A 72,089-nucleotide genomic window follows, 5' to 3' on the forward strand; every position below is an offset into this window, starting at 1 on the left:
GGTTTGTGTTGGGCAATTGTCAAGATGGAGTTCAGATGTTCATATTTTGGAAAAGCATATAAATAAAAGATTGGACAATAATTATTAATATGTAAATTCATATAGTAAATTAGGTATGGTCTAGATGCACTAAAAAGTACTCACAAAGCATCCATTAGAAAAAACCCTATAAGAAAATGCTCTATAGTTGAAACCACATGGCATGCTGGCGAGTGTTGTGGTTTAAACTTTAATCTCCCCAAGATGTGGAAGGCAATTGAATGGATCAATTCGATTATTGGATTAAAATTTTAGATAATTGTTCAAGATAGTACTCATGTTACTGCATATGGTCCAATTACTTAACGGATATTTTATTTGGTGGACAGGAAATGGATGTAAATGGCTTAATATGGAGACGAATTTCTATTTGTATAATATTTTATGAGGTCAGCATTTAGAAACTCATGATGATACTTTTGGAAAAGAGTTTGTTCCCTTCTGGACAATTAATGATCTGTAACCGCGCATTAAAAATTTGTATAGAGACAAAATATATGGTGGGAACACATTGAAAGATTGAGTAATATCAGTACCAATTTTATTTAACAATGTATCCAAAATTGCTATACAACGAGAAATTCAATCAACTTTAGGCATGAGATGGTGCAGCTCTTACATTGATATAAGAGAACTAAAAAAATGTATGACGAAAATTAAAATCCTAATTGCAAAATATAATGTGACACGTACACACTTGATAATAGACTTAATAGTCATCAATTTATTCACACCAAGTCACAAAGAAATCAATCTAATTTCTCATTCCAATTACCATGCCCCAATAAAACCAAAATTTGTCACATTATCAAAACTCAATACCATGCCCCACCACCGGAGTCTTAAAGGCTTGGTAGAGTAGGAATTGAAGGGTTCAAACCTTAATAATACTCTAAAAATTTGTCACATTATAGAAACTCAATACCATGTCCTACCACCAAAATCTTTACGGTTTGGTGGGACAGAAGATCAAGAATTTAAAAATTGCCTCCCATCACTTGCCATTATTTGTGACTTGCCACTATATGTGGTTTCCTCTAAATTTATACTGGTGCGTAATGCACCCATCTAGTCCGATGGTAGTTCAATTTTCGTTAGTTCCCTGTAAGATCAGCTGGGCTCTTTCTCTATAATAGATTAGAGTAGGAGTAAAAGTAAGTGTAGGATATATAAGTGACGATTGACAAAAAATAAATAAAATAATATCTGGGAAGTGAACTTGTGTTTGTGGTTCCGACATTTATTTATTTATTTTCTTTTCATCTTTTGTATAAAAATATAATACTGTTTTCTTTTGTACACTTAGCGATTTCCATTTTAAGTTTGTCCTTCTTCCCTATCTAATGTCCTTGGTCCACATTATGCTGTTTCTTTGGTCAGACTTTACTTGTATTTCAAGCCAATTGATATAGCAGCTTTACCATTTTTATCCTTTTCAAGGAACTACCCTGCAACTCATAAACTTAGGCTTATTGATTAAGGTAGTAATTTGATGTGTCAACATTGTGCAGACGCGGATATACATAAAAGATACTAAAGATATGCTATGATTTGACAGTTTATATTGCTTAAGGTTTCCAAACAAATCTACTCTTTTTCTGGAGTTTTGACATTTTGGAAAGTGTAACAGGATTTTACCTTAAATAGACTTGTACTTCTTTTGGATTTTTATTTGGGTCACAAAGTAACTATAGTTCACTAATTCCTAAGAACCTGTTTGGAGTCTATCTTTACTAGGTCAGTGGTCACCAAGTTAATCTCCATATTAATTATTGAAGTACTTTTCTTATTCCTGCTGGTTAGGATTCTGGAAATTTGAAGGAATTGTACTTAAGCCTGTAAAGTTTTTTCAAGATGACATTAAGCCCCTGATAGAAATTCTAGTCGGGCAGAAAAGAAATCCATGTCCAAGCATACTGGACTTCAAAATTCAATATTGTCCTTGTATCAATTTTACAAGAATATAGAAATCAATTTTTGGTTGTTAAACTTAGCTTGACTCACTTGTGTAGCGAACAGGGCGGGAAAAAAGACAAGAAGTTTATTAGCATATAATTTTAGGGGATTCTACAATCATTTGTGAGTATTATACCCACAAGTGAAATTTGCCATTAGATGGTGAAAGAAGTGTTATTGATCCTTAGATTAAATATTATTAAATGTTTAAAATTTAAACTATTACCTTTAGAATTAATCTTCTATACACTTTCACCATTGGATGCATGACATATAATTCGAATTTGTATTTGAAACCCAAATTTTGCACATGTGTCGTGCATTCAACCGTAATAGCATATACACTGTCAGTATATATAAGATTTAAGCCTTGTTTATCTTAACATATTCAGATCGTTTGATAACAAAAAATTGAACATTTGAATTAATTAACTGGCACTGAATTTCTTATGCAAAACTTGCTCTCAATATTAAGTGATAATCTATTCACTCCTCATTGAATGTGATATGCACTTAAATGTATTAAATTTAGTACTTAACATTTCAATAACTTAATGGATTCAGACTTCATATTTCAGATTTCAAACTTCAGTTTTATCGAACATATCCTTATTCTTATCTTTAATGCGAGATACAAGTTGAGGAATGGTACCAAAAAGGGACCATAGAATTTTTCATAAATTTCAATGCATTTAATCAATCTTCAACAATTGTGGATCACCTAATGTTTGGTAATTGAGAGATAATTTAATGTAATTCTAAATATTGAAATATTTCAAGTAGCTTATAATAGTTTTGCCAGAATCTTAACTATATACAGGTGAGAAAAGATAAGGTTTGTCTATGAATTACTTGTTCACTTTTTAGCGAATAAAAGCAAAAATTAATGAATAGTTTTGTCAGAATCTTAACTATATACAAGTGATAAAAGATAAGGTTTGTTTATGAATTACTTGTTCGCTTTTTAGTGAATAAAACAAAAGTTTTAAATAATAGTAGTACCTACGTAATTTTAAGAAAAAATTGTTCAAAACGTCTGTCACATTTTATAAAAATAACTTTTTTCGTTCCTCACTTTTAAAAGCATAATTTTGCATCCCTTATAATTTCATATTGGTCAAATTTGGTCTCTATTAAGGTTTTTTACTAGTCTTTTGTTCAAATTCGTCACGTGCCTTGCACGTGATTATTTTTTAGGGGCAAATTTGTCAAATCCTATTTCACATAATCCAATCTATAGTCCCTCATATTTCACAAAAAATTTTTCGTTCTCACATTTCACAAAATGAATTTTTTATTCTTTACATTTTACAAAATGAGTGTTTTTATCCCTTATTGAATATGTATGCGAATAGCTTTTTTTTTTTTTTTTTTTTTCTCTTAAGTCCATGTATATACCTATTTGATTTCACCTGACCAGAACGAATAGCATGTAATATATCTTTATTTGATTTCACCTACAATTAACTTCATCAAGTGAAATCAAATAGTGATATATTATATGCTATTTGTACTATTCAGGTGAAATCAATTAGGCATATACATAGGTTTTCAAAAACAAGATAAAAATTTTATTACACATTTAATAATTTTATTCCGAAAAAATGATCACGTGCAAGGCATGTGCTGGATTCCATTCAAAAACTAGTCAGAAACCTAGATAGAGATCAAATTTGACTAATGTAAATTTGTAATGGACGTAAAATTACATTTTTAAAAGTAAGAAACAAAAGAATCATTTTATAAAATGTGAGATACATTTTGAACAATTTTTTCTAATTTTTAAATGCACCACAGAAATGCTATGCTACTAAAAGAAAATGAATAATTGTAGAAGAAATCAGTGGCAAAGCTAGAAAAAAATTTTAGTGAGGGCAAAATTAGCATAGAGGTAATATGAAATAGCGGCATACATATTTAATCAAAACGACAAGAGGCTGTCTGTAATATTCCATGACTCATTATAGTATAAATTCTTTGTGTATTGGAAACTTCATAAGTAAACTTAATATCTTAAATTATCGGGTTTGTGCATATCGATTTTGTGCATACATGTAGTCATCATTAAATTGATAGATTGTGTCCGTCATATTCTTAAACATTATTATCAAATCACTCATGAAATCATATTTATATTGAGTTAGAAACAATTTTTTGACAACTCAAACACTTGAAATATATATTTTCTTTTGTCAGTAGGTACACATTGATAAATTAGATAGAAAAAATTACATTTTTCTAAATATTATATGCCTTAAAATGAAAATATTCTTTGGTCATTGCAGCACGTGAAAGAATAGATCTATCACTGCAAGAAATGAGCATTAGTATACTCTTAATGAAAAATTATTTTGTGAATTCAAAAAATATGTATAAAATTAGCTGTCTAAATAATTATAAGAGATTTAATTGGTGAAGCTACTACCTCATTCAGCATATGGCCAAAGTAAAATTTTGTAATTTCTGCCCAATACCAACTGTGAAAACAATAATGCTAAGAATGATATGCCAAAAAGCACACCTAAACAGTGTTTTTAAAAACTACATTAGACTAGTCGGTTCAACTAGTTGAATTGCTTAGCAGTCATATTGCATGGGGTCAGATTCTGTATTAAATCTAAAAGTTTAATTGAACCATTCAAGAACTAGTTAAGGTAGTCAAAACGGTAAAAATCATATAGTTATACCAGTTTGCACTAATTTTTTTGAAATTTTAGTGTTATCCAAATTATTTAAAATAAAATTAAAAAAATTAACCATGTGGTTGAAAAAACATTGGCTACAACCAAACATCAATGTTGTCTATTTGGTGGTGGTGTTCTTTATTTGATGATGATGGTGGTGTTGTAAGTTGGAATGGTGGGATGTGGTGGTGATGCTCTCTATTTGGTGATGGTGTAAGTGGGAATGGTGTTCTCTACTTGGTGGTGGTGGTGTAAGTGGGAATGGTGGGGAAGGATGGCAATGAAAGAGGGAAATGGTGCATTTATAAGTTTGTTAAATTAGAGTTTGGTGGAGTAGAATTGAGGAAAATTGTGACGACCCCACCGTACCCAGAGGCGTACCAAAGGGTTTAGCGGATCGTCTACCTAACTCGCGCCAGAACTCGATACTTAAAACAAGAAAATAGACTTTACATAAAAGAGAGTTCCATTTACACTATTATATCTTCAAAAATTGTATAAACTATTACATCAAGCCATACACACCACTAGTACCAGAAAGTAAACCCTAGAGAAGTTACTAACTATAACCACCACAACAAATATATACATCTTACTAGTCAACTCATAACAAGTATTAGGGCAAAATCAAATATTCTATAAACCAAAAGTCACCTATACTACACACCTTCCCGAGCGATCCCTGCGTTGGTCCCTGCTAAGAAAAACAAATGGAATTGGGTAAACTATATGCTTTGTGAATAATTGGGGGTAAAACGTTAAATCACAACCAAATAAACATGTAAACCAAGATATTTCGCATAAAAAAAACAGAAATGTAACATCACAATGGTAGGATACAAGTGGCTTCAAAACCAGTTCAATTCTCCGAGCTTGACCACCTGTTGATACTCTGTCAACCAAAATACTCATAATCCGTAGACTCCACTTACTTTCCCCGTTCACCTTATCAACCCCCGTTGGCCAGTCAACTGCACACAGCAGCTCGAGCAAAAGCAAAATCACTTTGTTTTAACAAAGAATAAAATCCCAAGGTTAGCATGGACCCGGGGTTGGAACGGCTGTCAGTGCAACCATTTCGAAAGCTTGTGTGCATTTTGTACACGGTGTAACATCATTTGTATACGATATAACACTAAAACAACAGCGAGTAATACTAGAACAACATTTTGTGAGTCCCACACATGTTAAAGTCTAGACCTTACAAATTTTGTTAGCCAAATCTTGGCCATTAACTGACAGGGACGGTACCTTTCTTCGACCCTTCTTCGGTTGGCCAAATCTTGGCCCTTCTTCGGTTAGCATAGAATTGATTTCGACCAAACCCCGACCGACTCGAATAGTCCGTCTACCCTTAGAATCGGATTGGAACCAAACCCTGAGATATCCAATCTCACAATAAATGATATCTCTCATCAAAATATTCAAGTCATGTAATCACCCCAATAACACACAACACAAAGGGGATACTCATCAAAATATTCAAGTCATGTAATCACCCCAACAGCACACAGCACAAGGGGGATACTTAACACAAGGCGTGTATTCTCACGTATTAAATAAAGAACAGAGAATGGGCTTAAGTCGAGTGAGATAAAATACACCCTCGTCTAAGTACCCATTTAACATATACAAAGTACTTTGACAATTTATACATAACAAACCCAATTACTCACTCAAAACAACTAGCACGCAACTCAATGCAATTTATACGAGTCCACCGACTCCGTCCGGGTCGTTACTGCTTGTGATAAAAGATTATACTTAACTATTAGTTAAACAATCATCATAATGGAAATAAGGCCTAAAACGGCCAAAACAACAAAAACGGCCAAGAAATGCATACGCGTGGGCATGGAAATGGAAACGGTGCGCGCGACGGAAAACGGTATGAAAACGGGTTGTACGGTTTCGACCATAACTGGAGCTGTAGTTATCGAATCAGGGTATATTAGGTAGAATTTCAAAACTAAGACAAAGGGTTACAGCTTTCATGAAGACAAGTCAACCCAATTCATAGTTGATTTAGATCGAATTTGCAAATTACAGAACCAGAATTTCATTGTCAGTCTGGTTGTCAACACTGGATTCAAATGGCAATAACTTAGGTTACAAAAGTCTGATCAGATGCGTTGGAAAGATGAAACATAGAACTAAAATTTTCATGTTTGGACCAACTGCTGATTTGATACGGATCAAAGTGAAAAACGAAGCCAAAGTTACAGGTTTGACGTTTTTTAGCGTTTTGATCATTCTTAGCATTTCGATCACCACTAAAGCTACACTTATCGAATTGGGGTACACTTTATACCATTTTGAAGCTAAAACAGAGAACTACATTTCCTATGAAGATATAAACACAAAAATCGTGTATTTTCAAGGTCAAAATGTGAAATCTCAAAGAAAATAGAAAACTGTCCGCGAAACAGTGTATTTGACAGTCAGGGTATTTTAGTTATTTCACATGCTACAGTGCTCCGATTGATGTGAAATTTTACAGGCAGCTATATAACTCCATTCCCTACAACTTTCATGTGACCTAGGCCTGAATCGACCTCTAACATGGACGAATTAAACATGTCAGAAACAGGACAGATTTCTCTCTAAAGCTGAAATTTAATGATTCAATGCTTACTAACCACATTCATGTCTTGAATCACTACCTAAGTCCCTATCCAAGCTCCTCCACATCATATACTATGTAAACAATAATATACATACTGAAAATCTCCAACCCTAGCTCAACCATCCAACATATCATGCCAAACTAACAAATTAACCATCTCAAGCCAAAAATATAAGATTCTATCCAAACGTAAACAAGATTAAGGAAGAGAAAGAGGATAGGCAGCCATAATAGCTCACTAAGGATTCTTGCAAGAGAAAACCATAACCTTTCTTTCCAAAACTTTACCACACAAAGCTTCCTAAGTTCCCAAGTGAGAGTTTAATCAGTTTAGATTGGGTGATTTCTCTCAAATGAAGATGATTCAAGGTAAAAGTTGGAGTTTGTTCACTTGGTTTTTTCTCTCCCTTAAGCTCGGCTGAAACGTGTAGAAATGAAGAAGAAAAGAAGTGAATTTGGTGATAAAAATGAAGAAAATTGGTTGGTCAAACAACCCTTGGATGGTTGCCACTTGTCACTCCAAGATTAAGTCTTCAATTTTTCTTCTTTTTCCTTTCTTTTTAGTCAATAATTTCGGCCCTCTCTAGGATAATTAAGGGCTGATATTTCTGCAATAATGTCAATGATATTAAGGTAATAAAGTGGTATTCAAGTGGTGCACTCAATCGGTAGCGAACAGTACACATCGGTTCAAGCCATTTTTCCTTATTTTGAACGTACTAAGGATTTCACTTATAATTCACTCACTTATTATATCACTTCTAATCACACACTTTTTCTTATATAGAACTCACTCTTAACCACCAAATCTAGTACACACCTTACCAAGTGATCACACGGCCAAAATACGCGAAAACCCTAATTTACCCAAACTATGAAACTAAGGGTAAAACTCTTAAATCTCTTATTCATTACAACTATTGAGGGAGTAAATAAGTAGTAAAAAAATATTATAAAGGAATAAATGCCAAATAAAAAGGGAATTTTAAGAAAAATATAAGGGATTTTACAAGTTCTCACAAAAATGATAGATTAAGTGACTTGCTAGTGATCGTCCGTGACTTTCTCCTGTCAAATATTGACTGAAAAGATGAGCATGAACAAAAAATGAGCATTTATATAAAATGACTCATTTTTTATTCTGAAGGATTAAAATTTAAAATTTAATATAAAAAATTCAATTTTTTTTCCAATTTTCCCACCTCTGAAACTTAATCATGTTAGATAAATATTAATGATAAATAAACTCATAAAACTGCCTAATCATGTTAACACTGCTCATACATTTTTTTTTTTTTATTTTTGGTGGAGGTCAAATCTTACAGCTCATACATTTTTATTTTATTTTTGGTGGAGATCAAAAAGCTTTATATATCTGTATCTTTATTTTATGCTATTCTTTAAGAGAGATTTCCACAAATTTGTGCCCTAGTCGTAATTCCACATTAGGGGCAGGGTTTCAACCTTGCTACTTGCTGCTTGCCCTAAAAAAAAAAGAAGAAGAAAAAAAGGAAATAAAAAACCAAAAAAAAAAAAGAAAAACTTTATTATGTTCTATTGTGGAAAAGAATATCCTCATTTTCAAGTACTGAACAACAGACCTGAGAGAGAAGGATATCCCAGCTAGTAATTTCTGGTAAGGTTTCCAAACAAGTCTAGTTTTTTCTGGAGTTTTGACTATTTGGAAAGTGTAACAGGATTTTACCTTATTGTACTTCTTTTTGTATTTTTATTTAGGTCACACAGTAACTATCGTTTAGTGATTCCTAAGAACCCATTTGAACTTTGGAGTCTATCTTTAGTTGGTCACCAAGTTTATCTCCATATTAATCATTGAAGTAATTTTCTTATCCCTGCTGGTTAGGATACTGAAAATTTGAAGAAATTGTACTTGAGCCAATAAAATGTTTTTTCAAGATGACATTAAGCCCCTGATAGAAATTCTAGCAAGGCAGAAAAGAAATCCATATCCAGGCATACTAGACTTCAAACTTCAATATTGTCCTTATATCAATTTTACAAGAATATAAAAATTAATTTTTGGTTGTTAAACTTAGCTTGACTTGCTTGTGTAGCGAACAAAGGGGAGGAAGGCAACAAGTTTATTAGCATATAATTTTAGGGGATTCTACAATCGCTTGTGAGTATTATACCCACAAGTGAATTTATCGTTAGATGGTGAAAGATGTTTTATCGACCCTTAGATTAAACATTATAAATATTTAAAATTTAAACTATTATCTTTAATTAGAGATACAACTTGAGGAATGGCACCAAAAAGGGACCATAGAATTTTTTTCTAAATTTCAATGCATTTAATTGATCTTCAACAGTTGTGGATCACCTAATGTTTGGTAATTGAGAGATAATTTGATGAAATTTTAAATATTGTAATGTTTCAAGTAGCTTATAATAGTTTTGTCAGAATCTTAACTATATACAGGTGAGAAAAAATAAGGTTTGTCTATGAATTACTTGTTTGCTTTTTAACAAATAAAAACAAAAAATTGATGAATAGTTTTGTTAGAATCTTAACTGTATACAGGTGATAAAAGATAAGGTTTGTTTATGAATTACTTGTTCACTTTTTAATGAATCAAAACAAAATTTGATGAATTGTATTTAAATAATAATAGTACCTACAATAATTTTAAGGAAAAATTGTTCAAAACGTCCGTCATATTTTAAAATAACTTTTTTCATCCCTCAATTTTAAAAGTGTAATTTTACATCCCTTATAATTTCATATTTTGGTCAAATTTGGTCTCTGTCAAGGTTTCTAACTAGTTTTTTACTACAATTCACCACATACTTTGCACGTGATTATTTTTCAGGAGCAAATTTGTCAAATTCTATTTTATATAATCCGATCTATAGTCACATTTCAAGAGCAAATTGTCAAATTTGTTACATTTCACAAATTAAATTTTTTTTCCTTACATTTCACAAAATTAAATTTTTCATTCCTCAGATTTCACAAGATGAATGTTTTCATCACACATTGATTTTGTGTGCAAATCACTTTTTTTTTTCTTAAACCCATTTATATGTTTATTTGATTTCATCTAACCAGTATGAATAGCAAGTAATATATTTCTATTTGATTTAACCTACAATTAGTTTGGTCAAATAAAATCAAATAGAGATATATTACATGCTATTTATACTATTCAGGTGAAATCAAATAGACATATACATGGGTTTTCAAAAATAAGAAAAAAATTATTCGTATATATGATCAATGAGAGATGAAAAGGTTTATTTTTGTGAAATGTGATGGACAAAAAACTTTATTTTCTAAAATGTGAGATTATGGATTGAATTATGTAAAATGTAATTTAATAATTTTGTCCCTAAAAAATAACCAGGTACAAGGCACATGCTAGATTCCAATCAAAAACTAGTTGAAAAACCTAGGTAGGGATCAAATTTGACCAATGTGAATTTGTAATAGACATAAAATTACATTTTTAAAAATAAAAAATTAAAAAAACTATTTTATAAAATGTGAGAGATGTTTTGAACAATTTTTCTTAATTTTAAATTCACCACAAAAATGCTATGCTACAAAAAGAAAAAGAATAATTGTAGGTGAAATCAGTGGTGGAGCTAGAAAAAATTTTTAGTGAGGGCAAAATTAGCATAGAAGTAATATGAAACAGTGGCATACATATTTAATAAAAAAGACAAGAGGATGTCACTAATATTCTATGACTCATTGTAGTATAAATTCTTTATGTATAGGAAACTTCACAAGTAAACTTAATATCTTAAATTATCAAGTTTGTACATATTGACTTTGTGCATACATATAGTCATCATTAAATTGATAGATTGTGTCCGTCATATATAAACATTATTATCAAATCACTCGTGGAAACATATTTTTATTGAGTTAGAAACAATTTTTTGACAACTCAAACACTTAAAATATATATTTTTCTTTTGTCAATAGGTACACATTGATAAATTAGATAGAAAAAATTACATTTTTGTGAATAGGGAAAAATGTCTCGATGGCCCTCGAACTATTTAAAAATTCAAGTTTTGATCCCCAACTATTAAATGAATGCTTTTGGCCATCCATCTAATTAAATGTTATGTTTGTGGCCCTCCCGTGAGCTAGAATCATTAAGTCCAACAAAAAGAGCAACAAGCGCGAGACATAAGGAATAAACGAGGGGTGTTTTCGTCAGCACAAGTCACCAAATAGGGTAAAACAATTCACTATCTGGTAAATGGCAAGTCAATTACTAAAATCCACATCTCATACAAAAAAAAATCACTAATGATAACCCAAACCCCTCAACACAAAAAATTTAGGCTGTAGTTGCTTGATGTATCGAAGGTGTTTGTGTGTAGAAGAAATCTTCGGATATGCGTTCATCGATAATGGGCTGGAGGATCAGAAGAAGGGATGATTTCATTGAACCATACATGGTGTACGGTATGTTGATCTTCAAACTCTTACAACTATCTCTTTTGTCAATCATATGCAGATCTGTATAGTGGGTTGGGAACAACATGATGTATGGTGTTCACTGTGGGTGGGTTAGGGCCTAGGGTTGCAAATATTAATCTGTATGGGTGGTATTAAAAGTGGGGTTTTGTGGTCCTAAAATAGCAGTTTTGTCTTTGACAATGACAAGAAATGTGGTCCTGACGTCTTTATGCAAATGGACCAAGAAGCAGGGTTTAAGATAATAATGTATTTGTATATTAGTAGTTGTTGATTAAAGTAGATATTATTTAATCAACAACATTGGAATGTAGTTCATATACAGGGTTATTAAATTGGAGTAGTTATTGATAAATAATAAATAATAAATCAATTTGATTTTTTTTTTTTGCATATTGATTGTAGCACTTGGGTCTGAATGGTTCACTATACGATACATCATGGGGGTAGAATTAGTTGGGGACAGTACATTAACTATGTTGATGGAGAAGCAGACTGTGGATATATACAATGCTGAGAGAATGTCTATTCATGAACTAAACAAAATGATTGAGGAGCTAGGTCATGCCGATGCAATATTGATGTACTATTCTGTTGAACTAGACAAAGACCTATCAAATGGATTAAGGGAGTTATCTACTGATCAACATATCAATATGTTTTGTGAATGGACCTAAACTTTTAAGGTGATGGAGGTGTAGTGTAACCATTTAACAGAAGAAGAAATTGTGGAAATATTGACACATGAATCAGCTGTTGAGAATGACATGCAAAGGAGAAAATCTGGAGTCTTGATTGAAGAGTTTGACGAGCAAGACCATGTTGTTAGAAAACCTTGTTTTGATTTGGTGACCAAGAGAAACAAATTCACTAAATCAGCTACAAGTTCAAGTAGGAGGGGTAGGAAAAAGGTCCTAGCAATGATGTAGCTGGAATTAGTACTCAACAAATTCCTGGTGATGCTGGTAGAGAAGCAATTCCTAACAATGCGCAGCCTACAGATAGACAAAACAGTGATGCAGCAACAACTAGTACTCAACAGCCTATTAGTGGTGACCAACAACAGTTTCAAGATGAAGTTCACATTAAAGATGCTTCCGACTCAAAATCAGATATAGAATTTGATGGGTTTAGTGGTGGTGCAAAATATTGTGGTGATGAACGGCTGCAAGAAGATCTACTTGACAGCTAGGTTACAGAGTATCCACACTTGCCAACTAGCACACCAGCAGGTTCAAAATCCAAGCAGCAGCAGCAAAGACTTGTAAGCCAACAAGCTGATGTAGATGTCCAGCAAACCCAAGAACCAATGTTTGAAAGTCAAGCATCTCAGCAGCCTGTAGACAACAAAAAATAGGTGAAGAAGAGAAAATCTAGACTAACCCAGCAATAGCAAGCGGGAGAACAAGTTGAGAGCAATCCATTGGATGAAGATTACATGGCTGATCATCTAAACAGTGATATTGGATCATCCAAGGAGGAAGATGGGTACCAAGGGAGATATAAAGACTTTCTATGGAGAAGTTCAAGGCTGACCCCAAGTTTGAGTTGGGCATCAAATTTGAATCAAGAGCCAAATTCAAGGTTGCTATTAGAGAGTATGGTATCAGATTGGGAAAGCCAATGTGGACCAAAAAAAAAGTCAAAGAGAGTGAGGGTCAAATGCAAATTACCCTGTTAGTGGTTTGTCTTTGCTTCGATTGAGAAAGCACTTGGAACAAATGATCTAGTGGCCAAAACAATGAATGATGTGCATGAGAACTGCAATCACGCTTGGAAAAAAAGAATTTAAATGCCAAATAGTTGGCTAATAGGTATGTTGAGAGGATAAGGACAAACCTTCACATGCCAATTAGGGAGTTAAGATAGACAGTGCACGAGGACTACAAAGCTAAGGTATCTAGATGGGTTGCTACTAAGGCAAAGGCAAGGGCAGCTGAGCTGGTTAAGGGTTTTGCTAAAGCACAATACTAAAAAATCTAGGAGTATTGTGAAGAGATAAAGAAAACTCATGCTAGTAGTACTATGGAGGTGATGTTTACTTCATTTAGAACTCCTAGAGGGATCCTAGATTCATGAGATTGTATTGTTGTTTAGGGCCACCGAAGAGAGGATTTCATGATGGTTGTAGGCCAATAATAGGATTGGATGGTTGCCACATTAAGGGTTCCTATCCAGGACAATTGTTGGCTGCAATTGGAGTGGACCCTAATAATGGTTGGTGGCCCATTGCATGGGCAGTAGTGGAAAAAGAAGCAACTGAGTAGTGGAGGTGGGTCTTGACACTTTGAAGGTTGACTTAGAAATTGATAATCAATTCCACTACACATTTAGTTCTGATCAATAGAAGGTATGCCATTTACTGTATCATAGCTATCATTTTTTTTGTGCAAGCCACGATTATCTGTTTGTTTGTTCTTGCTACAGGGGTTGGACAACACTTTCAGATGTGCTTCTGAACTCTGAACATAGGTACTGTGTGTAGTATATATATAGGAACTTCAAGAAAAAGCATCCTAGACAAGGTTTAAAGGACAGACTTTGGAATATTGCTAGTAGCACAACAATCCCACTTTACAATAAAGCTATGGATGACTTGAAAAAGTATAACAAAGAGGCCTTCCAGTGGGTCAAGAATACTCCACCTCTTAGGGGCAAAACTTTCTTCCTTACTCACACAAAATCGGATTTACTTGTAAATAATTTGTGAGTCATTTAATGCACATATTTTGGAGGCAAGAGAATAGTCTATTATATCAATGCTAGAGTCAATTAGAATTATGCTAATGGAGAGGATTCACGCAAGAAAGTTAGCAATGTAAAGGTACGAGGTCCAACAGGCCCACTGATTAGAGAAATTGTAGGAGAAAGGGTCAAATTAGCAAGTTAGTGGAAGCCAATCTTCAATTCAATTGATAGTTATCAAGTTCATGGCCCACATGGGGCCCAATTTGTTGTTAATTTGAAAAAAAGGCACTGCGCATGTCTATTATGGGAGGTGAGTGGTATTCCTTGCTATCATGCCATTGCTTCTATTCACATGAACAATGGTGACCCGTACAAAGAGTTAGATAAGTGTTACAGTAAAGAGCTATTCCTTAGAATCTACAATAATGTGCTAGAGTCTATTAATGGTCATGATCATTGGCCCTTTTCATCAATACTAGTGTTGGACCCACCTTCGAGTGTAACTCCACTCGAGAGGCCCAAGAAAGTTAGAAAAAGAGACGTGACTAAGGTAAATATCATGGAAGAAAATTAAGGCGAAGAGTTGCGATACATTGCAGGAAATAAGGGCAGCAGGACATAATGTAGCAACATGCAAAAAAGAGAACAATTCAAGGGTGTCTCAGGGAGATCAACAGCAAATAGTAATAAGTAAAGTGCAGCAGTCAGCAACAAATACATCACAGCAGGTCAGGGGCTTTAAACCTTGTTACATCTTGGTATTAATTTTCATACATATTTATTCATGTAATTTGTAAATGATGACAGGTCAAAAGGGTTCAACGGAAAGCCAGACAACATACCAGAGCACAACAGAGTACCAATGGAGGGTCGCATTAGGAGCTTGCGTAGAACCAATCCAAGCAGCTAGAGATTGCATAGGAGCATTCCCACTAGCAACAGGCTACACATGAGCCATCTCATCAGCAAGAGGCTGCACATGAGCACTCCCAATAGCCGCAGCAACCTGCTCATCAGCAGCGTACCAATCAACTAAGAAGGATTGCTTTTTAGAGACTCTTAATTGATGCAAATAAGGGAATGATAAATTTGAACTATGCTTATTTAGGAAAGAACCACTTATTCACTGTTGGGAATTGGAGAAGGAAGTGGAGTGAGAGAGGAAAGCGGGGAAGAGGATCTGGAAGAAGACAAGGGAGTGAAAGATGAGAGACAACTGCTTCTCCTTTTGTCATTTGGTGATAATTGTAAATGATGTCAACCTGCAAGGCCAACAACAGCTCTCTTTTTGTCAATTGTAATTTTTTGTTCATGGATATGTGCTAGTTATCAATTGTAATGAGTTGGTTGGAAACTTTCTTTCTGTTGTAGGGGTTGATTTGTGGTACAATTGGCTAGCTATTTGGTGTAAACTTACTTTTTGTATATGAGATCAAGACTTCGGTTGATTAATGGGAATTGGTTCTTTTCATTTCTTGTGCCTGTTGAACTTTGGTTAGCAACACGTTTCAATTGAACTCACGTTATCATTAACATTCTTGACTGAATTAGTAGCTAATTTACTTAACTAACAACAAGGCTTACAAATTTTGTCTAGACATACACTAGCTTCACCAAACTAGCTAAACATTCCATAAACCTATCTACCATGTACATTTGCTACTACATTTGAAGAGTCCAAAATAGTGTACATTCACTACTACACCTAAACAATCTAAAACAACGCCTTCATTTTTCACCTTCAATTTGTCATATATAGGTTGTATTCCTTCACTTTTGAACCCAAACAAGCACTATCACAATGACCCAGGTGATCAAAAGCAGTCTCATCAGAATCTTGTTCAACCATTTATGTGATTGGATTTCTTTTTGCAATACTATTATTTTCTGATTCTTGTTTTCCAACTTTCTCTCCAACCTTCTTCTAACATCTTTACTTTCATCTCTTTCTTTTTCCGTCCAATTGATTCTCCTAAGAAAACAACATATCAACTCTACGGAATGATGACCCAGGTGATCAAAAGTAGCCAAGTGTCAACTCTAAGAAGACCAGGTATCAACAATGACCCAGGTGATCAAAAGTAAAGTAGCTTTATCAGAATCTTGTTCAACCATTTATGCGATCGGATTTCATTTTGCAACTCTCTTATTTTTTGATTCTTGTTTTCTACCTTTCTCTTCAACCTTCTTCTAACATCTTCACTTTCATCTCTTTCTTTTTTCGTCCAATTGATTCTTCTTAGAAGACCAGGTATCAACTCTACGGAATGGCAACACATTTCCCTGTCAATTCAAGACCCAGTGCTAGCAGCCACCATCTACACAAACAGCATGCCTCCTCCCTAGATTCCTGTCGGTCCATGAAATAATCATCTTACAAGCTTTGTCGCACCCACAATTGGGGATTGAAAGGCATTCATATGCTCACATTTTTTCACTGCGATAGTTGCCTTTGTTACTCAGAACAACTAGATCTATTTCTTGCAAGCGCACTTTGGAAACCATGGAAACAGCCATGAAAATATGAAAAAAGAGGCTTCCTTTCATGTTTTAACCTAGCAGCTATGGTGTGCTGATGAAAATGCCCTTCACTTATCCCCTCTGTCTCGTGTCTGTTGCTCTTTCTATTGGACTTAACGGCTCTAGCTCACGGAAGGGCCACAAACATACCATTTAATTAGATGGAGGGCCAAAAGCATTCATTTAATAGTTGGGGGGCCAAAACTTGAATTTTTAAATAGTTCGAGAGCCATGGAGACATTCTACCCTTTTATTGCAGCACGTGAAAGAGTAGATCTGTCACTGCAAGAAATGAGCATTAGTATACTCTTAATGAAAAATTATTTTTTGAAATAAAAAAATATGTATACAATCTGTCTAAATAACTATAAGAGGCGTAATTGGTAAAGCTACTACCTTATTCATCATATGACCAAAGTAAAATTTTATAATTTCTGCCCAATATCAACTGTGAAAACAATAATGCAAAGAATGATATGCCAAAAGCACACCTAAATAGTGTTTTAAAAACTAGATTAGACCAATCGATTCAACTAGTTTAACTACTAAGCAGTCATATTGCATGGGTCAGATTCTGTATTAAACCTAAAAAGTTAATTGAACCAGTCAAGAACTAGTTGAGGCAATCAAAACAGTAAAAATCGAATGATTATACTAGTTTGCACTAATTTTTTAAAATTTTAGTGTTATCAAATTATTTAAAATAAAAAAAAACCTTAACCATGTGGTTGAAAACATTAGCTACACCCAAACATCAATGTTGTCTATTTGGTGGTGGTGCTCTCTATTTGGTGATGGTGGTGCTATAAGTGAGAATGGTAGGATTTGGTGGTAATGCTCACTATTTGGTGATGGTGATGGTGTAAGTGGGAATGGTGGGGAAGGATTGGGAATGGTGTTCTCTATTTGGTGGTGGTGGTGATGTAAGTGGGAATGGTGGGGAAAATGGCAATCAAAGAGCAAAATGGTGCATTTATAAGTTTGTTAAATTAGAGCTTAGGTGATGCAGAATTGAAGAAAATGATAGATTAAGTGACTTGCTAGTTTGACCAAAAAAAAAAAAAAGTGACTTGCTAGTGATTGCCCGTGACTTTCTCCTATCAAAATTTGACCGAAAAGATGAGCATGAACAAAAAATGAGCATTTATATAAAGAGTATTTATATGAACAAAAAATGCTCAATCCCTCTAGGAAAACAAGGACTTGCTTGCTACCTTTCCCATATGGTTTTTCACTATTTTTCAAAAACCCTAATAACCAATTGTTGAAAAATCGAGTTGGAAGAATGGTAAAGGGGCTTTTGCTGTTGGTAGAACAGAGGATGGAACTGTATTACAGATGTTGGAAGGGTCGAAGAGCAATAAAAAGGAAAGGATAAAGAAACATAGGGATGAGAATGACGACAGAGGGAGGATAGACATAAGAGACACATTTTATTTAGCAGTCATTTATGAATATCAAATTAAATAATATAACAATATTATTAACCGAGAATAACAGATTGCCAATCTTCATTAACGAGGTAGCACAATATGATGAGCCGTTAGTGTAAAGTAGGTTTACACTGACGGTATAGGAAAGATTTACTCATAATTTTAGGGCATTCTACAATCATTTGTGAGTGTTATACCCACACGTGAAATTTATCGTTGAATGGTGAAAGAAGTGTTATTGACCCTTAGATTAAACATTATTAAATATTTAAATTTAAACTATTATCTTTAGTGAGAAATACTAGTTGAGCAATGGTACCAATAAAAAGACCATGAAATTTTTTTAAGTGCATTTAACTGATCTTCTATAGTTGTGGATCGCCTAATGTTTGGTAATTGAAAGATAATGTGATGTGATTGTAAATATAATATTTCAAGCAACTTATAATAGGTTTGTTAGAATCTAAACTACGTACAGGAGAGAAAAGATAAGCTTTGTCTATGAATTACTTGTTTGCTTTTTAACAGATAAAAACAAAAATTGATTAATAGTACTTAAATAATGGTAGTACCTACATAATTTAAAATGCACCATAGAAATGCTATGCTACTACTAAAAGAAAATGAATAACTATAGAAGAAATCAGCGGTGGAGCTAGAAAAAAATTTTCAGTGAGGGCAGAATTAGCATAGAGCTTTGCACATAACATTGGGCAATAACAAATATAAACATGGTAAGTAATATGAAATAGTGGCATACATATTTAATCAAAAGGACAAGAGAATGTCACTAATATTCTACGATTCATTATAGTGTAAATTTTTTGTGTATGGGAATCTTCACAAGTAAACTTAATATCTTAAACTATCGAGTTTGTGCATACATATATTCATCATTAGAGTGATATATTGTGTCTGTCGTTATTAAACATTGTTATCAAACATATGTATTGAATTAGAAACAAATTTTTTGACAAATCAACACTTAGAATCTATATTTTTCTTTTGTCAGTAAGGACAAATTGATAAATTAGATAGGGGAAAATTATATTTTTCTAAATATTATATACCTAAAAATGAAAATTTTCTTTGGTCAGTGGGCAGTGTAGATAGGGGAAAATTATATTTTTCTAAATACTATTGCCTAAAAATGAAAATTTTCTTTGGTCAGTGGAGGCAGTAGGTGCAAATGCCCCTATTGATGAAAGAGCAGATTTATCACTGCAAGAAATGAGCATTATTATACTCTGAATTAAAATTATTTGCTGAAATAAAAAAATATGTATAGAATCAGCTATCTAAATAATTATATGATGTTTTAATTGGTCGGTGAAGCTACTACCTCATTTAGCATATGACCAAAGTAAAATTTTGTAATTTCTGCCCAATACCAACCTTGACAACAATAATGCTAAGAATGATATGCCAAAAAGTACACCTAAACAATGTTTTGAAAACTAGATTGGACCAATTAGTTCAACTAGTTGGACCATTGAGTAGTCATATGGTGTGGAGTCAGATTCTGTATTAAACTTAAAAAGTTAATTGAACCAGTCAAAAACTAGTTCATGCAGTCAAAACAGTAAAAATGGGATGATTATGTCGATTTGCACTAATTTTTTTTATTTTATTATTATCCAAATTATATAAAATAAAAACAAATAATAAGTTTAACTCATTACTGAAAACATTGTCTACAACCAAACATCAATGCTCTCTATTTGGTGATGGTGCAGTCTATTTGGTAATGGTAGGGGAGGATTGGGAATGGTGCTCACTATTAGGTGGTGGTGGTGGTGTAAGTGGGAATGGTCGAGAAAGATTGGGAATGAAGAAGGGAAATGGCGCATAGGTAAGTTTGTTAAATTAGAGTTTGGATAGAATAAAATCGAAGAAAATGATAGATTAAGTAAGGTGCCAGTGATTGTTCGTGACTTTCTCCTACCAAAATTTGACCAAAGATGGTAGATTAAGTGAGTTATCAACAATGTTTTGAAAATCGGACCGGACCGGCGGGTTCGGCCGGTTGAACCGCGAACCGGCCATGGCACCGGCCCGGTTCAATGACATAGTTGACCTTGCCAGAAAATCGGTCGAACCGCGAAAACCGCCGAACCGGTGGTTTTCGATTTCCAACTTTTCTTTTTTTTTTATTATTTTTAGTTTTGCAAAATGCAACTATCAAAATTCAAACTCAAGACCTTTGTAATAGAAGACCAATGTATTAACCGTTGCACCATCACATCTTATTAGTTTTTTTTTGATAACTTATTTATATGAAGCAAACACTCATATTTCTTTTTTTCATTTGTCTTACAAATCTCATCCTCTCATGGCTCTTTCTTTTTAATTTTCAATTCTCTCTCTCTCTATTCTCTTTTCTTTTGTCACTCTCTTTTTTATCAAACCTCTTTATTTTTAATTTATTGATGTTTTCTTAAATCTTTTAATTTTGTTTTTGTCCATTAAATTGAAAAAAGGTAAAAAAATTATTTTTTAAACCCAAATTATTTAATGCCACAACCACTCACTTTTATCTCATTTTTTGTTTCTTATCAAGTTTACATTTCTATTTTTTATTTTCTTGACTTCCTTCGAACTCCAAACTTCCTTTTTTAAATTACAATTTCTAAATCCCAAAACGTAAATTAAAATTTAAGTTTACAATATCTAAATTCTCATAGACGTAAATTTTGTATAATTTCAAAATATTGTGATATTTTTGGGTTGGATTTAGATATAATTGAAATTGAGATGAAATTTATTTATTTTAACTTATAATTTAAAAAATTTATTTTTAAAAATCCAAGTTATTAAAAAATAGTAAACTTTTCATCATATAAAGTATTAAATTAGTCCATTACATGTCTTATTTTATACATATATATTTATATAAATTATTTTTAAAAAAATTCATTGAACCGAGATTGAACCGATCCGACCGGTTGAACCTCGATCCTTTCACTTCACCGGTTCAATTAACGGTCCGATTTTTAAAACATTGGTTATCAGTAATTATTTGCTAGTTTCAAAATGGTAGATCAAAATTTGACCAGAAAGATGACCACAAATAAAAAAATGAGCATTAAAATCTCTTAAAGAATAAAATGGCTCATTTTCATTGTGAACGATTAAAATTTAACATAAAAAATTCAATTTTCCGACGTCTAAAACTTAATCATGTTGAATGTATATTAATGACAAATAAACTCATAAAACTGCTTAATCATGTTATAACTGCTCATACATTTTTTATTCTCATTTTGGTGGAGATAAAAAAAGCTTTATATATCTATGTCGTTTTTTCAATGCAATTCTTATAAGAGGGATTTCTCCAAATTTGGGCCGAGCCCTAATTCCGCATTGGAGGCAGGGTTTTAACCTTGCTACTTGCTACTTGCCCTGAAGAAAAAAAGAAGGAAAAAAAGAAAGAAAACCTTTATTACGTTTTACTGTGGAAAAGAATATCCTTGTTTTCAAGTACAGAACAAGGGCCCTGAGAGACAAGACTATCCCTGCAAGTAATTTCTAGTGAGGGATCAATTATTAATTATTTACCCCATTCTCCATCACTGCTAGAAAAATTATCCCAAAACAGAATAACCTTCTCAACCCAGAATGCAGGACTATTCCATCACAGGAATGCCCATATGAGGAGGGAGCTGGTAGCTAGCTGAAAGTTTTACAAGCTTCTATAATCACAATGAAACTACAGCCAACCTCAGAGCTTTGAGATGAATAACATCCTAAGCTCCAAGTTCACCCTATAGTGACAAAGAATAGGGAGACTTGTTGCTTAAATCAATTGGTTCGCCAGTTTTTTTACAAATGTATATAAAATGAGAATCTGGATCTTCTAAAACATAATCTGCAGGAAGTTGTCCCTTTTCAGTGATAGGAACAGGTTCCAAGAATGATTTTGCTGAAGAGGCGGAATCGGCTGGCTTTTGAAATCCAGGTCTAGCTGCAAAATGAAGAACATTTAACATGACTAATTCATATAAATCTCCTGACAACAAACAATAGGCTTCCCCAAGTAAAACGTCACAAAGGTCACAAAATTGTCAAAAGCATATTCATGTTGAGTTTTACATCCAGTATTTTAGGAGGACAAAACAATCAAGAGGCGAAATTTGTGATTTGGAAAACAATAGGTTCCCTTCATCTGTTTTGCAAGTAAATTAGAATGGACTACTGTTTTTTCTCCTCAAATATAGAAAAGGAAGCAACATTTTGCGCAAGAAGTTTCACAATGCAGTTCCTAATGTTTGATAGTTTGCTGTCCACCTTGTTTCAAAGTCATACAAGTATAAATCTCAACTTATTCAAGAATATAGCTCTAATGAATTTTCATCAAGAGACAAATTACAAAAAAACAATCAGCCATTCCACATTCATCGATATACTTGATGCTGTCATACTAGCAAGCAAATGTCAATTTCACACCAGATGACCAATAATGAGTATCAGAAATAAAACCGAAAGAACAATTTTCAACCCAAGCAAAGATTAATTGAACAAATTATATTAGACCCCTCGAAATAAAGTTTGTGGCACATTACCACTTCAAGTACATTTTATCCCATTAAACACCTTTCCATTTCTTGTCATAAAAGAGTCTCAGAACATTCTTTTTTTTTTTTTTTCATTTTTAAATTAGAGAAGAACATGAACTAAGATGGCATAAACAGCCCCGTCTCCATTGTGATCACTACATACTCCAAAAGATTCTCTGTCTCTCTGTCTCTGTCTCTGTCTCTCTCATGGTAAAAACGAAGAAGCAAGCCTGCAGGCAAAAAGCAAATATTGCTGCTCCACTAAAAAAGCCGCACCGTCAGCATCACCAAATTTGACCATATAATGGCTCATCAAGTCTTGTGGTACTGGCAGTCCTATTTTTCATCTTGGCACTCGACTATACAGTCTTTCTTTCCCTGGACCAACATGTCCTTGTTTATTTTCTGACTTTCCCATTGTGGTTTCTATTGCAAGGTCAAACAACAGTCACAAACTAGTCCTCTTGACTTTCTCTATCCAAGCCCACATAATAAACCAGCAGTTGTTACTTTTCCTATCCCATCTTTCCTCTTCCAAGCCACACGCAACCCAATAACAAGACCACAGGCATCAAGCATAATGAACATATCTCTGATGGCAATAGTGGTCAAAAGAACACATAGCCACATAGTGAAGTACAGAAATCAGAAAACATGCTTTATAGCCTAGAGACTGTTCTATGCAAATTCCACCCTTGTTAGAAAATTTTACTGAGGTACTGTTAAGTTTTCTAGCATCATGATCTTAATTTAATTCTTACTATTTAAATTTTCACCAACTTACGGCAATCTTTTCTTTAGACCAGCTCCTAGTGGGGCTTTCTAATTCTGGTTGGAGGACCATATCTAAGGGACATGGCATACCTTAGTATGAATGGTCATGCTGCAAGAAATAAAGAGAATAACATGTTGACTAACTGAAGAATATGTTCCAGCAAACAAAAAAATTCCACATTCCTAGTCATCCTGGGTGCTTTGGCCATTTGACCAGAGATGCAAGCCGTAAACTACATGTATATGTACCAGAGATGTAAGCCGTAAACTACATGTATATGTAGTAACAATGACAGAGTTAAAGTTGATTTCCTAAAGAGCAAACCATCCGCATAGCCACTGAACTTCTAGAATAGTTAATATTTCACCACTCAACTATTAATAGTATGTTTTTACCCACTGAACTGTCAATAAGTGTAAATTTTAGGCAATTTCATCTTGTTCCACCGTTAACTCCACCAAATCTAAAGGCCCGCATGATTCACGAGACATACCATTAATAGCTCAATCTGGTAGATTTAACAGTGAAATCAGACGGAACAGTCCAAAATTTACACTTTTGATAATTCAATGGATAAAAACATATTATTAATAGTTGAGTGGCCAAAACTCGACTATTCGGAAAGTTTAGCAGCTACCCAGATAATTTGTCTTCCCTAAACTTTAATGGCAATAGAACATATATCACAATAACAGGAATAGGCATGCCGTTCCTCAACATTAATGAGATAGAATAATGATTAACAAATTGATTATGTGACTAAAGTGTAAGTAAATAAGAATAAGAAAATGCTACCACTCCTTGTTCACCTTTATCGACACCCTACGTCCATGATTTGTCATAAAGAAATCTCACAATATACTATCACACTGTTTAGCCATACTGAATAAGATAATTAATTAGCAACACACAACTATTAACTAGATTGATATCCAAATGTGTTGGACGAAAAGCAAATTTGTTATCCAAACATAATTTCAAATTCATTTTCCTGAGAGATTAACACGGCCACCATTTTTAGCTTTAAAAAACAATCTCCGCATGTCACTCTAGGAAAATGAATCTGAATGCATCCCATGCAGCTTCTAAATTCAATGCATACCAGGAGTAGTAATCAAAGATCAGTATGTCCCAATATCACTTGGGGTATGTTGGAGCCAAAGTTGTCGCATGAAGATATAACGAACATTAAAATACTATTGTCCCATAAATACTCAAACTATGACATATAAGTAGACTAGAGCATAATAGTAAAAGAGAATAAACAGGTTTTCATATCAAGGAAAAATCCACTTACGTATAATGTATAGTTCTATCTTCCAACTGTACACTGATCGATATAGATGAGGAATTCTTACAGTAGGGTCACCATAAGTAATCTGCAATTGGCAAGTAATTTCAAACTCCAAAAGTTTACGTCTAATTTATGATTCAGAAGAAGAAAAGCTACAGACATTAGGGTTAACATTACCAACAGATAGACTCCTCCGGGTTTAAGAAGCCTGAAACAGAGAAAAATCAATAAATTTAGGTCAGAAGAATGAGAAACCGAAAATCACATCAAGGAGGTACAAATACTTCAAAAGATAAACAAATCCAACAACCTGCTCACCTCCCCCAGCATATGAGCAGCACTGATTGGAGCATTGTTCCCACACTATGAAATGCAAGCATTAAACAATTTAAAGTTAGACAACCCCAAGACTAACGAGGACTAAGCAGATAACAAGGGGAAAAGTAGAAACATAACTTACCATTAATGAATCCAGAGTTCCTATGTGGATCAGCAAGACCAGAAATGCCAAATTAAGAGATATATCAGAGAATTAACATTTTGTAACTCAATCTTCAAGAAGTATTAAAACTTCACCGCTTACTATGGACATCTTACCTTTATCAATCACACTATGGAATGAGTCATCGGGAAAAAAGCTCATGTCCCTAACATCCATTTTCATGTCTGTAGAGTTTCATAAGGAAGTTTTACTGGCTAGATGCGTTCTTTCAATCAAGTAGAAAAAGTATAAATGATAAAACTCAGCAACAGTATAATAAACTATTCCTTAGCCTGGATACATTTCATTTGCGGAACTTGTTCATATTTCCTTCTCATCATGTCAATAGCCACTGATGATATGTCGATGTTCATTATATCTTCATAGCCATCCTTCACCATATCCTCTGACATAACTGCAAAACAAGTTCTTTTATGGTCAGCATTTTAATTACCATTGACAAGTCAACATCTACATTATGGAACAAGTATAAACATGAATTACAAAGACAGATAACCATCAAACTCATAAAATAAGATACCCAAATAAGAAGCCTGAATTTGACAACTCAAATTGTGATTTTAACGCTCGATTCTTTGGTTTGGCCATTACTGGACACCATCACAAACTTATGCATTTGAAATTGTGTATTTTGAAGAAAATAGAAGAAATAAATATAATGGTAACTACAGCTTCAACAACTCGGCTTTGGCAAAACTTCACGTGAGTTAAATGCTATGAAGAATACTTGGGATGTGGAATTGCTGGAAAATAGCCTAATACTAAAGAAGCAATAAGAAATGGGTATAGCACATCCTTATTGAAAAGCATAAAACATCCTAAGCTGAGTACAGGAATATGGGAAGGCAGGGACTAAAAATAAAATAATCAGACTTGGGACATCTGAGACTCACATGTAATTTGATAGTCATTTATTTTTCTTAAAGAATAAGCCTGCAAGTCAATAGATACTACATGCAGTACAAAAATTTATGCTACATTTGTATAACAACATACATCAATCACAGTGATGTATAATCTCGGCTAAAAGTCATAAATGCTGAACAAAACCAAGTAGTAACCCCAATCACAATGTATCACTAAGTTCCAAGTGGAAGCTCGACTAACCCCAAGTCAATCACAATTTTCACTGAAGCACTGAGCAATCCAAGCTTAGTGCAACTGCACCCTATTTTGATGCATTTACATGCTATGAGCACTCTGTAAAGTATCTGCAGTCACTGAACAAAGGCATAATGATTCCCAAATAGATTTGTTGACAAATTTTCCACTTCGATGCATTGGAAAATCCAGCTTGGATCAAAGTATCCAACACTAAGGCAGGTTCTGTTTCACAGATGACTCCAATAAACATGTTGATAATATCTTTTTCCCATATCACATGTCGATTAAATCCTCAATTTCACAAAATCAGCTTGTAAGTAATCCAGCAGTTAACTACAATATTAACTGCAAGATCCACAATGATAGGAACCTTATTTTGATCCACATCTTTCAATTTCCTCCATACTTCTCCTGTACAGATATAGGCTAGTAACAATATCAGCTGTTTTGATCATAATCATTTGCAGCTTCTAGGTTATCAGATCCAAATCCAGACCTCCATGCTCAATTTCTGCAAATTTTGATGCTGAAACTTAGAAGTCCTTTTTTTTGTTTGGGGGGGGGGGTGGTGTAGAAGTGGGTTGGGGAACTAATTTAGCAGTCCAACTGATGCAGCAACAAGAAGCTTTTGCAGGTAATATTATTTTTAGAATTTCTACTGTTAACTTTTTGAGAATGTAGAAGAAAGTTTCGAGAGTTAGAAATGGGAAGGGGCGCCAATAGGGGTTTTAAAAGGAAGCAACGAGCAGGAAAAGAGGAAAAAATGGGAGAAGCAAGAAATCAAGGAATCCCACCAAGATTTTCTTAAAAAATACACGCAGAGGAAAGCTTGCTTCCATTTGTTAAACAAAGCCCAACACATTATCTTAAGCTCAAAGCAAAAATTCTTCCCATCATTCCTCTCTTCCCAATGCCATTACAATTTACAACTGATTAGCTACAGTATACTTGGAAGTTAAGAATTGTTATGACTAAGTAATAAACATAGCTAAGCAAACCTGTCAACTATTAAAATGCAGCTAATCACTGTAGTAAGCCAGGTTGACTTTTACCATCCCAAGTTGACTCTGTCAACTTGGACTGGAAACCTATCATAATTCAGAAATCTTAGCTTACAGGCTTAATCCGTCTACAGTGGAACCTATTGCAACATATGTTGTATTAGGGATGGCCACAGTTCTATTTTGAACTGGGAACCGCACCTGCAGTTCCTGTAACCAGAACCTTGCCTACAGGATCCGGTTCTGGTACTTAATCTTGAAACTGGAGTTCCAAGTGACAAGTGAACCAAATAAGCTGTTACCCTTGCCCAGGCCCAGTCAATGCTACAGCAACGACTCAAAACTTAGCAGTTTCAATCCAAAACGAAAGACAAATTTATTGCATTAACAAACAGCAGGCAAGGAATGATAACATTGGCTATAATAGCATTTGCTATCTTTTTTTTATTTATTTAATTTTGAATTAAACCCTATAAAAGCCCCCATGGTCTCACCACACCACATATTTATTCTCCCTCTTCTACCCTTTAATTCTTTTAATTACCCATTCACTCATTATAATCCCATAATTTCTTTTATTCCTTTAAAGTCCAAAACTAGTACTATTATTATTTTACATCTCCTTTTACTTACATAATTTATTTAAAGAAGATATCAGAGGGGGAGAACTAAAAGGTCTCTTACACAAGCTATCTCTTTGTGCTGCTGTCTATTTCATATGGCAAGAAAGGAACATACACTTGTTTCGGCAGGAAAGTAGACCACCAACAGCATTAGCTCACACTATTTTGGATCAAATCCATAAGAAGAGTGAAAGAAACTGTTAAGGACAATCCAAGCAACAGATCCCTAGCTATGAGATGGGGACTTCAAGCTGCTTTCTTTCATCCAACCATACATTGGTGCAAACGGTAAACTCCCAAATCTGGACTAAAATGTCTGAATTGTGATGATTCAGTTAGAGGCGACATAGGGGGTGCAGGCTTCATTCTTAGAGATGAAAATGGCAAAATCTTAAGGGTTGGGGCTATAGGAGTATGTGATGATTCAATATTAATCCATGAGCTGGAAGCTATCAAGAAAGAGTTGGTGATTGCCAAACTCAAAGGATGGAGACATATTGAAGTCCACACTGATTCAAAACTTACTGCAGATATCTTAAATAGCAAAAGATGCTATAAGCGGAGGGTTCCAGTTGTATATCTGATATAAAGGACTTAATCCCATCCTTTAGGGAGGTGAATGTGTATCTTGTATATCGCCAATGTAATCAAGCTGCTGACTTTATGGCTGGTTATCTCAATAGGTAGATAAAGTTATTTTTGAGTCAAATCATCCCCCCCGGGGCAATCTTATTAGAATTGTAGAGGAAGAAAATAGGCGGAAGTTGACTGTTAGAATGTAAATTCTTTTATTTTGTTTATATAAAGCTCACCAATTCTCCCAAAAAAAAAAAAATTATGACACGCCATACCAAGTCAACCAACATCTTCAACATTGATGATGTTGAATTTCATATATTCTCATACTACTGCTTGCATGATTTATTTAATACCTTTAAATTCTCAACAATATTTACAATGTACTTTTGTTTATTTCCTACAAAATGGCACATTTTGGTGGCAGTAGTTCATCTTCTAAATCAAGGAACTACAAGGAAAAAGAAGTTACGCACATTTTTTCCTCAATTAACATCTTCAACACTGATGATACTGAAATTCCAACAGATATTTCAGGACAAGGGAGTCAAGATATAAAAATTATGTTAACAAGAAGAACAAAAATTTTAATAAGGTTTTTATAGGGTTTAACTCAAGATTTTTACAGCATTTAGCTCAAAACTTTTGAAAAAATAAAAAGATAGCACCGTCTATAATAGCAGTTGCTGTCATTCATTTTCAATGCCATGGCTTAATTTTGAGTCTCTTAAGTAGCAAAACTGGGCATGGACAAGGGTTGCAGCTTTGTGACTCCTGTTCAATTCCACATTTTGATGAGGTAGAACCAAAACATGAAAGGTTCATGTCATGGTTCCAGATTCGGTGTGGAAGTTGGTTTGAAATGGAAGTGCAGCCACCCCTATCACCAAACAAGTTAGAAAATATAGAACCACAAATCTAGAATATCATGTTTGGTTGACATGAAGCAGCTTAGACATGTCAGTTTGATACCATATTTTTATTTATTCCCGATAAAAATCCAAATAGTACTTTTTTGCATTGAACTTGTCCAAAGAAAGTACATTACATATTGTCCCACTTATAACCATCCCTACCTGTACGGCTCAGACACATACTAATTCCCAATTATCGTTGAACAGAAACTTTTTTGGTGTGGATACCACAAGCAATAGGATGAAACCTATCAAATCAAACGGTCAATCTAGGTCTACATCTCATGACTACTTCAATAAGCAGCTGACTTCAAGTATGGGTTAATCTACACAACTAAGATGCTATCCCAATCAATCAACTTCTTAAACTAAAACCTTTCACAATGTACAGCTCAGCATCATAAAAGCTAGAATGCTTTAAGGATTGGAAACTCTTAAAAAGAATCATTAGGAACATGACATATCACTAAAACTTGCAAGGAAGAATTCCATCATACCTTTAATTTATGTTTCTATTGTATTAACAAAAGCACAGGGCCTCAGTGGACTAGCAGTTGGTTGCTAACTTTCCAGTTCCCATAATCTAAAATACATCTTTCACCACAATAGTTCCCTGGAAGCAATTTACTAGAGAATAAAGGTATTCTTCTTAGATGAAGTTTCTTTGATCATTTTCAGTTAGACAATTTGTAACCCAGTTAAATGCCTTTCGTCAGAAATACTCATCCTCAAACGTATCATTTTCTAATTACAGTTCACCCAACCAAAGATGTCTACCTTCCAGTCTCCTTGGAAAGCAAAACTATATCTTAACTACCTGACCCCAAATTAAGATAATAAATATTCAACTAATTTTTCTATGTTCCTTTGTCACCTTATTCACCTTTGGACCATGAGTTCACGTTGATCAAAAGTTCATTCTGTCCAGTCTTCTGGGACTGCAAATGATCTCACTGCACAGTTCTTAGGACTTCCATTGTGTCTTAGACATCATTCCCTCTATTGCTATCAGCTACTGCCAAAAAGCTTTCCATTATCCTGTTTATATTCCAGGTCAGGTCAGCCAACATTCATTTATTACATTTTGTATTTCATTTTTGCATGATTTCCTTTTCAAGCATTTGTTTCACTATTTTCTATGGTTTGTGGAGTTTTTTAGTTCCCTACTTCATGCCAAGGTATTGTTTGATCTCTGATGACTATCTTTTCCACTGTGTTTTTGAAGTTTATGTTCCTCATTTCTAAAGTTAAGGCCTTGTCTTCAAGATGAGAGCCAACACTGCCAATTCTAGGCTTGAAGTATCACTATTTTTGCATCATCTTTCTAACACTTCTAATCATTTTCTTTTTCCTTGTTTTTATACAGTGCCTAACATAGGACACAATATTAAATTTTTGATTCCCCAGAGTAAAGCTGCAATCTTTGCCCCAGAAAACTTCTGCAGAACTAATTCTTAGCTTCTACAGCAATTATACCAACACAACAGAATCATAAGGCAATAGCTCAAAATACAACCTCCAGGCTTCATGTTCTGATACTTCTAAGCATTCTTTTTCCTGTCTATACATTGCATTGGATATTGAACACAATCACAAAATCGGATTCCTCTAAGCATTCTGGGGCAACTTCTGCAGAACTAAATTCTTAGCTTCTACAGCAATTTTACGAACACAACAGAATCATAAGGCAATAGCTCAAAATACAACTTCTAGGCTTCATGTTTTTGATACTTCTAAGCATTCTTTTTCCTGTCTATACATGGCATTGGATATTGAACACAATCACAAAATCGGACCTCAAAATAAAGCTGCAATCCTTGCCCCAGAAAACTTGGGCAGAATTACCAATACATCAAAATTTTAAGGAAGTATCTCAAAAAGATACAATCTCTGCGGCTGAAATTCATTTTCACTGCAAAATTTGAATTGTTTCTATTCTAAAGCCCTGTTCTTGGATTGTTTCAAAACCTCATGCAGCCAAGTAAGGGTAGTCCACCCCAGAAACAATAAGAGGAAAAAAAAAGGGAGAGCCACCACAGGAAAAGGTTGCCAAATGATTAAATTCTTTCCCCATGCAATAAAGAAAAAGGAAACTAACTACCTGCAAAATCATCAGAGCTTCCCTGACTTAATCAACAATATTACTATCATGTAGCTAAAAACCCATCCTTACCCTTGACTTCCATTTTCAACTTCTTTCATTCCAAGACTTGTTCTTTTCATCACTAGCACGCAGCTCACTGAACTTTAGCATCTTTACTCCTATATATCAACTTAATGCACAAAACTCACATCTACAACAGAAAAAATTACACCCAACAAAGAACTGAAAAACAAAACTCTACTAAATATTGAACTGCTTCATGGCACAAATCTATGCAGTTCTCAGTGTAGCCATCATAAAATAGGAAACACAATGAAACCCATTAAAAATAAGCAGCAAAAGTCCAACAACTACAGCTATAATCAGCAAAAAAAATTTAAATTTCACCTCAAGTTTGAGAAAGGAAATGAATTAGGAGGGCATGCATATGTCTAGCTTTGAAATGGGTCATAAGAATACAGCAAAATAAACAAAACCAACGAAATTTAGAGCAGCAAAAGCTCAAAAAACCTGTTATCATAAAAAATTCGTAATTTTAGCGAATAATTAGGAAACGAAATTAAAAGCATTTGCCACAGCCAAAAAAAGTAAAGGAAGAGCAAAGGGAAGAGATTCCTTACGGGCGTTGCCACACCCAACCATGAGGACACGGGCGGAAGTTGGAATATACTTGCGGACAAAAGGGCGAAGTGCAGAGTAACGTTGATACCAATCAAAAGAACCACAATTCGCTTCTTGAATATACCGCGCGTCCCAGTAAAGCGCGTCGCCATAGTTGTATGTACTGCAAGCTGAAACGTCCCTGTACATCTTTCGGTCCGGCGGGCGGAGGGAGTGGGGTGGGGTGGGGCGGGCGAAGGTTGTTTGGGTAATTGGGGTTGGAGTGGAGTGGTGGGACTCGTGGGAGTAGAAGTGAAGAGTGCAGGCTACGCGTGGCCCGGTTAGATATGATCCGGTGGGGTGGGCGTTAACGTGGTACGGACGGCTGGTTAACCTTTGTTTTTTGTTTTAATTTTTTTTATTTTGTCTCTTCTTGACAGTTTTTTTTTTTTCCTGATAAATCTCTTCTTGAAAGTTGTCAAGTGTTTGTGACGAAATGGAAAAAATTCACTTTTCATCTCCAAACTTTGTGACAAAGACACTTTGATCCCCAAACTTTTTGTCAGAACACATTGAGTACATGAAGTAATGATTTTTTGTCACATTTAGTCAAAAAAATGGGAATTTACTCAATTTGGACGGTGAAGATCACGTGGCTGTTAACAAATGTCCAAATATCAATTTATAACCAACACAAGTCAACTTTTTGAGGACATTACACAATTCCTTGAACAAGTTATCCATTTTGGTATTATTTCAAGTTCTTACTTAACGGGCATTACCTATGCAAAATACTAGGGGTGGCAATCGGGTCGGATTCGGGTTGAGATTTAAGTATAACAAAGAACCTGCTGACCCGAACCCGACCCGCCAACCCGAAACGGGGGTCAGGGTACCTGACACGAACCCGAAAATTTCGGGTTGACGGGTCGACCCGAAATGACCCGAAACTTAATTTTAATTTATTAATTTATCACTGTAATTTCTAATAAAATCAATTTTTCACAAAATTAATTACATCATCAAGTAATAAAAATTTAAATAAATAATTTCAAACCAAATTTAAAATAAATTAAACACCGTAAAAGTGTTTTATCCCAAATCAAATGTAAAATAATTAAAACAGCGTAAAAGTAAGAAATAACATAATATATTATTTGTCCAAATATAATAATTTTAACTTCACACAAGTTAAATAAATTCATTTAGGATTAAATAATTAATGCCTTTGGAAAAAAAATGATTTAGTTTAGTTAGATAAAATAATTTTTATGTTTATTAAATTAGTTTTAATTCGTAAACGGGTCACATCGGGTCATATCAGGTCACCACGGGTTGACCCGAAATTGACATGTTTTCTTTTCGGATTCATCGGGTTCGACCCGATTCTGACCCGAACTTCCGAAATCTCAACCCAAACCCATTAATTTCGTGTTAGGTTCGTGTCGTGTTTTCGGGTCATGTCAGGAATTGCCATCCCTACAAAATACTAGTTTTTTGTAGACATTTTACTCTCAAACATTCAATTTATAAAAAATATAGAAATATTTTTAAGTAAAACTCAAAAAGTGTTAGAGTATATTAGCTGTTTTTAAGTAAAATATAAATGTTTTTAAGTAAAATTCAAGTAAAATGAAAAAAAACTAGTAGGTTATCTATTTAAAAGAAATTAAATATTTTTTAAAAAGAAATATCCCATAAAGTACCAACTCTTTATGACTTTTCTCTATTACATGAACCAAGTACCAAGTTTTTATGGGCATTTTATTCTGAATCATTTAATTTATGTTAAATATATAAATATTTGCAAATAAAATTCAAGAGTCGTTACACAAATATTTTTACCAAAGGAAAACTAGCATGTTTTGTATTTAATATAAATGAAGTATTTGAAAGTAAAAAAAATTGTCCATAACATACCAGTTCTTTACGAGTTTCTTCCATTATATAAATAAAGTACTAGTTATTTATGAGCATTTTACTTTGGATCATTTAATTTATATTAAATATATAAATGTTTATAAGTGAAATTCAAAAAGTGTTACACTAATATTATTATGAAAGGGAAACTAGTAGGTTTTGTATTTAACATAAATTAAATACGTGAAACTAAAAAAAGAAATTAGCCACTTTTTACTAGCTCTTTACGGGTTTCTTCTATTATATGAATAAAGTGCTAGCAATTTATAGGCATTTTACTCTGAATCATATAATTTATGTTAAATACATAAATGTTTGTAAGTAAAATTTAAAAAGTGATATACTAATATTTTTACGAAAGGAAAACTAGCAGGTTTTGTGATAGCCCAACTTTTAGGATACTATTGTTGTTTAGTCTCAAAAAGGATATTACGCTTTCTTTAGTTTATTTTTATTTTAATACATTGTTTTGTTTTAAAAACTAGAAATCCTAAATTCTAAAAAAAAAACCCTAGTTACTTGTGACTAATTGATTTTCTTAAATTTCTCATGTTTTAATCGAAACCTTAATTTGTCATTCATTCCCTTATAATAGCTATACTACTCATTTACATCCCCAATGTTTCGAATAAAAAAATAGAATTAAGAGTTTTCCCTTTTGCATTCATCGTTAGGGTAAATTAAGATTTTTACGTCTTTTCATAGTGTGATTACTCGATACGGAGTGTGTATCACATTTGGTGATTAAGAGTGAGTTTTAGATGATATTAAGTATGTGATTAGAAGTGATAATAATAAGTTAGTGAATTATAAGTGAAAACCCTAGTGTACGCGATTTAAGGAAAAACGGGTTGAACCGACGGGTACCGTCCACTACCGATTGAACACACCATTTGATCATTATTTTATCAAGTTAATCTCATTGTTATTAGTGCCAAATATCAGCCTTTAATCCAGCTCAAGATGGCCGAAAATATTGACCAAGAAAAGGGAGGAAAAAGAAAAAAATTGAGATTGAATCTTGTGGTGACACTTGGCGGTCATCCACCTAACTTTGACCCAAACTAATTACCATCTTATTAACCTTCTTGAAGCTTCATTTTCTCCTCCATTTCATCAGCTTGGCCGAACCTCAAGGAGAGAGAGAGCAAGAGAAGAAAACTCCATTTCATCTTGAGCATAGCTTGATTGAGTGAGAAAACAAGAAAACCAAATCGATTAACTTGCAAATTGAGAGCTTGGGAAGCTTGGGAAGCTAAATTTCACAAGGAGAGATGGTGGATAATTCTTCCAAGCATCTTTGAGAGGTATATTGGCTGTCCATCACATTTATTTCTCTTAATCTTGTTAAAGTTTAGTTAGAAGCTCTTAATCTTGCCTTATGACGGGTAATCAGTTGGTTTTGATGGATTTGTTGAATATGGAGCTAGGGTTTACATTTTCAACTTTGATTATAGTTATCTACCTCTTAATTGATGTTATTGAGCTAGTAGTGGATGGTTTTGATGATAGAGTACTTCTTGGATATGAATTTCTAGTGGAAAAGTTCAAATTCCAGAATTAGATTCTTCATTGTTCTGTTCTGTCCGGTTTTAGTTCACCATGATAGAGGCCGAATCAGGCTTGGCACAAAACATGAAAGTTCTAGGGAATGATATTTTATAGTTTCCTGTAAAATTTCAGCCTAATCTGAGCACTTTAGCTCATGAAAAAGATAAAAATACCCTGAGACTGCCTTAGGAAGAGTCCAGCAGACAGTTTTGACATTTTCTCATGTTGGCTGCGTTTTTCACCTTGATCCGTACCAAACCAGTCTTTGGACAAAACATAAAACTTTTAGCCCTATGTTTTTTCTTTCCAACACCACTAAAAACGCCCTAATCGGACTTTAGTAGCCTGAGTTATTTTCGTTTACGCATAAGGCGGTTAACAAGCTCGAATGTGAGATTCTGGTTCTGTCATTTGAGATTTTGACTTAGATACACTGCAAACTGGACTGAGTGGTCTTCATCAAAGTTGTATACCTTTGTTTTAGCTTCGAAACGGTATAAATTTCACCCCAATCCAATAAGCATAGCTTTGGTTGTGCTCGTTACGCTAAATGACGGCAAATCTGTCTTTTGTTTTATGCCTTAAACTTCATTTCCGGACATGTACCTAGTTTAATTTTGTACTCGTATGACTTTGAGCCTATGGAACGGCTATTGAAATGAGATGATTTTGTGTGTGACTTTGGGACTGATTTGAGGAAAATATTGAAGCTATAAATGGCTAGAAAATAGATAAACACAAGGGGCATGCCGCCAAATTTTCACTAGAGGTATAAACCGGTCTTTGGAGTTTTGGTTCGGTAATCTGCAAATTTGACTTGGATACACTGAAAACTGGGTTGAGATGTCTTCATGAAAGTTGTAATTTTTTGTCTAAGTTTCGAGACACTACCTAGTACATTTTTATCCGATAACCACAGCTCCAGTTATGGTCAAAATCGTGTAACCCATTTTGTACCATTTTCATTGTTGCACACACGCACGTGCATTTCTCAACCGTTTTTGCCGTTTTGGACCGTTTAGGATTATTTTTGTTATTTTGTTACCATTCCGGCCGTTTCGGCCAATTTCGACATTCTTTTGGCCTTAACGTCATTTTTGACCTTTTTTATTATTTTTAACCGTTTTCGATCGTTTAAGTTATAAACTGCTATTGTATAATCGTTTCACTTATGTGTGTATATAATTTGTCAATACAGACTGTGAGACTTTTGACAGTGACGGTCAAGCTCAGTGAATTGTATCGTTTTTCGTGTCAAGCTTTATCAAGTGAGTAATTGGGTTGTTATTGATGTGAAATTGTCAAAGTGTTTTGTATATGCTAAATGGATACTTAGGCGAGGGTGTACTTTATCTCACTCGACCTAAACCCATCCTTTGTTTTGATTTCCTATGTGAGAATACATGCTTTATGTTGAGTATCACCCCATTAACTCTGCTAATCTCAAGTAGCTTTTCACTTCATTAACTTAGTGGGAAAGGGGGAAACTTGGAGAAGAAAAGCAGTGGGTTAGAGTGAGAGAGTCAAGTGTGGACTCGTGTCTAACTTGTGTTGGTTATAAATTGATATTTGGACATTTGTTAACGGCCACGTGGTCTTCACCGTCCAAATTGAGTAAATTCTCATTTTTTGACTAAATGTGGCAAAAAATCGTTAATTCATGTACTCAAGTGTTTTGACGAAAAGTTTAGGGACCAAATGTGTCTTCGTCACAAAGTTTAAGGATGAAAAGTGAATTTTTCTCATGAGGAAATTGCACACAAAGTCTCTTACATCTTACGCTTTCACTACCGTCATCCCTCCTTCCCACATAGGACAGTAAAGTAGGTTGTCAATTGGAACATTTGAGTTGGATTTTAACATGTTTAAATTCAATTCATAGAAAATATCACTGTCTTGAGCCCAAGCAAGTTTAATTAAGTTAGAATCACTTTTTTGTAACTCACACCTGACTCATTTTAATTCACATCATATATTTTTCACATTTACAAAATTTTTTTTTGAAGGACACATTTACAAAATCTAGTAAAACCAAATGATTTACCGATTCACAAACATCCAATAATATATAAGTAAAGTTGCAATATCAATAAAAGTTTGAATTTCATGACAAAAAATAGGGAGGATCTAAATCCACACCCTCCCATTCTAAATTCAGATCCTAATTACCAATATGGCAATTAAGCCCCTATCACTTAATAACTTTTACTTATAATTTTTTTACAATTCCAAAATTATCATTTCATATAATAAAAACGATTTGTCATAACACTATTCTTTTAATTATTTTTCTAATTTTTTAAATTCATTGCATGTTGTTTTTAATAATTTGTACCACATTAGTGTCTTTGAACAATAATAAATTCATGAAACCGATCAAGTTAGGTAATAGAATTAGAGATCTTGTATACTTCAAAAGTGTTACTATACAAATAATTTCATTATTTCAACATAATAGATATGCATCCTATAAAAGAAAGTGAAAAATGCAAAAGAAACATCCAATGATCCATAAATTTAGTATGATGTTTAATTAATAGCCAAAAGCTCCAATAAGGTTACACATAAATGCTGAACTATTAGAAATTTTTATAAGGAACATGAATAGTACTATGATAATTTTGGTTGTTATATATTTAGAAAAACAAAATTAATATTAAAAAAGAGAAAAACAAATTAAAAACACACATTACACATCCTATAAGCCCAAGAATTTTCAAAACTCATGAGACTTTTGTTGAAAACATTTAGAAGAAAACGTAATGGAATAAATGACTAAAGGAACAATTAAATGTAAAGGGTTTTAATGTCATATTGATTTTTAGGGTGTGGATATAGGGTGTTAGTGTATGGATTTAGCCCCTCTGCAAAATATATAGCTTACCATATCGTCCATAAACTTATCAACTAAAGATTAAAAAAATAATTAATCATAAAATTAGCCATATAAATTTAAATTTATTTAATCGGAAATAGACCAACAAATATTCTTAATTCCCATATAACCTATAAAATACCCAAAAAAAGAGAAATATTTTAGATAAAAAACTATATGTTAAAAATTCTAGTATTTTAGTATTTGGTACTCTAAAATGAACGATGATGTATATATATGTCATACCATCATTGTTGGGCCAAGTATTAAGTAGTTTGAGATTAATGCAATTCAACCCACATTCAAATCGGGCCAAATATTTTGATTCATGCTCAATTTAAACTCATATTGCTTAAAAATCAGCTCAGTAAAATTAGGGCCGAAGGGATTGCGATCTAATCAATCCAACCCTATTCACAACCTGAATGTAATATGTTCACATTTTTCTTACATTTATATATTTTTTTCTTATAGTTATATTTCTTACTAAAGTAAAACCAACCAATTTGGTTCTAATCTCAATTCATCTTCTTCCACCTTTTCTGCTTAAAATTGACATGAAACCATGCGTGAACTATTTTAACCGATCCAAAAATTTCTTTTAATTAATCTCAATTTTTTTTTGTCGAGTGTAAATGCAAGAGAGAATAGCTAACAAATTGGGCTCCTTTTTTTTCACTCTTTTTTGAATTGGACTTATTTAGGATGGTGGCTGTGGTGTCTTTCAACTAGTGCCAACATGGAAATTGATTGAAAGTCAACACAAGTTGTCTATATAAGTTGGATTAGTTGATAAGGTTGAATTACTATTTAAGAAAGGGTGTGTGATGTAAGGATTATATTGGTAGGCAATTGTCAATTCATAAGAATCTCTATAAGCCACCTTTAATCCAAGTAACATGCCCTAATCTGTTGCGATGACCAAAATCAACAGGTCGATGCACAAGCTAAAATTGCTATAGAATGCTTTGCTTGCTTTCTGTTGTGCTCATTATGTGAATACTTTTTCCAATAAATGAGACCAATGGTATTTAAACTTTTCTAGAAACATTAATTTGATATTTCACCTTTTAGTTGTGCATCAATTCAATATCTATTTTTTTTGTATTTTGTAAGGCCCGAAAACACCTCTTTTCTAGGCGACCACACAATGGAGCAGTTGATAAGAAAGCACAAGTGCTTGTGAGTAGAAGAGATAAACAATTTAAAGATCATAAACGGAACAATAAGTAAATAAAAAGGAAAGGATTGCAAACCAATTAACTACCCAATTCCTCTTGAGCTTGTAGATAAATTCAAACAAGCTACTTCAAATTGATGAATTACAATCACTCTTGTGTACAAAGGAAGGTTCACCTCCTCCTTGCCCCGAACTCCACTCGGTCAAACCAGGACGTTTTACTATCCCTCAGGACAACCCTCACAGAGCTACACTCATGAAAGATTCACTCACAAATGAAAAGCTTATAATGAACCTCACACCACTAAGACTACAAATCTTCTTTGAATAGTATTTTCTCACTAAAATCTCTCTAGATCTTTTGTATCTTCGGTGTGTCAAAGTTGTTTGAAGTGTCTGACCAACCACTATTTATATAGGACCAAGAAAGTGCCTCATTAATGCTTCCAACGGATAGAAAGTAGCTGAACAGTCAACTAGCCGTTGGTAGTGTCGGACGTCCGATAGCACTGTTTTATGCGTCCGACAGCAGGCAGTGAGTTTGAGAAATTTTCTTCAATTCTTTCGGACGTCCGGTAGGCTGGTTTTCTGCGTCCGAAGATACTCGATGGTTGTCGGACGTCCGATGCAGTCTTTTTCAGCGTTCGACAGCTTTCAGCAACCTTTGTTTTCTTTCAATAGCACTTGTTCATGGAATCACATAACTTCATAATTGAAAATATTTCTTGGAGAGATATTAGTATCATCCATTTGTTTTGTAAACATCAAAAGATAGGGATCAAGATCAACATATTTGATCAATTCTAAACACAATTTTGGTAGAAATTGGTTGCTGAGGTTGGTCAAGTGCCAGTTTACATATAGTCAAGGCATACACAATTCTAAAATTTTGAAACATTTAGAAAACTAATGTCAAAATAAAAAACAGGGAAAAGGAGAAAAAAAAAATTTGATGGATGACTTAGTGGCGGAAGCTTAGGAGTAAGAATAATTACATAAATAATCTGAATAAATGAACTAAGAGAGATTCACAACCTACCCTAAAAGGAAAACCAAGATTCAACAAGAATCTACCACTTGAGTGCACTTAAGAAGAGGATTTAATCCAACACAATTGTGTTAAAATTGATATATATTGTCAAAAGTCAATAAAATAAACCCTATAAAGCCTATTTATAAGCTATAAATCTTTTAAACCAAAAAGGAAAAGAAAATACAATTAAAATAGAAAAACGATCAATAGCTCATTTTTTGGCCACCATGGGATTTGCGAACATATCCAACTATGCTAGGTGCAGATGGATCCAAATATGCTAGGTGCGGATCCGTTTTGCAGATCGAAGTTGTTGCTTTCTGGCCTAAATCCACGGGCTAGATCTAAGATTCAGATTCGAGGCGCAGTCATCTTGATCGGGCATCGATCAGTGCGAAATTGTAGCTTCTAGTATTTGACTCCAACCCCCTTGTTGAGTGACTCAATTCCCTTTTTTGGTGATCAAACTCGTTCCACATCAGTTCCTTCTACTTTAAAAGAACTCGACCCTGAGTTCTATGAGGAATTTTCAACACTTGAACAAATCGACACTTTAATAATTTTTCCTTGCAATTTATAGGGTTTGAACACAAACATAAACTAAACACAAATTGGATCAAATGTAGATTGATAGCTGTACTGGTACAAAATCAGGCACAAGCTTAAAAGTAGTAACCACACTATCCATTATTGTTGACACAACTTGTACCTCAACTCTTGAACAATAAAAGTCTTCACTATATTCGGTTTTATCTTGACATCCGCTGCTTGAAAATTCATCAAACTTTGATCCACACCATCATCACTAGGAAATTGTATCAACTCCTTCAAGAGTGAATATGAAGGTTTGCTAGGATGCACCTTATCCTCCTTAATAGTTAGTAGCTTGCGGAACATCATCTAGATCATCACCTACATTTAAATCACAGTCTATAGCAAAATAATTAATAAGTTATTGTCAACCAAGTGGGCTGCTTTGGGCCGTCGTTGGCACCAAAACAATCTTTTTCCCATCCTTGATGAAACATTAATAGATTATTTTCCTTCCATTGAATGTCACCTCCCAGTCATATTCCCATGACCTCCTAAATAACACATGGCATGCATCTTATCTACAATGTCATACATGACACAATTAGTGTAATATTTGTCTATGGACAATGAAACTAAACTTCTCTCAACTACATTAATAGGATGTACATCCTTTATCCAACTATTAATGTAAGGATCAGGATGAATCTCAATAGGCAAGCTCAACAATTTAACCAAAGCACTAGAAATTATATTTTCACAGCTATTAGTATCAATTACCAAGTCAAAAAGTTGATTTAAAATTTTACACATAGTTCAGAAGATTTGCTTGCTATATGTGTCAACTTCCTTCTTGGGTTATGCACAGGTCACTCATAGTCTACCACTCATCATCCTTAGGCTCATAGACATATTTTCATCTTCTTCTTCTCCGTTGCCTCTCACTCCAGTATTCTCAGCAAAATTTACTGTCTTACGCAGTGGATAGTTGTTTGAGTGATGCCCAAATTACTGACATTACTATTACTTACCCTCCATTGGTATGGTATAGGAATTTGTGTTAGTTTTGATATTTTATAGAGGATTCAGGTTGGCATGAACCTTCTTTAAAGCCCCATTCATTTCACCAATCTTCATCTTTTATTCCCTATTACCACCTCAACGAGTCTCTAATACTGTCCATAATTCGTTTTTAACTAGTGGTTCTATGGACTCCTTTACACATCTATGCCAACTTTCTTCCTTGCATTCTTTTTGTAGGCCAAATTTAATTCAGCCTTCAAAGCTAGGTTGTTTACATTCGCTACTATAAGAATTGATTGAATACCAATCTCTTTTGAGTACAAATTTATTCAACCTATTAAGAAATCTTGACTGAGATGTTCCTTAGTTTCCATCAAATTATTATGGGGAAGTAGGTGCAAAAATCAACATAGTATTCATGAATAATCTAGTTACCTTGAGTGCAATTGAAATTATGAAATGGGTACTAATCATAGTTTAGGAGAAGGAACAGAGTTATCAAGAGAAGCATCATCTTTAGCCACGATTATATGGGTTGCTTTCTCTAATGTCATCTCTAATTTTGCAATTACACCCACCAATAAGATGCTCTATTTCTGCTCAAGTAGTAACTTACCAATTTGACTTATCAGTCTTTGGTGATCTCCATATAATTGAAGAATCTCTTAATTTTTGTAATTCAATCTAAAAAATTCTCGTTACCCAGATTACTATTGAAAGAAGGAACATCTACTTTCAATTTAAACTCTTCAGACTCTTGATTTTGACATTGAAAACCCCTGTGATTAGGGCTTTCTCTGCAAAATTAATCATTATTTGATTAATAGATGCATCTTCCTTATAAGCTTGCTATCTATGAGGTCTTCTTTGTTCCGTATTGGCTCAGTCAAGAGGCACTCTCTCACCCCCGATCACCTTGTTCAATCTATCTTTTATTATGTGTCCATGTCTTTGTTTGTTAAGGTTTCACTGAGACTTCTTTCATGGACTTGAAGAAGTAGTGGTTGGCTAAAAGATTCTATTGCCTTGATTCTGATAGAAACCTTAAAAGAACTCCATTTCCTCCACAAAAATCATGTGGTTCATAAATGTGTTAGTTTGGACTAATGTTTTGGGTCATGAAGCAATACTGTATCATGCTTGGAAGTCCAACAATGTTAAAAACTCCTTTCAGCACAAAAATATTTTAATGAGGAAGAGTGTGAAATTCAAGCACAATCTTGGCGGCAAAATAGTGAGTTAAGCTTAAGTACTTATTAGAGTTTCAGACTTTTCATGGCTTTTCATCTTCTTCCTAAAAGAGGCCTCTTTCCTGCTAGCAGCATTGCCCTGAGTTCTATTACAATTTGAATATTTTGGAGCCATAACTCTTATCTTTAAACTAGATAATTTTGATTAAGTTGAATGGTTGTTAAGAGTTGAACAAAAGGTCACTCTTTGATCAAGTTTATAAAACGAAGATGAAGAAGTAAACAAAGAGTGCCAACTTTAAAGAAGATCAATAAGCAGCAGGGGAAATGTGTGTAGGTATTGAGTTTTCTTTCCACACAAGAAAAACTTAAGGTCAATATATATATATATTGGTGATTTTTAAAAGTTCGTTATGTATATATACATATATATACATACTTGAGTTTGTTTCGGTTGAAACACGTGTAACCATGACATGTGCTTTCTATGATCTAGTGTTAATATTAACTATAATAACTGTGCCTAAGAACATTTGAGCCTTGGATTTCGTTTCAATTAAAATAGGGTGTATTTCATATCAAACCATATGCACTAGATGTTCTAATCTAATGCCCTGTACCTTTATTAAGGCGGCAGAATGACTCATAGTCGGAGTTGGCTCAGGCAAAAAACCTTACCTTTGGCCTAATACTCACTCTAATAGCATGTGTTGCCTCTAAAGCTACATACAAATCGAGCCGCTTGCGAGCAGGTTGAGTCAAGCTTGAATTGGCTAAATAAAGAAGGAACCTCCACCGATGGGCACTGGCGAGCATTCAGCCAAATAAAGAAGGAACCTCCTCCCGTCGAGACTGTGAGGACCCGAAATTTTACTTATTTTAATCTTATTTTAATGGTTTAATTAATTATTTATCCACCCGTTTTCTCCAAATAATTTATTTCAACCATTTTAGATCCAATTGCATGGAACTATAATTTGCTTATATTTTTAAAATGACTTGTTTCAAAATTTAATTTTTGAAAGCTCGTTAAGTGAAAATAGTGAATATGCGATTGGAATCAATAATCGATTCGAGAATACAATAAACTTGGAACTCGGGGACATGTACATTATTCCTAAAATAGGTATTTTTATGTTTAAGAGTTCAAATGTTAGTTAGTTATATTATCGTTATAAGAATTTCTTGGAAGTTTCACTTTATCGCGTTTAAATTGGAAGTACGCGTTTTTACGTGCGCGATTAATTGGGAGGTTTTAGACCTTCATTTTATACCTTTAAGAGTGAATAATAGTAATATGAATATAAGTGCACTGGTGAAATAAACTAGAGAGGAATCTAGCACGAAACGCGCGCATATGCGCACTATTGAAGAGTTGACCTTAGAGTAAATTATAGCCACACATTAAAGCTTCTTTTGGAAGCCTCATTTAGATCAAAATTCCCTCTCTCTTCCTCCCCAAGACAGCCAGCCATTGAGCTTGCAAAACAACACCAAAGTTCTCCAAATATCTTCACAAAATCTTCATCAATCTTCATCCAATTCACATCAAATTTCATCCACACTTGGCTCATCACTTGGAGACCTCATTAAGCTACAAAAAAAGGCTGCTGTCCACGGCTATCTTAGGCTAAGGAGGGGCCGAAAATTTCTGTCTTGTTCATCTAGCGAAGTAAGTCACGATCAACCTCGATAATCTTGAATTATGGAAGTTCTATTGCACGTCTAAGCTTATGCATGCATGTGGGTAGCTTGATTATATTGGAAAAATAGTTGTGTGGGCTCTATGAACTCCCGCATTTGATGGATGGACTGATTTGGTGAATAATGATGTTATTAACATTAGTTTAGTGCTTAAATTAGTGAAATAATGTTGGGTTGTTGATAGAAACTTGAGGATGGTGCAATGACCAAAAGTGACCATTTTGCCCCTCTTATATTCATGCACTTTGATGTAAAATTTTGACGTTCCAAAGGCTTGTTTATGTTGTTTACATGTTATAGTGAGTGTGTAAAAAGTTTCATTGAAAAATAACTTGATTTGGTCACTCAAATGTTGGAATTACGAAAGCTTAGAAATCTGAAAAATGTTCCCGTCACTGCTCTGGCAGTTGTTTTGTTTCGGCTATAACTCATTGCTCCGATGTCAGAAACGAGTGCTGTTTGTGGTACTAGAAACTAGACATTCCCAGATTTCCAGTGGTATAAAATGTACATTCTGATTCCACCTGAGTAGTCCATACCAATCGTTTAAATATGACTGTCCTGTTTCACGTCTACACTGGGAGCTCTGTTTTGAGCAGTGAATTGATGCTCAAATGTGAGCTAGTTGTGGACCGATTTTGGAAATGATTTCTTCTAAGAAATTGTAGCCTTATGAATCTAGTTTTCAACTCCACTAACCATGCTCAATTCCGAGTTGAATTGAGTAACTTATGACCAGATTTCGAAACCAACTTTGTAGGCGGAAACCCTCATTTTGGACAGGTTGTAACCAATATTGATTTGGGACTTGTTGTTTCGAAATTCTTAGTGTCAATCACCTACCAAACACATCTTGGATGCTTTTTAGACATTGTCTACCTAAATGAACCAGATTTAAGATGTTTCTTTTGGCCAAACGTTTAGAAAGAGAAATTTACATACAAGGCAGATTTGCTTTGAAAACTTGTGGAACTTTAACAACTTTGTTAACTGACTTCTGTTCGTATATTTCGATGAAATTTTATAGTGGAATAGCACTCATATGGTACTATAATACTGCCAAGTTTGGTGTCATTCGAAGTCCTTCTCGATGCCTAATAGATGTCCCAAAGTTTGCATTTTAAATTTGAAAAATTTTTCCCTTTCTCTTGGCCGAATGGTCAAATTTGATTTGGGGAGTTATATTTCGAAAATTGTGATGTGCATTATCTTTAAATTGCTTAGTGGGTGTTTATGGGCTCTTGGTTTCGAAAATGGAGTGATTTAGGACTGATTTCATTGCACAAAACTTTTGCAAGCAAAAGAAAAGTGAGAAGGCAAATTAGCCTTGAAATATTTCTTGAACTTTGGTTGTTTTAATGACCGCCTTTCCGTGGAAATTTTTGTATGAAACTTGGTAGAAATGTTGTTCACACTTGGAGAATTTAATGTACCAATTTTGGTATATTTCTAATGCCGAATCGATGGCCAAATGATATTTTCAAGATAGTCTTTAAATCTGGAAAATGACTGAACAGTTTGTGAAATGTGACCAACTTTGGACTGATATCTCTCAATACTCAAAACTCCGATTCTTGTTTCGCTTACTTTGTTTTAAACTTTGATTGCAACTCTAATTGAGTTTCAAATCTGAGAAGTTAATTCAAATTCTGTGAATTTTGCCAAATTTTCAAAGTTGGCAAAAAACCAACCTTGAAACTGCCTTGATAGCCTAAAACAGTAAATTTGAGCCACCATATCTTGGTGTTCGAAACTCCAATTCTTGTTCCGCTTGTTGTGTTGAAAACTTTGATTGTAACTCTAATTGATTCCAAATTTCAGAGGCTAGTTTGTATTGTGTGAATTTTGCCGAATTTTCAAACTTTGTCAAAAACTAACTCCGAAACTGTCTTGCAAGCCTAAAACAGCAATTTTGGGCCAAATTTCGAATGCCTTCCACTTGGAATCATGGAAAAGTATATTCTAGAAATTTTTAGTACTTTGGAAGAAGTTTCGAACGGTATCAAGTTTTTCGATTTTGGACTTATAATGAGCGAGATATGATTTTTCAAAGATCTCGTATCAAAGTGAAAATTTTCGAAACTTAAAGAACTAGAGTTTTTCGAATTCTTCTTTTTCCCTCGATATCACATGAATGTTTTACACTTGATTTCAAAGATGAAAACTTAATTTCTCTTGTGCTTTAAAACCTCCACTTTTGAGCTTTGATTCGCGAGTAATTTAGGCTCGCTTTCGTGAGATTTTCTTGGATTGTACAAGCGTACAGTCATTCGTGATAATTGAGATATATAAATGATAGTTCACTATTAATTGTTCCGGCTCGCACGAGAACCTTCAAAAGAATTCCAAGGTAGACGCCTGAACATCAAGTGACATTTCTTCTTTGTTTATTTGGTGAGTATCAAGTATGTGTTAAATGCTTATGTGATTGAGATATTAGTTGTACAAGTGTTATACATGATACGTAAACTTGTCGAGCCGAGTGTGTACTGTATCGCACTCGTTCTTATTTGAAATGCGTGAAATTTTGGAGTACTTTCCAGCCTTCAAGCAGAAGTGAAAGCTCTCCTAAAGGGGGTTAGGTTTGACCTCATGCTTGACCTGACTTGATTCGCTTGACCTGACCTGACTTGCTTGACATGACATGTCTTGACCTGACCTGACTTGCTTGACTTGACATGTCTTGACTTGGAAAATATGCTATGGCTGCATAAGTCGATTGGAGCGATGTCTCATCGACCTCTGAATGATAGCAAGTACCACACCGATTTGGTGGGAGGTATCTCTCGAATCATCTCAGACATATTAATTGAACGATTGTAAGTACCACACCGATTTGGGTGGGAGGTACCTCTCGAGTCGTCTCAGTACCCTAGACCTCTGAACGATAGCAAGTACCACACCGATTCGGGTGGGAGATACCTCTCGAATCATCTCAGAACCCTAAAACATTCTAAGTCGATTGGAGCGATGTCTCATCGACCTCTGGACGATAGTAAGTACCACACCGATCCGGGTGGGAGGTACCTCTCGAATCGTCTTAAAACTATAAATTGAACGATAATAAGTACCACACCGATTTGGGTGGGAGGTATCTCTCGAGTCGTCTCAAAAATATACATGGAATACGTGAAGTGCTACGAACTCAAGTACCTACCCGGGGTACGGGGTGTCGTCACGAGAAAGTATTAAAATTGAACTGGAGTAAAGTAAGAAATCATTAGCTCCAGAGTGCTTCTACATCCTACTCAAGGGTGTTTATTATAAATTGTGAAATTTCTTGAATGTTATAGTTTTCACTATTGTGTAAGTGCTATTATTATTGAATTACTTGTCTTGCATATTTTCTTGGCCTCACGAGCATTCGTTCACCCCATTAGATTTGTTTTTCCTTAACAGGAGCTGAACTGGGAGGAATTCTGGAGAAGCTTAATTGATGCCTTACTTGATTAGCATTGTAAATGTATTTGTTTAGAATTTGATTTTGGAAGCTGTATATTTTTGGGATGTAAAGTAATTGGGTAGATTATGATGTAAGACTTGAATATTTATGAAGGAATTGACCTTCCTTTATCTCTCCGATTTTTAGTATCGATTGGTTATTATTGAGTGTAAATTGAATTAGTATCGAGTCCTGGTGAGAGTTAGGCAGGCGTCCCGCCGATACCCTTGGGTTCGCTCTTGGGAGAAATGGGGGCTTCACAGTTGGTATCAGAGCTTAGGTTTTAGATTTTTGTAGAGTATTCTAGGTCTAAAAGTTTAGGATACCAGATTGTGGGATTTGATTGTGTATTAAGTGCAACGTGATTTTGGTGCTTGAGGTTGTAGTACCACTTTTGCTTACAAAACATTATAAGACTTTACTCTTCAAGTTAGGTTGGAGGTGGGTCAAGATTAGAAAATCTAAATAGCCATCTAGTGAGTTTAAGGGTTAGAAACATTGCTTTCCTCACTTTTTTGCTTGTCGAACATTTCGAAAGAAAAGTTGAACCATTTGAACAATTTTGGCCTCCACTTTGAACTTGAAAATGAGACATCTTTGTATTCCGTTTGGTTTGACTTATTACTCTAGTTTGTACAAGAACTCTCACCTTGAATCTAGCGAGGAGACTGAGAATTTAGGAAGTAGCTCAAGCTTTTGGATGTAATTTGGAGTTATAATCATTTGAATGATGTGGCTTTGTATCATGGATTATTCTAGTTTTGTCCCTAACTAGGTTTATGATTTTTCTTTTGATCCTGCATAGTATAGTAGGGGTAGTGCTTGCCGTAAGGCCTTTTGTATTTTACCTGCAAGTACTATATTTGTGGTATTTAGTTGTCTATAACTTGTATTTGATACTATTAACTCGTTGTATGCACATTGACATATGATATGATTTCTAACTTATGCAAATAGCTATGTTTTGATTTAAAGTGTTTTTGCCATGTGTACCTGTTTTTCGATTCACATGCTTATACTTTCTACTTCTATTATGCGTTTAGAAACTTGTTAAATGAATCAACGAGAATGTGGACGGGGGCGTGGGCGTGGGTTTCAGCAACCCCGCACTCCCGAGAGAGGTGAGGGGTCCACGACTGGACCAAACCAAAATCCTAGAAACGAAGAGGGTGACCAAGTGGTTATGGCCATTAACCGCATGACCGATATTCTCAAGCGCTTAGTTGAGCATCAGGGACCTGAACCAGTCAATCAACCTAGGAACCAAGAGAGAGGTGAGGATAGAGCTTTCGAGCGATTCTTGAAATTCGCTCCCCCTAAGTTTCATGGAGGGTCTGATCCCAAAGTAGCGGAAAATTGGTTTAAAAGGATGGTTGAAATTTTTGCTGCTTTAGATTATACCGAGGAAAGGCAAGTGAATTTTGCCGTTTTTCAATTTGAAGGGGCGGCACGCTCGTGGTGGAATGTTGTTAGTGTAAAGTGGAAAAGAGAACAAATCTCTTGGACTTGGATTAACTTTGAGAGGGAGTTTAATATTAAGTTCCTCCCGCCAATTATACAAGAAAACAGGGAGGACGACTTTATTAAGTTAAAACAAGGGTTATTAAGTGTGGCCGAGTACGAGGAGCGGTTCACCAAACTTTTCAAATTTGCTCCTGAACTTGTACTTACCGAACGGAAAAGGATAAGGAGGTTTATTCAGGGGTTAAATGTAGAAATTCAAGAGTCCCTAGCAGCTGCTCAGATTATCACTTTTACGGATGCCTTAGATAAGACACAAAGGGTAGAAAATGCTAAGTCTCAATCTAAAACTTTTTACACTAGAAAGAGAGGTAACCTAAGTGATATTCCTAAACCATCCGAGAAGTCTACCCAACCCTTTGATATGGAAAAAGAGGTTGGAGGAGTGAAGATGCCTGAAAAATCCGGAGAAACTCCATCAAGCAAAGCCCCGCTAAAAGGAAATCGGAGTAGACGAGATCAACAAAAAGGGAAATCTCAAACTGGTCAAGCCGTGACTCCTCACGTAACTTGTGGATACTGTGGCCAAATTAACCACACTAAGGCCGAGTGCTGGAAAAAACAAGGAAAATGTCTGAGCTGTGGTAGTGCCGAGTATAAGTTTTTGAATTGCCCTAAATCTTCTAAAGGAAAAAGAAATTCTTAACCACCTGCTAAATCCACTGCAAAATCAATCGACTACTAGAAGGAGTGATTAATGCTAATGATTGTACAAGGGACCCAAGTAGTAGAAACTCTACGAGTAGGAGTAAATCTGACTTCACTCGACAAATAGGGATTGTAGTTTTACCCTATCATAGACTGGCACTTTTAGAGGTTGTAATCTTTTGTATAGGGGATGACATCCTTTTATTGTATACTGCGACTTAGCACATTTTAATCTTGTTGTTTCCCCTTTTCTTTTGAAACGATTTGATAAATTTAATATAATTTAGTGTAACCATTATGATCTTTTTGGCATATGAAAATCTACCTTGCTTTTAATTGATTTTACGACTTATATATATATGTAAACTATTGCTCCACGCCTCTAGACCTGTAATAAGATCATGAATGACACCTGAGAATAGTTAAATTCTATAAGTATGAGTTTTGAAATGGGAGAATTTAAAAGTGATGGAAATTGGTCACGGGAGGAGAAAGTATTTGGGATTATTCATACATCAGAATATGAATTTCGAGAACGAAATTCTTTTTAAGGAGGGAAGGATGTGAGGACCCGAAATTTTACTTATTTTAATCTTATTTTAATGGTTTAATTAATTATTTATCTACCTTTTTTCTCCAAATAATATATTTCAAGCATTTTGGACCCAATTGCATGGAACTATGACTTGCTTATATTTTTAAAATGACTTGTTTCAAAATTTAATTTTTGAAAGTTCGCTAAGTGAAAATAGTGAATATGCGATTGGAATCAATAATCGATTCGAGAATACAATAAACTTGGAACTCGGGGACATGTACATTATTCCTAAAATAGGTATTTTTATGTTTAAGAGTTCAAATGTTAGTTAGTTATATTATCGTTATAAGAATTTCTTAGAAGTTTCACTTTATCGCGTTTAAATTGGAAGTATGCGTTTTTACGTGCGCGATTAATTGGGAGGTTTTAGACCTTCATTTTATACCTTTAAGAGTGAATAATAGTAGTATAAATATAAGTGCATTGGAGGTTTAGTGCACTGGTGAAATAAACTCGAGAGGAATCGAGCACGAAACGCGCGCATATGCGCACTATTGAAGAGTTGACCTTAGAGTGAATTATAGGCACACATTAAAGCTTCTTTTGGAAGCCTCATTTAGATCAAAATTCCCTCTCTCTTCCTCCCTAAGACAACTGGCCATTGAGCTTACAAAACAACACCAAAGTTCTCGAAATATTTTCACAAAATCTTCATCAATCTTCATCCAATTCACATCAAATTTCATCCACACTTGGCTCATCATTTGGAGACCTCATTAAGCTACAAAAGGGGGCTGCTGTCCACGGTTGTCTTAGGCTAAGGAGGGGCCGAAAATTTCTGTCTTGTTCATCTAGCGAAGTAAGTCACGATCAACCTCGATAATCTTGAATTATGGAAGTTCTATTGCACATCTATACTTATGCATGCATGTGGGTAACTTGTTTATGTTGGAAAAATGGTTGTGTGGGCTCTATAAACTCACACATTTGGTGGATGGACTGATTTGGTGAATGATGATGTTATTAATGTTAGTTTGGTACTTAAATTAGTGAAATAATGTTGGGTTGTTGATAGAAACTTGAGGATGGTGCAATGTGAATTTTGTCTTGTGAAATAATGTTCAGAGGCTAGTTTGCATTGTGTGAATTTTGTCGAATTTTCAAACTTTGTCAAAAACCAACTCCGAAACTCTCTTGCAAGCCTAAAATAGCAACTTTGGACCAAATTTCGAATGCCTTCCACTTGGAATCATGGAAAAGTGTATTCTAGGAACTTTTAGTATTTCGAAAGAAGTTTCGAACGGTACCAAATTTTCTAATTTTGAACTTGTAATGAGTGAGATACGATTTTGTAAAAATCTCGTATCAAAGCGGAAATTTTCGAAACTTAAGGAACTAGAGTTTTTCGAATTCTCCTTTTTCCCTCGATATCACATGAACGTTTTACACTTGATTTCAAAGATGAAAACTCGATTTCTCTTGTGCTTTAAAACCCCCACTTTTGAACTTTGATTCACGAGTAATTTAGGCTCACTTTCGTGAGATTTTTTTGGATTGTACAAGCGTACAATCATTCGTGATAATTGGGGTATGTAAATGATTGTTCACTATTAATTGTTCAAGCTCACACGAGAACCTTCAAGAGGATTCCACGGTGGACGTCTGAACGTCAAGTGACATTCCTTCTTTATTTATTTGGTAAGTGTCAAGTATGTGTTAAATGCTTATGTAATTGAGATATTAGTTGTACAAGTGTTATACATGATACGTAAACTTGTTGAGTCGAGTGTGTGCTGTATCACACTCGTTCTTATTTGAAATGTGTGAAATTTTGGAGTACTTTTCAGCATTCAAGCAGAAGTGAAAGCTCTCCTAAAGGGGGGGTTAGATTTGACTTGACTCATGCTTGACCTGACTTAACTCGCTTGACCTGACTTGACTTGCTTAACCTGACGTGACTTGCTTGACCTGACATGACTTGACTTGGAAAATATGCAATGGCTGCATAAGCCGAATGGATCGATGTTTCATCAACCTCTGAACGATAGCAAGTACCACACCGATTTGGTGGGAGGTACCTGTCGAATCGTCTCAGACCTATTAGCTAAACGATTGTAAGTACCACACTGATTTGGGTGGGAGGTACCTCTCGAGTCGTCTCAGTACCCTAGACCTCTGAACGGTAGCAAGTACCACACCGATCCAGGTGGGAGGTACCTCTTGAATTGTCTCAGAACCCTAAAGCATTCTAAGTCGATTGAAACGATGTCTCATCGACCTCTGGACGATAGTAAGTACCACACCGATCCGGGTGGGAGGTACCTCTCGAATCGTCTCAGAACTATAAATTGAGTGATAGTAAGTACCACACCGATTTGGGTGAGAGGTACCTCTCAAGTCGTCTCAGAAATATACATGGAATACGTGAAGTGTTACGAACTCAAGTACCTACCCGGAGGACGGGGTGTCGTTACGAGAAAGTATTAAAATTGAACTTGAGCAAAGTAAGAAATCATTAGCTCCGGAGAGCTTCTACATCCTAGTCAAGCGTGTTTATTATAAATTGTGAAATTTCTTGAATGTAATAGTTTTCACTATTGTGTAAGTGCTATTATTATTGAATTACTTGTCTTGCATGTTTTCTTGGCCTCACGAGCATCCGCTCACTCCATTAGATTTATTTTTCCTTAACAGGAGCTGAACTGGGAGGAATTCTAGAGAAGCTTACTTGATGCATCACTTAATTAGAATTGTGAATGTATTTGTTTAGAATTTGATTTTGGAAGCTGTATATTTTGGGGATGTAAAGTAATTGGGTAGATTATGATGTAAGACTTGAATGTGTTATGGAGGAATTGACCTTCCTTTTTTTCTCTGATTTTTAGTATCGATTGGTTATTATTGAGTGTAAATTGAATTAGTACCGAGTCCTGGCGAGAGTTAGGCAGGCGTCCCGCCGATACCCTTGGATTCACCCTTGGGAGAAGTGGATGCATCACAGAGACAAACTCCCTCATCTTTCTCCTATCGATATACACTACAGATTGGGAAAAGGCATTTGCTTTTTTTTTTTTTTTAAATGACTTTCATGGGAAAACTTGTGCTATTTACTTCTTACTACTATTTCTAAATTCTAATGAAACTAATGGTCAATTCTACGTTGCCCAATTTGAACACTTAGTTGCAACAATCTATCCCTCAACTTCTTGTATGTGTCAAATGAATCCATCCATTGGATAATTGGGCAGCAAATATCTATATTTTGAGATGCTTTTGTCAGTCATGTCACAGGCTTATGAATAGGAGCACTATCAATCACATTAATTTGCATTGTCCATTCCAAAAATTCCCAGTTGGCAGCATTAAAAGGGTATTTAAACACAAGTTGGTACATTACTTGACTCTCATGTGTATGCAAATTAGTTTTCTCTTTTTGCTGTGAGTGAATTATGGAATGGAAAGGATGTTGCAATCTCTTTCGAACATACAGTGATGTTGTTGGTGGAAAGATAGTACACCTACTAGTTAGATTTGAGAATGAAAATTGAGAATAGATAAAGTTGATAACCAAAATAGAAGATCTTTGGATCGTTGTGCTTGGAATGGGTAGAAGAGTCCTTTCGTATTATTCCTCTACAGGTTTCACGTAGTTAAGAGTACATAAGCACCTTATACTAAATTTATTACTCCCTCTGTCTCATTTTGATAGTTCTAGTTTTTTTCACACAGTTTAAGAAAAAGTAGTTAACGTTGTTGGAAAAATAAATTTATATTGCTATTTTTCTAAAATACCTTACATTAAATAAAGTTGGCTTTTCATATATCAATATGTTTTGGAAAATCTAAATGCATTAAGTGGGGTAGCTTATATTCAATAGTAATAATCTATATTAAATAAGGTAGTTTATTGTAATAGCAACTTACATTGAATAAGGGTATTTTAGAGAAATTAAAAGATAACTATATTTTTCAATTGGAAAGTGGATTATAATTTGAGACATACGAAAAAGGAAAATAGGACTATCAAAGTGGAATGGAGGGAGTACTAATTAACAATACAAGGGGCCTTATTGATACAACTAATAGTTTAAAAAGTTAATGTGGAGCTGATTGATAGCTGAATAAGATTCAGTATATTTTACCATTAACTAATTATACTCATCGCCAAATTTGGTGGTGTAGAGATATGAAATAAGACTATTTTTGTGTTGTTTAAAAAAGGTAAAAAAATGACTAAATAGGTAATAAAAAGATCAAAGACTAAAGATACTTTAGATGAAAAGTTAAAAGGGTGAATGATCTATTAGCCAAAATTTATTTTATCCAAAAATTGTTGATTTCTTGTCAATTGTATTAAATTGATTGAAATGAAAATTATAGTCATAAAATGTGTTTTTAGTGAAACTTTAAGGACAATAATAGTTCAAAAGTTTCATTTTCCCTTAAAAATAGGGAATGTTAAATTGATAACTACTGTTATCAAACAAATAAAACTTAGCATTAACACTAAAACACAATATGGTTAGAAATTATTTATTATGCAATAAGTAACTAACATGATAATTTTTGCTTCTATCTTAAATTAACAAAACGACAAAAAGGATAAAAACCTAACCAATAAAAAATGGCATAGTATATTAACATCAATGTCTATTGCCTCTTGCCTCTTATGCTTTTTATAAATCGTGCAAGAGTATATATAAGAAAAGATTAGTAAGATAAGAAAAGATAAGATAATATCGTCTAGCAAGAAAAGGGCTAGTATCACATATAGCCATGTGGTTAAGTGCTTTTTCAAGGTACATCACTTGTAATTTAAAAATATTCACTTACATCCCTCTTTGGATTTAAGTGGAAAATAAATGGAAATGGACTCCACAATAGAAATTTCACCTATGTACTCTGATAGTATAATTTGTTACCTAAGTCTAATGATGTGAAACCTTTATAATGTTTTTCTTTTAAAATTGCCTCCAAACAAACATTTGCAATCTATCAAAAGGTTTAAAATGTCACTAGTAGAGCATTTGAACCTTTTTATAGATTACAAAATGTTTGAACCTCTTTATATATTACAAATATTTATTTAAAGGCATTTTTGAAATAAAAAACTTTAGTTATATGTAATATCACTAGTATCAAGTGCTGACTCTTGGATCATGTATGGAAAATCTCCACTAGTTGAGTCCATCTTTGTTCATTTTATATTGAAATCAAGATGAGAAAGTTTTAATTTAATAATTAAAATTGAAATTCATCTTTATCTATTTCATATTTAAATAAAGAAGGTTTCAATCTAATGGCTAAGGTATGAGGGTCTAGAACTTAAAAGTTTTAGATCCATATCTCTTCCCTAACGTTTCTTAAATCCACTCCTCTGTTGCTTAAAAATAAATAAACAAAAAAAAACATAAATCAAGATATAAGGAGTGTAAGTGAATATTTTTGAATCATAGGAGACGTATCTTGAAAACCTTTAACAAAGGATAAACTCCACTTTGCACCCTCAAACTTGTATCACTTTCTCATTTTGCATCATAAATTTCAATTTTGGACATTTTGCATGCTAAATACTCACTTTTGGACACCTCACACCCTAAATTCTCAAATTTGTTCTATTTAAATCCAGTCAATAACAATTTTTGCAAAATTTAGGGCATAAATGACTTAACAAATCAATGATAATGCACCGAAAGTAATCAAAAGGCGCCAAAGTATCATAGCAAAAATAAAACAATATATTATCATTAATTTGCACCATTTTTTATCTCTCTAAATTTTACTTGTAATATTAATAGTTGAGACCATATAAATAAATGATAATGTACTAAAATGGTCAAAAAAGCTGAGGAATCACAATTGGAACAAAACGGTACATTATCATTAATTTTCACTATTCTTTATTACGTTAATTTTATGAAGATAATTATTGATTGGATATAAATAGGACAAACTTGAGAGTTTAGGATGTCAAATATCCAAAATTAAGAGTTTATGGTGCAAAATATCCAAAATTGAAATTTAAAGTATAAAGCGAGAAAATGATATAAGTTTAGGGGTGCAAAGTGGAGTTAATCCTTTAACAACAAGGGACGTGTGTGAAATTTACCCAAAAAAAATATAGCTACAGTATATGTTAGCCTGTTAGGGAAGTTGGGTAGAAAAAAGGAGTCGAGAAAGATCGAAACTGGGCTAAATCCCTTTACTGGGTTGGATAATTTATTATTCTAGTCCAAATTTGATTTGATTCTAGGCGCTGCTTGATTGGGTGGATATAAATAAGATATCCTAGTCCAAATCATCAATAGTAAAATAATATATAAATGCTACCACTGCTTGACTGGGTGGATAGAAAGAAAAAAAAGAGTTGGTTTTCAGTCTCATGCATTTTTGGTTGGTATCTCATAGGAGTTGGAATCAGGTAGGTCATGGGCTGACGGATCGAGTTGAAACACGGTTATTCTAGACAAGTCACCAACCCAGACACGATCCGTTAATTTTTTTGGGTCAGATCCCTTGACCTGAATACAAATTGCAATTTTTACTAATCACCTTAAGGTGACCTATTTCAATATGCATTGATAATGATCAATTGATCACCTAATACAAAACTACTAATTAGTCTAATTACCTACAATAATTAGCAATGTCTAATTGCCTATCAGAATTTAGAAATTCATCCAAACAATCATAGTTTCATATGCTACTATACAAAAGGTAATCATCAAACATAATACAAATCCAGATGGTTACAAACCATAAAAGGACATAACATAATCACAAGTTCTAATACCATCATCAAATCCAAATGGCTACAAGCCATACATACTAAATAGCAATAAATTAAAGTTTATAAAAATTTTTCAACCATGCTGATGATTGTGAACTTAATTAAAGACAACTGACTTTGAAGTCATAGATGGTGACAAATTGAAATAGAATCATTGATCCAAGGTTCCAAACTCAAATAGTCAAACTTATACTTCTCTTCCAAACTTCACTGAATCAAGGGATGCAAGCACCTTTAAGTAACCTGCAGTATGCACAAACATCAAAGTAATAATGTTGTCACATATAGGTACAATAAAACATATCATGTTACATTTTTCAACTCACCAAACTCAATGACTTAGAGGTTGACTACATTAAATTTTGAATCTTCAACAAATTATACATTTATCTTTTGATATATTTAAAGATATGGTGTCTTGAGTTATATACTCCAATATCGAATCTGTCATCTTTGCATTAACAAGATGAGAAAAATAAATGAATGCAAAAGACTAAAGAAATAAAGTAGATATTAAAAAACATTAATTTACTAATTTTACCTTTATCCCCAAACAATCAATCCTTAGTACATATTAAAGTTTTAACTATTTGTGGTGACAACAAACTATCGAATTGGTGTAGATTTCTATTACTAAGGTTTTTTTTGGTATTTTTCTATTACCAAGGTTGAATGTAGATTCTAGTGCAACAGTTGATACAGAAACACATAAGGCATCCATAGCTAATTTTGCTAGATCTAGAAATTGATATTGTTGAGTCTTCCAGTAGTCAAGAATATGAATCTCATATTTTCTTTTACTTTGAGACTTATCTAGATACATTTTCAGTTGAGTATTTTGTGCACCACCAGTATACTCAAGACTATCAAATTCCTATGAGCATGATATTGAAAGAGAGATATAATAAACATGAAAACAAAACATATTTAAAACCACATAGGAGTATATAAACTAATAAGTCCATAATACTATCAAATTCCTCAAATTCCTATGAGCATGACATTGAAAAGAGACGTATATTAGACATGAAAGCAGAACATGTTTAAAACCAAATAGGACTATATAAACTAATAAATCAATAATACTAAAACATATTATCATCATACCTTGAAAAGATTCATTGATTTGTTTCCTTATATTTTTGTTGCATCAGAAGGGATCTCATTCATCTCATTTCTACCCCGAGAACACGAAGATGATGCCTAAGACGTCTTACTAACTCTAACATATTCATTGAAGAGACTATAAAATGTATCCCTCACCTTTGCTAGTTCTCTAGACCCCAGACCATATAACTTTTGATAGCTAAACTCAAGAAGCTGAAATTTATATTTCGATCAAATACCATAGCAATGGCTAATATAATTATTGAACTCAAACTAATATTTGTTAAATTTCAAAAACATTAGTTTAGTAATCTTTTACATAAAGCATCTGAACTGTTAAATTCCTCAAACAACTATAATTGAATCAGAAAAATTTGAGGAAAGTACAAGTTAGCAGTCAAGTATTTAGATCCTAAGAGTGCAACGGTTGCATCATTGAAATTTTCTAGAAACTGCAAATCTTTTCAACTCTTTCACACTCTTCTTAAGTTGGACAACATTGAAAATTGGAATCACATGATTGCAAGTGACAAAGGCAAGATGGTAATAAAGAGTACTTGAGAGCATCTTGTAAGTGGAATTCTACCTAGTTGGGATATCATGAACTAAGGCTTTTTTAGAATCAATGGATGTTTGTGCTACACATTGGGTATGCTTAACTTTTCTTGCTTGAGAGCCCCTAACGTATTTCACTTCCTTATTCTATCCACTGAAACATCAATTTCTTTCAAAACATTTTACACAATTAAATTTAAAATATGAGCACAACACCTCACATAAAATAAAATGCCATCATGCACCAAAGCACTTTTCAACCAAAGCTGATTATCAAGTATTTGAACAAAACAATCATTTGCAGAAGCATTATCCAAAGTGATACTAAATAACTTCTTTTCAATACCCTAATCACTAGTCAAACTATAATTTTTTTCTACTAAAGCAAGTCCACTATGTGGAGGAGGCATACAAGAAAAATTCAAAATTCTTTTTTGTAGTATCCAACTCCGATCAATAAAATGTGCAGTCAAGCTCAAATATGCATCAATAACTATAAAGGTCCATGCATCAGAAGTTAAACAAATTCAATTAGGACTCTTTAACATGTAATTTTTTAATGTTAGCCTAAACAATGTTCCTAGTAACATGTTTAACTTGTGGTTCTAGACTATGACAACCCCATCTTCCCTTAGGGCATACGCTAAAGATTAGCAGACTATTTGTTCAACTCTCGTCAGGACTAACTAACCAAAAATTACCACAGGTACTAAAACGTACAACATTATTTCAAAATATCGCAACCCAAAATTTTATACAATTCAAGCTTAAAGTACAAGTTGAAGTATTCAAACTTATACAATTACATATAAGGTTTACTAATACTGAGGAGTTTAAACAAAAATTTCTAGAGTCTAGAACTAGCTCCATTTTTCTCCAAAATCACGTACCCAAAATTTCGCCCCTGTAAGGAAAACAAATGTGATAGGGTCAGCTTTCGTCCAATACGGTGCCACAAGTCATGTAGTCGAAATCACATAGTTAGAACTTCAATCTATCAACAATAAGCATCGAGTAAAGGAATAAGTAAACACCACAACTAATATAGAGCGGTTCAAGTAAAAGAATACAGATGGCTCTCAAAAGCCAAATTCCCTAGTCGCATTAGCTTGATCCAACTTGGTTGACACTCCGTCAACGTTTAGAAAAACAAAGAAATATTGACCGTAGATCCCCACTTTACATCAGTTTCCATCCATCAAACATACCCCTTACCGGGACCAAACACCAGGCAAAAACAGTGGTGGTAATACTCAAGTATAACAATTATCAGAAGCATCCAATATTCAGTAATTAGTGACAGTTTTCCTCATGGCCCGTCCATCTACCTCGACTAGCCCTTGTTGGCTTGATTGGATTAACTATCAATGAGGTTTGAGATCAAATTCATAGTAAAGTCGTCGGATATTGGGCTCCAAACGACATCCAAATCATGCACAAGTAATAGGTTTCAAATAAATAGTAGACCGGTCAAATAGTCAAGTGAAACCGAGTGTGATAAAGTATACACCCGTCCCGTCCATACAAACCATGAAATATTCCATGTAAGCTACCAAAATCAAGCTTGAAATCTACTCATATACAAGTAATAAAAGAAAAGATGGTTTTTTAATATGGTTACCTTGAAACCCTATGAAGAAATGGAACTCAAGAGCTTCTTCCTCCCAAATCTCTCCACCAAAGTTCTTAATCCTCTCTAAATATCACTTTTTATGGTTTGGATTGTAAGTTTAAGGTGAAAACTCAAGGATAGGAAAAGAATGAAGGGTTGTTTTGGTCAAATTTTGTTTTTATTAAAGGTTAAAAATGGTTTTAGTCAAAGTGTGACACCCCCACTTCTCCCTAAGGCGAACCAAAGGGTATCCGCAGGACGCCTGCCTAGCTCTCGCCAGGACTCAAGCAATTCCATTCAACTTATATCCGGACCACAAAAAAAAAATACAAATCGATAACTTAGATGTAATAATTGCGGAAGTGTTCAAACTTAATAACAGTTATCCATTCTTCAAACCACCCGTCGATATACATAATACATTTCGTCCAAAGGTCACGTTTCCATACCAAAAGTACAATTCAAAGCCAAAGGCATAAACAAAAGTAATAGCAACCCTAAAACAAAAGCACATCAGGAGGGCTGCTCCGTTTTACCTCCGAACTCAACCTGTTAAGGAAAACAAATCTACAGGGTGAGCAAAACGCTCGTGAGGCCAAGAACACACATGCAACCACATAGTTCAGATAACAAGCCCAATAACAATTCAGGTATTATCTTGCAAGTAATTAATAACACCAATAAACTGTAACCAGAAACAATTCAAGGATATAGAAGCTCTCAGGAGCTAAGTTCCACATTTGCCGATACCGTTTATATATCTTTCCGTGATGACTCTCCGTCAACCGGATTGATATTTTCATATCCGTAGTTCACCACTTACTTCCCATCCGTCCACCATACACCACTTCGGGCCCGCACTACATTTATAAGGCAATACTATACGAGTATGCCAAGCGAGATCTCTCAATAGATCAAGCTTATCATTTGAGTCTCATGGCTCACCGAGGTTCCCGACCAAACCCATGCCGACTCGAGTTCCAAGGTCGGCCTATGAGTTTGGGCATCCCCCATTTGTCATGTAAATGTCGAGGAGATTCACTCCATCGACGTATGCAATCATAGCATACCATTTCATGTATTCAAGCATTTGATAGGTTTAAGCAGACATTTCAAGTCATGTAAACCAAGCAAATCATGTTAAGCATGAGTCATTCGTTTCAAATGAGAACGAGTGCGATCAAGTACACACTCGACTCCATTTTGTCAAAATCAGTTAAACTAAGCATGAAATCAGGTGAATCAAGCATGAATCAAGACTTTAGGGTTCAAGTAGGCATACACTTGACACTCACCAAGTTATGCAAGCAAGTAAATTGGAGGAAGAGTTCAAACTTCCACAGTAGGGTCCTCTTGGAGGTCCTCGTGCGTGCCTGAGCAAATAATAGTGAATTATCACCCATATCCCAAATATCGAGGAATAATTCGTTCACTAGTATTACTCTAGGAAATTCCGTGAAAATGAACCTCAATTACTCGTAAATCGAGGTTCGAGAGAGGTTTGATAACATTCAACAATATTTAAGTCTTTATCTAGGAAATCGGGGATAAAACGTTTAGATAATATCAAAAGAATAAAGAGTTCTTGAAAAACTCTATTTCCTTGAAAGTTGGAAAATTTTCAGTTTTGTTATGAATCTTTGAAAAATCGTAACTCACTCGACATAAGTCGAGAATTGGAAAAATTTATACCGTTGAAAACTTCTTAGAAAGTACTACAAGTTCCTAGAAGACACTTTTCCATGAATCGAAGTGGAAAGTGCTCAAAAATGAGCCTAAAGTTGCTGTTCCAAATCACCCAGGATTGAGCCGGGGTTGGTTTTTCGCTAACTTTGAAAATTCGGCAGAATTCACTCGTTGCAAACCAGCCCTTGAAATTTATAGATCAATTAGAGGTGCAAGTAAGGTTTAGGTCAGAACAAACGGATCGAGAATCGGAGTTTCGAGCACCAAGATATGGTAGTTCAAAGTTGGGAAAAATTCAAGACTGTTACAAAATTTCCAGATTTGGTTCCAACTTTGGACCTTTAGTTAAGTGCCGAAACGGACTTGGATTGACACCAAATTTTGCAGTATAATACTTCCATATGAAGGTTATCTCTATATCAAATTTCACGGAAAAATACCCTCGGGAGGGGGGTCATTCAATCAACCAAAGTTTGGAAAAATCCTTAAGGCAATCTGTCCAAATCTAAGATTTTCAAAACGAGCAGTCACCGTATTTTGATCATAACTCTCTCAATTTAACTCGGAATTGGGAATGGTTAATAGTGTTAGAAAATAAATTCATAGGGCTACAACTTCACAGAAGAAATCGTTACAAGTTTCAGCATGCAACTGGTTCAAAATCAAGGCTCAAGTTGCAGCATCATCAAATCATTTCGGCAGAACGGAGAAACAGGACAGCCGACTTCAGATGAATGGTGTGGCTCACACACATAAAACCAGGACGTGCATTATACACCGATAAAAACATGGAAACGTCTAGTTTCAAATGCCGCTAACGGTACCTGATTTTGACGTCGGAGTACGGAGTTATGGACGAAATACAACCACTGGTCTGGATTACGGCGAAACCGTTTTTCAGTTTACTAGTTTTTGAAATAAATTCGTTTGAGCAACCAAAACTCAATATTTTTCAACAAAATTTTGTACACAACTTTTACAACATGTAAACTACATAATCAAGCCATTAAATCCTCAATTTCTGCAATAAAATGACCGAACAGAGCAGGGGCAAAATGGTCAAGTTTGGCCCTTGCTCTCTACGTGAGTTTCCTGCAGTTTTTCTTCAACGAAACACTAACTTAAACACTAATCCGTCATCATAAACTTCATCAAGCACAGAATCAGCAACAACCCAAGAGTGGGAATTCATAGAGTCCACTTTTTCCAACAATACAAGCTACTAAAGTAAAGATTCCAACTCAAATGCGTAAATCAAACTCCATAAACAAGTTTAAGAAGTTAGATGGCTACCTACTTTGATGGCTGTTCAAATCAGAAAATTTCGGTCCCTATGAAGCCTGAAGACAGCCGTGAAACTCCTCCCTTTTCCAGCCTAAGTTGTTGTCCAAGTGAAAAGCTAAACGAATGTGAAGTTTGGTGAGAATCCATGGAAGTTTTGGTAGGAATTTGGTTGAGTTTTAGAAGAAAAGAAATGGTGACTTTGGTTGTTCCTTTGCTGCAGTCTAGCCGGCCATTGTAGCAGAGAAAAGGAAATGAATTTCGGCTCTGTAGCCTTTGCGTACAAAAGACGCTTGACGTCAAATCCTTTGATACGTCAAATCAATTTTAACTAGTACCCTACGCGCGCGTTTTGTATCCGATTTCTCTTACGTTTGTTGCACTAGTGCACTAAACCTCTAGGGCCCTTACATTCATATAAATATTATTCATTCTTAATTGTTCCAAAATAATGGTCCAAAGTCCCTCAATTAAGCGCGCACGTGAAAACACGTATTTCTAATTTAGGCGTAATAAAAATTAAAACCTTTGAAAAATTCTTATAACGATCGTACCACTAGTTATTACTTGTGTGTTTAAACCTAAAATTGTCTATTTTAGATCCATTGTATAGGTCTTAAATTTTTAGCTTATTGTAATCCCAATTGGCTAAAGTTTTTAGACACGTTTCTACTTTTTCGCTAAATAGGCTTATAAGAAAATACTTATTTATTTATCTATGTTTTTATTTTATTATTTTTAAAATGAGACACTTTAGAAATATAACGAACTATAAAATCATGTACTTAGGTCTAATAGGCTAGAAAATATTATTCGTGGTAAAAATCCAAATAAATAATTATTTTAGCCAAAATTAGGGATTTTAAAATAATGGAATTTTCGAATCCTCACACAAAGTTAAAACACCATAATTTTAGTGACAAATGGCATTCCAAGGTTAATCCTCATCTAATTGTCTCCCAAATGTTAAAATATCTAGCCAACATCTAATTACCCCTTAACACCTTATAAAATAAAATTTCTTTGGACAAAACTCCTCTTAATATTCAAAAATTTATCACACATATCTCACTTGTGGGTTCTACTTCATAATGCACTAAGAAGTTAACATGTACTAATTTATAGAAGAAAAATGATTTGAAAACTTGACCCACTTATGAAAATATCTAGAAAATTAAGGCAATAAAATAAAGTAAAAAAAATATATTCAAAGAAATAAAATAAAATTAAAATAATTTTTCAGATCCTCACACTTTCTCCCCCTTAAAAGAATTTCGTCCTCGAAATTCTCACCTTGATTAACAAACAATTCAGGGTATTTTTTTTTGCATTTCCTCTTCCACTTCCCAAGTTGCCTCTTCTACACCGTGGTTTCACCATAGGATTTTCACCAAGAAAATTTGCTTTTTTCTTAATTCCTTAACTTTTCGATGAAGCAGTCGCACAGGTTTTTCCTCATAGGTGAGAGACTCATCTAATTCAAATTATTTAGGTTGTAAGATGTGAGTCGGATCAGGATAGTACTTCTTTAGCATCGAGACATGAAAAACATCATGAATTCCGGATAAACTCAATGGTAATTTGAGTCGGTATGCCACTTTTTCGACTCGTTGAAGAATTTTGAAGGGTCCCACGAATCTTGATTGGAACTTTTTCATTTACCCGCCGCGACACTTCGCAATAGAGTGACCTTAAGAAATACAAGATCTCCAATTTTGAATTCTAAATCCTTCTTGCGATTATCTGCATAACTTTTTTGTCGATTTTGAACTGTTTGAAGTTTCTAACGAATTAACTTGACCTTTTTTTGTACATCCTCCATCCATGGCACTGTCGTTGGATTTAAAATTTTCTTTTCCCTTACTTCATCCTAATAAATTGATGATTGTACTTTCTTTCATAAAAAGTTTCATATGGTGCCATTTGAATAGACGAATGATAGTTGTTATTATAAACGAACTTCACCAACGTCATGTGCTAGCCCCAATTAACTCCAAAATCTAAAATACACGTTTTCAATATATTCTCGAGGGTTTGAATGGTTCTCTCCGATTGTCCATCTGTCTGAGGATAGTATGTGGTACTGAGGTTTAATTTGGTCCCTAATGCTTCTTGAAATTTTTGCTAAAATCGAGACATGAATCGAGGATCCCTGTCTGAGACTTTACTCACAGGTACTCCATGTAATCTCACAATCTCATTTGTGTATAACTGAGCCAACTTTTTCCATGGAATACTTCATATTCAATGGTAAGAAATGGGTCGATTTGGTTAACCGATCAACAATTACCCAAATGGCATCATGATCCCTCTACGTCGGTTTGAGACAAAGTTCATCGTAATGTGCTCTCACTTCCATTCAGGTATCTTGAGAGGTTGTAACAAGTCTGAGGGTTTTTTATGTTCAGTTTTAACTTGTTGATATGTGAGACAGATTTAAACATATTGAACAATCTTTTTTTTCATGTTATCCCACTAATATAACCCCTTTAAATCCTGATACATCTTGTTACTATCTGAATGGATCGTATATTTAGACTAGTAAGTTTCTTCCAAATTTTTTTTTTCAATGTTTCATCCTTCAGTACAACCACTCGGTTTCGATATCTCAAAATCCCCTCGAGACTCAAATTGAAATCAAGTAATTCCCCCTTTTGCACCTTTTCTGTCCGTTTATGTACTGCAGAGTCTTTCTTCTGAGTTTCTTTGATTCGATCTAGTAGGGTGGATCTCACTGTAATATTTCTGAACAACTTCTGGCGTTTAAGGCGACAATTCTACTCACTAATCTTTTCAAGCATATTTCATTCCTTAATCATTAATCCAGTCACTTGAGCCTTTCGATTTAGAACATCTGCTACTACATTAACGTTTCCAAGATGGTAATTAATCGTACAATTATGGCCCTGTTTGGAAGCTTGGTTTTTTACCAAGTTTGTATAAAACTAGTTTTTTAACAACTTTTGCTACAGGAACCCCAAAAAACTTATCAAAGTTTTTAACCTACACACTTAAAATATCCAAAACACAACAAAAAAAAATTCTCTTCCCCTTTTCTTCTTCTTCCTCCCCCACCACTACCTCCATTGCCGGCTCCGTCACCAATTTCCGGTGCCGGTCTTTTTTTTTTCCCCCCTTTTTTTCCCTCTCCCCCTCTTCCTCCCCTACCATCATCCTCTCTTATCTTTTTTTTTTTCTCTCTACGTCCGGCGCATAAGGGCGTGGCGCAGAGGGGAGCGGCGATAAAAGAAAATGGCCTATGAATTGAAGTACTCAAAATATATTGCTCATCTGGAGATGGTTCCATTGAAGTATATATGGCCGGTGGTCCAATTGGCTCCACTGACCCATCCAGAGAGGCCACAACAAGTTGTGTAGTAGCATAGTACTCAAATAAATCTTCATCATATTCGTCTTTGAGCAGATCTTGGAAGGTTCTCGTTTGAATAACATTTTTTTGCTCATTAGACTGAATCTTAGGACCAGAGGGGGGCAGAGGGGGCGGCGCAGAGGGGGGTGGCGGGGGAGGGGGAAGGCGGGGGGGGAGGGGGAAGGGGCAGAGGGGGAAGGCGGGGCAGAGAGGGTGGCGGGGGGAGGGGGGCGGCGGGGCAGAGGGGGGCGGCGGGAGGTGGAGTTGCTGCTGGGGGTGGCGGAGGTAACGGGGAAGAAGAAGAAGAAGAAGAAGAAAAAGAGAAGAAAGAAAAGAAAAAGGAAAGAAAGAAAAAGAAAAAGAAAAAGAAAAAGAAAGGGAAAGAGGAAAAAAAAAAGAAAAGAAAAAAAAGTTTTCACCCTACAAAAACTTCTATAAAATTTTTTCAAAAACTTCTACAGTGCACTACAGTAAAGTTTTAGACAAACTCCCAAAAAACTCAGGTTCCAAACAGGCCCTATAATCGTCTAAAAACTTCACCTATCATCATTGCCTAATGTTTAGCTCCTTCTAAGAAAATAAATTTAAGACTCTTATGATCCGTATAGATCTCGAAAGTTATTTCATAGAAATAATATCTCCACTTTTTCAAAGCAAAAACAACAGCTGTTAATTTCAAATCATGAGTCGGATAATTTTGCTCGTGAGCTTTCAACTTCTTAGAGGTAAAGACAATCACATTTCCATTTTGCATCAATATATATCCCAATCCTTCCCTCGAGACATCGATATATAGTGAAACTGTCCTTTCTATTAGGTAGAGTCAAAACTGGTGCCATGATCAACGTTTTTTTCAATTCTTGAAAACTAATTTCACATCTACTATTTCAAATAAAGTTACCATACTTTTTTGTCAGATCAGTTAAAGGATCGGCAAGTTTTAAAAAATTTTTAATAAGTCGACGATAATATCCTGTCAGATCTAGGAAACTAGGAATCTTAGTAGGGTTTTCTGACCGTTTCCATCCAATAACAACTTCTATTTTGGCCGGATCTACTGCAATGCCATCTTTCGGAATTACATGTCCTCAAAAAGATATTTTCTCCAACCAAAACTCATACTTACTAAACTTAGCATATAACTGGTGTTCTCTCAGAGTCGACAATATAATTCTTAAATGCTACTCATGCTACTACCGAGTTTTAGAATAAACAAGAATACCATCAATAAATACAACTACAAACCGATTTAAAGAGGATTTGAAAATCCGATGCATCAAATCCATTTATGCTGTATGGGTATTGATCAATCCAAAGGGTATGACTGAAAATTTAAAATATCCATATCTAGAATTGAAGACAATTTTTGGTATATCCACTTTCTTGAATCGCAATTGATAATACCCCTGTCGGAGGTCTAGCATAGAAAACACCACCGCTCCTTACAACTGGTTAAATAATTCATCAATATGTGATAAAGGGTATTTATTCTTAATTGTTATATCATTCAACCCCCGGTAGTTTATACACAGTTTTAAACTCCCGTCTTTCTTTTTAACAAAGAGTACTGGAACTCCTCATGGAGATCCACTTTCTCGAATAAACTCTCGCTCCAATAAATCTTGCAATTGTAACTTCAATTCCATAAATTCAGCGAGTGCCATTTGATATGGAGTTTTAGAGATAGGTATTGTTTCAGATAATAGATCAATTTTAAATTCTATCTCTCTTTCTCTCTGGAGGTAAGGTCACTAATTCATCAGAGAACACATCCAGATACTCCTTTATTACCGGTACATTTTCTATCTTCAACTTATCTGTCGGAGTATTTAATAGAAAAGTTAGGTAACCTTGCGCCCTTTTACTCAACAATTTCCTAACCCGATTACCCAAAATAAATGCAGATGAGGCTAATCTACCTCTCACGTCTAGTGTTAAGGTTGCGTCCCCAGATATGCGAAGTTCTTTCACTTTCTTCTTGCAATTTAGTTGAACATCATATTGAATTAATCAATCCATATCTAAGATGACATTATACCCCTTAATGGTTAAATTTATTAAATCTCTCAATAATTTTCTCTCTCCAATCCAAATTTCACAATTCTTATAAACCATACTAGTGATCAAACGTTCATCATCCATAGGAGTACTAACTTCGAAATCATATGACAATCTAACAGGTTTTACATCAATTTCATACATAAAATTAGGGTTAATAAAAGAATGGGTAGCACTGAAATCTATTAGAATCTTAGCTAAATGGTAGAATACAGAGATCATACATTTTATAACCTCAAACGAGTCAGGGAGCTGGTGTTGCTCCATTGCATACATCCGAATCGGCACTTTCGATCTATTTCCTTCCACCTTTGTCTGCCCAGGGTTTGTCTTATTTGAATGCTGAGTCTCACTCTTCTCTCAAGGCGGGTCTAGACAATTGACGATCTGATACTTGACACTTCCACAACGTAAACATTTTTTTTCTTCCTCCAACAACTCTCTTAGTATGGTTCGGCTTCCTACAGTATCCACAGGAGATACGGGAAGCTGATGCCGAGCCTTCTTGTGGCGCACCTCTTTGTTGTCCTCTCTCGCCTTGACCTTCTCTTGACGGGGCTCCTCTGGGCGTCCCGGAAAGACTTATTCCGTCTATCTCTCTTTCAAATTTAAGAGGTATATTTTTATCCCCTTGTCCAAAGTTACTACTAGGCATATCTCGTTTCTTTGCTTGAAAAGATCTAACTTGTAGCCTTGCACTTTCAACCCGCTAGATTTTCTCCATAACATCACTAAATGTATTGATTTGGGCTACTGCTAAATCTTTCTGAATTTCGACATTTAGCCCTTGAACAAAGTGCCTTATTCGCCTTTATTCTGTTACTACTAGATCAGGAGCAAACTTAGATAGTCTGGTGAATTGAGTTTCGAACTCCACAATGGTTTGGATTACTTGACGAAGTTTAATAAATTCGTTCTCCCTTTTCTCCTGAATCAAAGACGAAAAATATTTTGCATTATACTCTCTGATGAAATTTACCCAAGTTCTTGGGGTTTGCTCTCTTTTCCATTTAGTTCGTATCACATTCCACCAAGAACAGGCTACTCTCTCTAACTGAAAATCAGCGAAGGCTACCTGCCTATCCTCAGTATAATGCAATGCTGCAAAGATATCGATCATTTTCTTCAGCAATCTCTCGGCTATATCAGGGTCAGGTCCTCCCAAGAATTTTGATAGGGAGAATTTTTGGAATCGTTCGAGTACTCTATCTTTGCCTTCTACATAGTTCCTAGGGTTACTAGATTGGTTAACAGGGTTTTGATCTTGACGGTCCACTATTTGTACTAGCAAATCTATCATATGTTGGATGGCTGTGGCTACTTGTGTATTGAGATCGGTCCCTAGTTCGTGATTTTGTTCAATTACTGGTTCGCGATTACCCCTTTGATTTAAGGGTTGCCTGGGTCCACGCCCACGGGCTTGTCCACTATGTCTACCCATCATTGATTTTTAACAAGTCTAGAATTGAAATGCAGATGCAACAATTAAAATACCTAGATGAATAAGCAAGATGCAAGAATGTAAACAAGTTAGAAAATCAAGTATATTTAACACAACCCCTTTCATACATATCATACAGTAAAAGTCAGGTACAAACAAAATAGCCCCATTTACATAAGTAGTAGGATCATATCAAAAGTATAGTGAACAAAAACTATACCAAAAGGACAAGAACATCCAACTAGAGGTTTCCTAATTACCCCTCACATATGGTCAAAACATGACTCATTGGAGTTCTAACCTAATTTCCAATAGAGCTAGTAGATGTTTTATTTCTAGGGCCATGATCTACGTCAGCCAAATTTACATCCACCACCTCTCCAAGTAAAGTCCTACATTCCTGCAAAATGCCCTCGGTTTGGTCTTCTACCTCTCTTAGCACCCTAGTGAGAAGCTCATTCACCATTTGCACCTGCTGGCGCATAGCATCCGTACGTTCTTGCTCTTGACCAACAGTCTCTTGCAACTCCTGGATTCTATCCGCCTGCATTTCCATAATTCCTCCCATTCTTTCCATCT

At 34.6% G+C, this 72,089-nt stretch overlaps 2 protein-coding genes across 2 annotated transcripts; one reads left to right on the forward strand and one right to left on the reverse strand.

The window, feature by feature from the left end:
• Positions 1–21,824: 21,824 nt before the first annotated feature.
• LOC113727167 (uncharacterized) lies at positions 21,825–32,825 on the reverse strand. The gene is made up of 8 exons (XM_027251177.2): positions 32,475–32,825; positions 25,813–25,926; positions 25,628–25,696; positions 25,491–25,510; positions 25,341–25,393; positions 25,208–25,238; positions 25,034–25,115; positions 21,825–22,369 (listed from the first exon to the last, which is right to left on the reverse strand). Exons 1-8 carry the CDS (start codon positions 32,662–32,664, stop codon positions 22,170–22,172), a joined length of 759 nt encoding a protein of 252 aa, XP_027106978.1. The 5' UTR covers positions 32,665–32,825; the 3' UTR covers positions 21,825–22,169.
• Positions 32,826–49,957: 17,132 nt separating this feature from the next.
• On the forward strand, positions 49,958–51,070 carry LOC140035606 (uncharacterized). The gene has a single exon (XM_072076903.1). The coding sequence runs from the start codon at positions 49,958–49,960 to the stop codon at positions 51,068–51,070; it is 1,113 nt and encodes a 370-aa protein (XP_071933004.1).
• Positions 51,071–72,089: the final 21,019 nt, after the last annotated feature.

This window comes from Coffea arabica, chromosome 2c (assembly GCF_036785885.1).
Source record: "Coffea arabica cultivar ET-39 chromosome 2c, Coffea Arabica ET-39 HiFi, whole genome shotgun sequence".
Classification (NCBI taxonomy): domain Eukaryota; kingdom Viridiplantae; phylum Streptophyta; class Magnoliopsida; order Gentianales; family Rubiaceae; genus Coffea; species Coffea arabica.

What these genes read in the sequence shown, in the direction of transcription:
- LOC140035606 (XM_072076903.1), top strand. Translation starts at nt 49,958, where the DNA reads ATGAATCAACGAGAATGTGGACGGGGGCGTGGGCGTGGGTTTCAGCAA.
- LOC113727167 (XM_027251177.2), bottom strand. Translation starts at nt 32,664, where the DNA reads ATGTACAGGGACGTTTCAGCTTGCAGTACATACAACTATGGCGACGCG. An exon ending in ACAAGTTCCGCAAATGAAAT is followed by an intron (nt 25,697 to 25,812) that starts GTATCCAGGCTA and finishes GAAACTCTACAG; the next exon opens with ACATGAAAATGGATGTTAGG. An exon ending in GAACTCTGGATTCATTAATG is followed by an intron (nt 25,394 to 25,490) that starts GTAAGTTATGTT and finishes TGCATTTCATAG; the next exon opens with TGTGGGAACAATGCTCCAAT.